The sequence below is a fragment of the Nannobrachium achirus genome (genome assembly GCF_963921795.1).
Source record: "Nannobrachium achirus genome assembly, chromosome: 3".
Classification (NCBI taxonomy): domain Eukaryota; kingdom Metazoa; phylum Chordata; class Actinopteri; order Myctophiformes; family Myctophidae; genus Nannobrachium; species Nannobrachium achirus.
Window position 1 is genome coordinate 31744490 of NC_137812.1, and position 63684 is coordinate 31808173.

Consider the following 63684-nt stretch of genomic DNA (forward strand, 5'->3'; position numbering starts at 1 on the left):
ACGTGGGATTCACTCACAAGTTCCTCCACAAGGAACTTGTGAGTGAATCCCACGTGATCCGTCTGGAGATGCCAGGCTAGTATTTTACATGTGGTTGTTGTTTGATGTCTACTGTACCACTTTTCCAAGGGAGATATTAAAACTCATTCCCTGCCAGATCCCAAGTTTTTGTGTTCCTATGTGCCCGAAAAAAGTGCTTCCGGAATCCGGTCCCATTTGAGGGGCGGACCCATATCTGGTGGAGGCGGGACATAGGTGATTATCCACTTCCTGATACTGTTTCCGTTTGCTTACAGTGTAAATAAAGCTGCGGCTAACTCTGCAACGGAGGCACGCTTTGCAAGCAGATTCTTTTGTTTGGAAGCTGTGAACGGCGTGCACTGCACACACATAGTGCATGATCCGTGCACGATCACGATGGACACGCACGCGGCCACGTTAAAAGGTAAGAAAAGTCCGTCAGTCTGTCTTGATTTTGAGATCTGTCTGAGAATGTGTTCACCTTATAGACTTCAGGCAGGGCTGCACTGGTACAGTGTATGCATGATGTAAACTGATAAAAAACAAACATAAACTATCGTACAGCAGCAGACAAAGACAAGACAATAACTGACACTTGACTGTTACCTTTAACACACACACACATGCACACACACACGCGCACACACTTACAAATAGGCAAGACATGCACACACCCACACACACACACACACACACACACACGCACGCACCAATCCAGTTCACCGTAAAACCGCCCCTTTTAACTGTAACTCAAATAGGCTCTCGTCATCCAATCCTCTGACAACTTAAATCCTACTTTCAGGTCATTTGGACTGGCGGAGGCTATAAAAGTGCTATAGTAGCGCAGTCTGTCTGTCCGTCCCAGCACGGCTGTGGTAACACTGCTAGAGGTTTCCTCCTCGCCATAAGGTAGTCATTAGACCTAAGAGGAAGTTGGCAGTAGAAACAGTGCAAATGGGATATCCTCACTGACTGTTCCTCAACTCAGCTCTAAGGAATAACGACTACAGTTTGATGAATCTGTGCACAATGCATTGTCCATTCTGCATCAGTGCTACAGGGCCTAAGTCATTTCTAAGATGGGGACACTGTGCGTGCGTGCATGTGTGTGTGTGTGTGCGCATGTGTGGCGGGGGGTACTTTAGTTTGATGCACAAATCCAGGTTAATGTTTAGGCAGAAACATTAACAAGCTGCCATCGGTAGTGAAAATAGCTGTTAGAGAAAGAAATTACACTTATATATGAAATATGAGAATCTTCACCTATAATGATATGCGCAAAATAGGTTGAAAGTCGTAAATAATATTTGCCTTTGCGTTCACACCGCATCATTGCATAATTGCGCAAAACCCTACACTGCTTGTATGCATGGGCCAAGTGGTGTAAAGAAAATGGAAGAATGGATGGATGGATGGATAGAGCGGCAGAGATATTTGATATCGTTTTCTGAAAGAACAGAACTGAGCCACATCAGCCGGAGGGCTGCTATGTACACCTCCATCTCTTCAAATTAGGCTGAACTGACGGAGGGATGACGGTGGAGAGAGAGAGAGAGAGGGAGAGAGAGAAAGAGAGAGAGAGAGAGAGAGAGAGAGAGAGAGAGAGAGAGAGAGAGAGAGAGAGAGGAAAGTTCCTGTGGTTCCCAGTGGCTTCAGACCTCTGTAATCAGCATGCCAGGCTCCTGATGTCTAAATCCACAGTCCTCATCCAGACTGTACACACACGCACCCACTTGCGCACGCGCGCACGCACACACACACACACACACACACACACACACACACACACACACACACACACACACACACACACACACACACACACACACACACAGTGCCCTAATGCACAAACATTTATCATCGCCGTCGGGCAGAAACCTTGTACGTCCAAAACCGTTACTTTTCAGGGAATGGAAAACAGAACCTGTGTTCCAGTGGATCCAAGCTAGTTACTATTCAGACACAAGCTCTTGTTAATGATTTCCATTGGTTCAATGTTCATAAAACCCCCAGACACACTTAACCACTTTCACATCATTTTAGAAAATAGTAAAACAAATAATAATTAAAAAAGAAAAATCTAAAAGCTCACAACGCATCATGATGCGACGTGTTGTGAGCTTGTTTTCATTTTTTTTAAGATTTATTTTGGGGCTTTGGGGCCTTAATTGATAGAACAGTAAACCAACAGGAAATGGGGAGGGAGGTGGGGAGTGACACGCAGCAAAGGTTGCTGGGAACAGGATTCGAACCCGCAACATGATGTCAGGCTGGCATTGCAGCCTAGGGTGCCCCGTAGATCAGCTTTTTTTTTTTACATAAAAGAATGAAACATTATGAGTTACGAGGTTTCTGCCTGAAAGCGAAAATATGATCAGAGTTCAGAGACATGAAATACACGTACACTCGCACGCATTCACTCACGCACGCACGCACGCACGCACGCACGCACACACGCACACGCACACGCACACACACACACACACACACACACACACACACACACACACACACACACACACACACACACAGAGTTCCTGACACATGAGCTCTGTGGTGATCTGTGTTCATGTGGAAAGTGGCCACAAAGCAAAGCTCAGAAAACTGCGAGATCACGGAGTGTGAAATGTATTCTGTATTTTGCATGCTATGATATCGGGGCCTAATTGGCCTAACTCATCCATAATACATTAGAATTTGATGGTTATGATTAGTTGATGAGAAGACAATCTTCTCCATTGCATGCATGCTGAAGGATTAGTCCTGTCAATTTCCATTGCATATCCATATTATACAACTGACTGCAAAGGGTTAAACAACCAGATAATGCAATGCTGCCTCTCTCTGCAGTCTCTCCTCACCATATTCTATGAGTTGGATAGGAAGAAAAACTAATAATAATAAAACAAGAAATGACACAGTCCTTGTGGAGCAGTTTCACTGGGAACTGAATAATGTCTTACCATTTTTATTATAGTAAATATAAATGGTATGATTGCGACCATAGGTCGCAGATTAGTATGTAAACAGTCACAGCTTGTCCGTACATCCGTATGTGTGTATCTCTCTGTCACGCCTGACACTGTGGTTCTATGGGTTTGTTGCTCTGACATCATGCTCTGATGTCACTGTGATGTCAGGGGAACCACTCTTAACAGAATGGGTTTGCCTCTCTGACATGTCCCTTTTATGCCCATATATGGAGTTCCCTGATGTCATCAATATTAAGCCGATATAGGACTTCATATGGGAATGAAGTCCCATGATGACCCCTGGTACCCATATATGGAGATCCATGTACTGTATATGGAGATATGCTGTGAGAGCCCAAACATGCTTACTCAGTTATTCGTTATGTGAAAGTCCTACGATGTCTATGACATCTGACATCATACCCTTTTATGCCCATACATGGAGATCCCTGTCTGTAGAACCAGCCACACAGATATGGTCTGTCTTGGCCATCTGTCTTGGCCATATATGGATTCTGTTAGTGTGGTATGTGGCCGATGTGGCCTCCATATATGGGTAACTGATCCGATATACATCACTGGCCAGATGGCCAAGAATTGGCACGCCCTAGGGGTTCGAAACAGACCAACCAACATTTCCACCCTTTGAGTCCCGCCGCAAACAGGAGTAAAAAGAAACCACACTAGTGTGAAGTGAGCTGTGCTATTTATGAGTTCATTTCATTAATGTTCTGCTGCCGTTGACGATCCTCACCGGCATTTAAAGGGTTAAAATTATGGTGCCGTTGACGGTGAGGACTGTCAATCTTACTGTATTTACAGTAAAAGTATAATTACTTAAAGTACGTCACTCCGGTCCCGCCCGCATCGGTAATGTCCGCGATTTGTTTACAACGCACGTTGGGCGTGCACGCTAAGTGAAGCTCCGCCATAGTAAATCCATTGAGAGGCCCATAAAGAGACTTCATTTACTCAAAAAGAGACATTTTGATCCAAAGGGTGGCCTTTTCACAGTAGAAAATACACTCGACAGGGCGCAGCCATGTTTCTTTTCTGGGCCCACACTGTCATGTGACTAGATGACGTAAACGTTGCCGTCAAGTGATAATCCAAAAAAACAAAAAGAACCCCCATCCGGCCGTTCAAAATAATAGCGGCGGTCTACGGAGAAAGCGGCGTGGCACCAAGGCACCAAGCATCCCTTCAAATTAAAAGGCAAAGGCAGTAGAAGTGTTAAGCGTCACACGAAGCTTGGCCAATGTGACCCTGTGCGTACAACAAACTTTGAACACTTTGTGCCAAGATGTAGGCCACGCTTCAGAGTGCGGACAACAAACTTTGAGCAAGATGTAGGCCAGATGTAGGCTAGATGTAGGCCAGACTTCAGAGCCCGGACAAAGCCAGATGTTGGAGCTTAGCTCCCTCCAGGAGCACCACTCAAAGAACAAAACATAAAACAATACAAAGAGAAAATAAATCACACCATTCTCCAACATACAGAACATCATCTTCATAAATTGCGATGCAATACGGTTGCATGCTTTGGATTGCTTCCATGAGGCTACTGTGGATAACAGCGACAATGTTCTATCCTCTCGCTCAGGTGTTCGTTTGATAAGTGTTGGGTGAAATTGCTCATGAATGGACCACTGCTCTTCACAGGAGGCATAAGCAACACATGGCCTGTTTTTATTTCATGCTGGTCCACAGAGAGTTGTGTTAACCCATTCAGAACGGGTACACATGTAGATATGCGAGCTTGTAGATCTGCTATTTTTGAAAAATTGTGAAAATTAGAATTTTGACCCGATTCTATAATTGTCTTTTGAATCCTTCTAAGGTTTTTTTAAAAACCTGTTTCTATGTCAACAATCTGGCCGGCCATTGTCAAAGAAAAGGTCATTTTCACTTCAACTGGAGCTCAGTTAGTCTGTTCTTGAGAGACTACTATGTCAGTGGTTCTCAAACCTTTTCATGCCAAGGACCCCCATCTCAAAATATCTAGTTCCAGGGACCCCCCCAGAACCAAAATGAGTTACAAACGTTCGCTTTGAAAATACATATTCAAAGATTTGCACAAATTTTCACGACGTTTTAAAAAATAGCAGATCTAGTATATCTGCTATTTTTCACTGGTTAAAGCACTCAATAATTCTAGGCCTAACCAGATTCATTGCCTTCATCGTCCTCCTCCTCATCATCAGTGTGACATCGAGTCATCTCTATTCATAGTTGAACCGTGGCACGATGCCTGATGATGTCATACAGTACGTGTGGGGGTCTAGGAGGGCTTGAACCCACGCGCACACAAGCACACATTGTTGAAAACACAGGTCAGCATTCCAAAGCCTGCCAGCTAAGATGAATCAGATAGAAATCTCCACTGCAGGGGCAGATAAATAGGGTCTAATAAAACCTTGAGTCACTGGCTTTGGAAGGAGGGAAAAGATTAGAATAATAGCAGAGGGAAGGTTTATCTGCATGGGGGAAAAGTTAAGTCATTTTCTTCGAGAATAACCTTCTTTGAGCGCCCCTTAGATAGGCAAGGTGAGGCTTTGCACAGGGTGCCTAGATAAGAAGATTGAAAATATATGTATAATATTCAGTCGTTTCAAGTAGGGGTTTCCATGTATTGAACAGGAGGGTTTCTTGCTTGAAACGGTCACACAGTGGAAATTCTGAAGTGTTAGATCCTTACGGGTCCATATGTACTGTACATTATCAGGATTAAATTTATCACTTTGGATTTTACTGTGTAGTTAAGCAAATTCAATAGAAGCCCGCAGATGAATAGCTCAATCTCCTAAGAGAGCTTTATTATCACAGGGAGCAAGTGAAAGAGATGGCAGGCCAAGCCAGTTGTATGACTCAGAGGCAAGGGAATCTAGCTCAGCTGCGACTGAAGAGCCATTGTTGGAGTGAAATAAAGAGCACCATTGACACTCCTCATCTGTTGGTTTTCAATGGGACATGATAGTGTGGTGAGTGGGAGGACAGATGACACTAATGCCTTTATAACATCGGGGTGCATTCACACTGATCAAACCAAACCGACACAAATGAACTAGAACCAGTCTCCCCACAGATCCCTATTTCCCCACAATCAGAGAGAGACAATACCAAAGTGGGGTGATCAATGATAATGCTGCATCCAGGACCCATTTTCATGCTATGTAGTACAGGCGCTGTAAGCTTGATGGCAACAAGATGGCCACACAGGTGCAGAGCCTCGGTGGAGAGCTTTGCAGGGTGGTGTGACAGCACCCTGCAGCACCCTGCTCAACATCGGAAAGACCAAGGAAGGAACTTGTGTGATGGACTACCAGCGGAGCACAACGAGTCCCCCAACTGAACTCCCATTGCCTTCCGAGGGGAGGAGGCGGAGATGGTGGACACCTACAAGTTCCCAGGAGTACACAATTTAACTTTAATAATGGACTGGACTGATGATTCCGAGGCCCTCTAAAGGAAGTGACAATGGGAGGCGTGGGTCCTGCAATGTGTGTAACAACAGCCTGCTCCAGATGTTCCAACAGTCCGTAGTAGCCAATAGCCTCTTCTTTGCTGTGGTTTGGTGGGGAGGTAATATCAACACAAGAGATGCCAAAACACTGAACAAGCTGTTGAGGAAGGCTAGTTGTAGTTGTACAGTAGTTAAACTGGAGAATCTGTAGGTATTTGCCCCTCTCATCCCGTCTAGGATGTGCTAATTCGGATGAGGAGAGAATTCAGCCAGTATTATAGCTACAAAATCTAGCCTGATCACCACTATGTGAGAGAAGGCGGCCGAGGGCCGGCCGCACTTTGGCACTCGCCCTTACTGGAGAATGTTCTGTTCTGTGTTTTGGGATTAGGGACTCCTTGCTTGACTCTAGCACACTTGCACATGGACTGCTGGGATGTACACTACAGAACCGTGACTGATGCTTGTTGAGGATAACCGTTTATATCTTATTCATAGAGCCATAAACCATAATGCTATATCATTCACTGTTGATAGGCTGCACATACATTATCCAGATAGACACTATTGAAGCTCAAAGATGTATCTTAACTCTCACTTACCTGTACTTCATGATTACTGCTGTTGCTGCAACGATTTCCTTCAGTGGCCTGAACCCACTGAAGGAAATCCCTAGTCTAGCACCCACTGTTTTCAAATCACTGCCATCGTGTACGCTTCCATTGTTGACTAAATCCACCAGGCCAAAGCTGCTGGACCATCAGCCAAGGACCCATTTGGCAGCGGTTGTAGATTGTATTTTTTTAAGATGTACATAGGGTTAAAGTGTTTATACTTTTGATGCTATTAACAGACTTTTCTAAGAGTCAAGGGGAAGGGAGTCAAGGACCCCTGAAGGTCCCCGGACCCCACTTTGAGAACGACTGCTACAAGTGTGCAACTGTGCATACACAGACTTGCGCTGTATGATGAACACAGATGAAACACTTCATTCATGCAGTGTCAACGCAGCGATTAGGTTAACAAACAAACTGATCCTACTGTAATGTTTACTTGAGGATTAAAGACATAGCTCAGGGATATATTCTGTCTAAAGAGAGAGGAGAGAAGGACTCAAGTACTACATCATTCAGGCTTCTTGCATACTGTATGCCGAGTCAGTATCAGGGATTCAACGATGAATTGTCATTAAATCCACTGTCAAAGATGTAAAGGGCAACAGCCCTTTACATCAACAGCCCTTTGCAACTGCGTGCCACAAAAGAGCCCATTCAAGCTGAAGACAAGCCTCTTTCAATGCGTAGGGGGGGGAAATGGGAGAGAGAGAGAGAGAGAGAGAGAGAGAGAGAGACAGAGAGAGAGAGAGAGAGAGAGAGAGAGAGAGAGAGAGAGAGAGAGAGACTGTCTTATGCACTCATTCAAGGTCAGATTAGCTGAAACTACAGAACAACATGTAATGAGCATCCGGTTCCAATTAAACTGCTGCCCCGATGATGCTTTGTCTGGGATTTAGGAGACAACTCTTAATCATACTGGAGAATACATGCACGGATGAATATCTAATGCACCCCAAAACAAAGTTAGAAAATAATGTAATAAGAATAATGATGATAACAATAACAAAGTAGAAAGACGCAATTCTGGGACATTGAGTGTGTGCAGCCTTTTTACATTTTCCCATTCAAGTCAATGGGGTTACTTTATAGAGTAACTTTTAGCCAATGAGGAAGGAAGCATAATGGTGACATAAAGTACTTCTTAGGCTGGACTCACACATGCCCTTCTCCCATGAAGCAGCCGTAAAGCAATTTGCTCATTCAAAACCATGTGACTTCCATAGGGCATTGGACGCTGCTTTATCCCCCGACTCCCCCCAGGGCAAGCACAGGTAACATGCTTTTTATATGTGTCCGAGGCCTTAGGGTAACTTTTATCCAATGACGAAGCAGCATGAACTGCTTTTAGCAAATGAGGAAGCTGCATAAAGGTGACGTCACGAGAATGCTGGTTCCTCAATGGCTAAAAGCACGCAACAGAACAGTAGTGTGTTTCCCTCTAGGCAACCACTGCACTAATAATGATAATAAGAAGTGTGTTTGAGATGTGAATGTGGGACATTTTCATTTGCTAGAGTTTTTATGCGAAGTGGGAAAGTAGAGTGACATGCAGGAAATGGTCCAGGCAGCTGTGGAATCGAACCAGAGACTCCATGAACAGGGCATTCTTTGGTATGCACTCTAGCCACTTGTCAACCCACCAGCTGCTAGACTGATTAATATTCAGACTTATCATACCAATTCTACATCATCCAGCAGCAGTGAAACATTTCTACATACATAACGGTTATATCTTGCCACCTTGAGGTCAAAAGATTGAACTTAAAGACTGCTGAAAGATTTGCCAGTGTTAATCTATCATTCGGATAACAGAGGTGCTGCCTGGGTATAGGTTTGCCCTACACGAATGCTCTTTTTCAGCAACACCCTACTTCACACACAGTTACACACATTCCTTCCTGGAAGAAAGAATCCCAGTGGAACCAGAGTCTTATACTGTTGGCCACGGAGTAACTCTACTAGAGCAAGGTGGGATTACGTGCCCTTGCTCAAGGGCACTTCAATGGCAAGTATTGAAGGTGAGTGCTGCTTATTTACTTCCCTGTTCAGGATGGAACCCCCAACCTTCCAGCCACGGAAGGAGCCAAGGACACTCCCGTAACATATATGTTTTTATCCCAAGATTTTGTAACCCATTTTTCACCCAGTTCCAATTGCCTAAGCTGTAAACCTGGGCACTACTCTCCTTCTGCCAACCTGGGGAGAGCCCCTAACTGAGCTCATGCTTCCTTCAATGCATGAGGAGTGAGCAAGCCGCTTCTTATCATCTGACAGGGGTGAGTTTCCCCGGTAGAACTTAGCGTGTGAAGGAACACATTATTCCAACCAGTTCCTCTCCCCTCCATCAGGGAGGCAGTATAGAGACCAGGATTACTGCATGTTTTGTGAGGGCTAGGGGACATGGGGAGAACATCCAAACTCCACACAAAATTAAGGCCCTTTCGCAAACCCCACCTAGGGTATGGGCACTGATGACATGGAGGAGAAATGTCATCATAGAAAGTGACACCGTTTTGTGACTACACAGATAGGCCTAAGATACCCATGCAGTAACCCAACACAGTGAACACACACACAATTTACAAATGTATGGGTACAGATAATTGAAGCATATGCAACACAAAAACATGTGAAAACAGCAATAGGCCTAAAGGCATGTGGTTATGTAAGAATGTTGATGTTCCCTAATGATGCCCTTGTTTGACACACTGTCACACACACACACACACACACACACACACACACACACACACACAGAAGGGCTAGCTGGGGTGGACAGAATGATGTAGTGGACTTTATTGGCTGGGAGAGCCAGGGGGTAAGGGGTTAGGTAGATGCAGACACTCAAGAGTAGACACTTTCTGAAGTTTCAATAAATGCAAAAATAACTAAATACTTCTGGGAAAGGATTCTACAAACATACCTGAATTCGCAGTTTTCTTCATACTCCAGTCGGTTCTATGATGATCCGGTGACCTTGTCTCTTTTTAGGATCCCCCCTCCTGCAGAATGGTTGAATATCTTTGACGGTGGTCTCGGCGGACGTCCTTCCCAGAGAGTGAGTCTAATCTGTTTGGCAACACGGTCCGCCTCAAAGTAATATTTGTCAGTCGATGTTGTGATAAGTAGGCTATTGAAGAGAAGCTCTGCCGTGTGATTACCAGATGCACTCTGAGCTCTGTCCGTGCACTTGGCGGGATACTGAAGTTCTCCAGACCACACAAGCGTGAGTAAGTAGATATGAGCGCACAAGAAGAGGCACGACTGGATGGCCAATCCACGCGCCTTTTACGCACACATCCTAATGGAGACCACGCAGTGCTGTGCATTTAATAGGGCATTCCGTGATGACATCATCATTCATGCCCAGGGCCCCATCTGTGCTTCAGTCATTCCAGTTTACCATGTGGACCGCCGTGTGCGCGCGTGTGTGTGTGTGTGTGTGTGTGTGTGTGTGTGCACGCGCGCGTGCGTGCGCGTGCGTGTGCGTGTGCGTGTGGATAACCTTATTGTATTGCAATTTCTGTGTAGGCTAGTTATTGTTTGTGTGTGCCACGACGATTAGTTTTTTGGCTGACACTTCTGATTACTGACCGGCTGGTCCATGCACAACAAACTGCATGCAAGGAAGGGAGAGAAACACTACACCTGAGTTTAATTTAAACGTTTCTAATTCTGCTGCAATATTCACGTATAGCCTATTCAAAAGGCTATACTGCTCTCTGCTGGTCGTAAATACGTATGGCAATTTCAGACAATAAAGATATGAAAAGGATAAAAGGCCTATAATTTTCCACAATATCATTGTTATCATTTCCACATATTGTAGGTGCATGAATGTGTAATTTGAGTAGAATTGTAGGCCTAATTGAAAATGCTGTAATGCTGAATGATCACATAGCCTATTCATTTTCACATAATGGGTGTTCTCACTGTTCTGTGACCATATTAAAATGATGTGTTCATTCAAAATAAATAAAATGGAACTCACAAATATAAACAATGTAACGCCAAATTTTTCATTATGAAAGTCATTTACTACTTAAAGTTGTACCATGTAACTTTTTTTATAAAACAAATCTTAAAATTGTCCTAACTGTTAAATCGCTAAAGTTTTAGAACACCCACTCCGTTATTTTCAGCTTCTGAAGCCTTCTCTTTATATGTTTTCTATGATCCTGGCCGTGGACCGGATTTCGCGCCATAAAGACGTAATCTGCATCATCTGTATACGTTGTGTATACGTTGCCCAATCACATCGCCGATCATGCACACATGGTACACTACCGGCCAATCACAGCGCATCTTGAAGTGGGGTCGCCATATTTGTAGTCACCCGTGTGTCTCTTTACTCAAAAGGTAATCTCGCCTACCAGGCAGGGTGAAGTAGTCCGTTTCTCCGGAATGCCTGAACGCACAGGAACCAGGGACCCCTCTAAAGATAGCTCTCGGCGTTGTGGAGGCAGACGCGGGGGTGTGAAGGTACGAAAAACGGGCGAAAGACGCGTACGCGACCGCGGTTTGCTATATGGCTACTGACCACTAGTTGAGAATCTTACACAGTATAGCTTTAAAGCGATATTCCACAAATAACTTTTTGTCATTTTATCGTCTACTTTTGTGAACACCCTGGACAGATTTTAACTTGCTTGCTTGATTCAATATTTAGATATTTGATATTAATGTTATACTCCCCATCCAGGGCCCATTCCTATACAAACCCATTGTATCTTCAAACTCCATTTAAACCATGATAGATTCATCAAAAACACCTGTCTTGTTTTCTGGTGACAATCATACTACCCTCCTAATAGTGAGCTGGCCAACCCTTTTCATTTATTTTGGAAAATTGAGAAAATGTAATACAATAAAGAATTATTAAAAATAAATGAAAAAACACGTCCAGTTCATGTAGGCTATTATTGGAGTGTAGTATGAGTCTAAAAAGAATGGAGTTTGAAGTTACAATGGGTTTGTATAGGCATGGGGAGTGTATCATAAAATGAATATTAAATATCTAAATATTGAATCAAGCTAATTAAAAACTGTCCAGGGTGCTCACAAAAGCCTGCAGCTTGTACATTGGCTATTTTTGGTGAAGAGGTTTGGTGTACAGGTAAAAAAAGAAGAGCAGACCACGTATTGAACCAAAGGTCAGGTTTACAAAGTAGGCCTATTGAGGATTTAAGTCATTAAATGTCTGAAAGCACACATTTAACCCAACAAGTAGTAGTCCCTGCTTCACCTCTCTCTCTCAGCTAAGGAGTCCTTGGCTTGAAAAACATAGACCCCTGCCTTAGGTAACAAGTCTGTTAGCCCTCGCAGGCCTGATGTTTCCACAGCCACAGAGATGACTAGACCAGGAACAGTGGGCCCCCTGAGTGGGCCCCTCTACAAATGATGAGATGATGAGATATAGTTTATTAATCCCTGGGGGGAAATTGAGGCGTTACAGCAGCATAGTGTGACAACAAAAACAAATAAACCACTGGACAAGCAGGACACAACAAACACAAATGGACACAATCACAAACAACCATAGCAGTTGGCAGGAAAGAGAGTCTGTATCGCTTCGTATGAATTTTCACATATCTACAAAAACTAGGATTTGACAGCAGCATGATATTGGGCACTCTGAGAATCATTTTGCGTCGACAAATAGGCCTACATTTCTTTTATCAGATTTCTCAATAAAGCCTGGAAAGTAACTTCTGCATCACAAAACTAGTTGCTTGCACTGTGACTGCACCACTGCATGTTACAGTGGCCAGGCCTGCATACACCATTAAGCCTTTAGTTATAGATCAGGGATCTTCAACGAGGGGGTCCTCAGATTTACTACAGGGGGTCCTCAAAAAATCTTTGTTCTACACTTGACCACTTGAACCATATATATATCCCTATTCTTGGCAAAGAGGTTTGGTGCAGAGGTGAAAAAGAGCAGACCAAATATTAAGGTTCAATGTCTAAAAAATACACATTAATCCAGCAACCTACACTGATGATAGTGTTATCAAACTTGTCAAACAAGTCTAAGCTAGAATCTATGATTGTTTTAAATCTGCGACACAATTTTATACAATGCATGGTGGGGGTCCCTGCTTCATCTCTCTCTAAGCTAAGGGGTCCTTGGCCTGAAAAAAACGTTGAAGACCGCTGTTATAGCTGATTACTAGTGAAGATGAACAGACCACAGATGGACAGGGAACAGGGAGAGAGAAATGGGGAGAGACATGCAGTAAAGATTGTCAGGAATGGGACTCGAACCCATGATACACTGTCATGCTATTCTATAGCTTAGGTGCCCAGTGGTCCGGGCCCACCTAGGAGTTTTTATATCCGTATTGTTACAGTCATTATTAGCCAACCTGGCTGATGCTCACCTTTTTAAAACTTGGCCCACCAGAGGGCAGTATATGGACTGGAGTAGTGCAACATGTACTGTAGCCTAGACCAGGGGTCTTCAACGTTTTCAGGCCAAGGACCCCTTAGTTGAGAGAGAGAGATGAAGCAGGGACCCCCACAACCTTTTCAGAGATTCCATCTGGTTTCATTGTTTGACAGCACAATCATTCGTGTATTTTGGATTCATGTCAATTTGTGTTTTCAGATATTCCACCAACTTGAAGTGCATCAATACTTAATAAACTTACTTGACCTCTCACTCAGTGTGCTCTTTTTTCCCCTCTACACCAAACCTCTTTGCCAAAAAAAATGCAGATCTACAAGCTCAGCAATGCCTCGCAGCACGAGGCGTTGTGACCTTGTAGATCTGCTATTTTTGGCAACATTTCTCAGAATATGGACACTAGGGTTCAAGTGGTTAATATAAAAAAATAGAAAAAAGCATTATTATCATCACCATCACATGTATATTATATTTAAGATAAATTACAGTAAAAAGGAATCATTCTATATTATTTTTACATGTTGGACAGTCTCAATGACAACTGTAATATGGTATTTGTAACATTCCAGATCAGGAAAATGTTCTACATCTTCACGTCTGACTTTAGTTTGAGCTGTTTCTTGCTGTATATTTTTACCATCTGAATGTTATGTAAGCAAAGACATTTCCCCACCACAAGAAAAAGGAAGTCAGTCATGGGTTACATTCTTACTTTATTTGTCAACAATTGATCACATTTTTACAGGATAGTTTGAATGAACACAAATATACCTACCTGGTATGCTTTTGTCAACAAGTCAAGGCAAGAAAAAACAATAAAAAAAACAGGTGCTCGCAGCAGGTAATGAGTGTTTACTGTAGTAAAAAAAGAGTAGATGGTGCTCTCGGATCAAACAGGATCAACACATATAAAAAATAGAGGCGATCCGGGCACTCAAAATTATAAAGAGGAACAAGCCTTTGTTTATTTAAAAAGTCAACTGCCGACATGTTTTGAACACACCGGTCTTCATCAGGGCGAGGCAAGGCAAAGTGTATGTGTATATAGCACACATTTTAACAAGGCAATCCATACAACTTTATAGAAAACATTATGACAATCAAAAATACACTTTATAAGGGGTGCCCGCTGGCCTACTGGTCCAGGCACATACCACTTATAGGCATTGCCACATAGGCATGAATGCGCCATCACCAGTTCGATTCCTGATCCGGACGACCTTTGCCACATGTCACTCCCCATGCATCTTTCCCCCATTTCCTGTCAGTCTACTGTCCCATCAATAAAAGCATAAAAGCCCCAAAACAAATCTTTAAAAAAATAATCCACTTTATAAAAAAACATGCACGTTCAGTACTTGCACCCAAAAAGTTAATAATTCCTTTGCACTTTGTTAAAGTCTGATTAATTTTAAACCTTTGCTCAGTGTTGCTATAAAATAGTTACCAAAGCACATTTTCTATTATACTGGCTTTAGTTAGAAGGCATTGTATGTTTAAAAGGATTTTTCACCCCCAAATTATATATATATATTATACATATTTTTCTCCATTACTCACCCCATGGAGACTTTAATTCATGGATATCTTTTAGTTTTTGTCGCATTCCTAAACCAATAATTTGAGGAGACTCTTTGTGTAACCACTGCTGCTCATCAAATTATTGCTCTTAGGAATGAGACAAAATCAAAAAAATATCCATGAATTCAAGTCCATGGGGTGAGTAATCAATAGACGAAAAAAGTTATTTCTTGGGGGAACTATCCCTTTAAGCAATGCTTCTCGATGACCAGTAAGGAAATACGTACAAGTAGGCCTCATAATAGCGTTCATATACTTCTACAAAGACCCTATCTACCCTGTAGAAACCTAATACAGTGCTATTCACAGTAGATAATGACGAATGAAACAAAAATCCCTGCATGAACACATATACTCGTGCACTAGTGCACAGCAACTTATTTGGCACCACAATTGGAAAGTGGAAAAACAGTATCTCCAACAGTTTGTGGGACAACAGTATAAGTCTGTACAAGCAATATTCAGCAGACAAAGGGAGCAGATAACATTAAAACAGACAATTGATCAAAATGAGGGGGGAGTGCATTAACAATGTAACAGATTAAACATGACTAGTTTGTGGTTTACAGTCTGGTAAATCAAAAGATATCTATATTAAAATATATATATATATATATATATATGGACAGACTGTTATTCGTCTCAAGTACTTTGGATTAGCTAGTGTTACATAAGTTTCAGGATGAAATGCATCCGTTAGGCAATTTCACTTCCACATGTCCTATGAACAGTGATGATCAAGTGATGGAAGTGTGGCTTGTGGTGCAAGTAGGGGACTTTCCATCCGTGAGAAATGGAGAACCGAGATTTGATACGGAACAGAATCCCAATTCTGGGAACTTGAGAAGTCAGCTTACCAGGACAATATACGGTATTTAATACTATACAGCAGGGGTCTTCAACAGGGGGTCCGGGACCCCTAGGGGGTCCTCCGAGTTACTATAGGGGGTCCTCCAAATCTTTGTGCGATAGAAACTTTTTTCTCCTTTTTTATATTAACCACGTAAGTGTCCTTATTCTGAGAACTTTAGCCAAAAATAGCAGATCTACAAGCTCACAACGCCTCGCACTGCAAGGCGTTGTGAGCTTGTAGATCGAGCAGACTAAGTACATAGTGAAAGGTCAAGTATTGACAGTTCAAGTGGTTGAATATCTGAAAACACAATTTGACATGAATCCCAAATACACTGATGATTGTGCTGTCAAACAACAAAACTATATGGAATCTCTGAAAAATTGGGGGTCCCTGCTTCATCTTTCTCTCAACTAAGGGGTCCTTGGCCTGAAAACGTTGAAGACCCCTGCTGCAGTACATAGTGCTTACTGAAATATGTATGCATGTCCAGAATCCAATGTGTCCAGAACATGTTAATTTTTAGTATGAATTAAAATTCAAATGAATTCTTCATTCATAGATGTTTTTCAACATCTCTAAACATCTCCCTAGCATATATGCATTACATTATGTTTCCACACTTGCTTCACAACATTGATTATGGCTTGGGGAAATCTCATGGCTTGTTCAGCATCAACTCTAAAATATAAGAATAAACCATTGAGTATAGAAGGTCACAGAGGCATGATCACTTTAGGTACCGTACAGTATATGAATACTCCACTGGCTGCTATGCTGGCACCACAATTACCTGTATGCATAAATGTACCTGCTGATCTCAAGCAAAGGAAAATGTACATAGTGAATTACTAAGGCCCCTTTTCCACCCAAATAATTTTGGTTCTAGAACCAGTGCAGTTCAAGATTCTTATGAATAATACATGCTCCGGGGCGCAGGGTGGGAGTCCACCTTGACAGTTCATTTGTTATTCAACTGAGATAACAAACTGATTTCAGTAAAGGTGAGTAAGTGTTCTTCTTGCATGCATACAAAACGCGTACTGACATACTGTAGGCATTACACTTGAAATCCTTCTTCCTCCCAACCACTTCATGTCTTCAGGTGGTTTTCTCACCTAAGAGAAAGATATATTATGTATTACACCCAGTGGTCATCAATATGTCCGTACAAGGACAGACGTTTCCGTAGCAAAGACTTGTCCTTGTCAAATGTTAGATTTAGTTTTTTTACATAACATTATAATGTTCTTATTTTGACCCAATTTCTCCAGATTTCCAGGTTTACTTATACCGGTATGTGTGACACTGGTATACTATGACACTATGGCACATGAGTCCACTGGTACAAACTTTTTAGACTTTTCAAGGACCCCCATAATTCTGAGAGTGTACCAATGGAACCAAATGGTCCATTTGGTTCCAAAGGTACCGAAGGTCCTTTGACCACTGTACTATACAGTATATTAGGATGTATTAGACTTTAGACTATAAATGTAACAAAACTGTCCACCACAAGCCAGCATGGTGATGACCCCCGACTACACATTACACAACGTGCGTTTCAGTAATAAAGATAGACTTGATTATAAAGCTGTCAAATGATGGTGACCATAGGAACACAACAAAACACGAGAAGCTTACCTGCTTCTGCATTCGTGTCATCTCGGCTGTCTGTCAGTGTCAGCTCTTCACCTTGGTCAACTGGTGTATGGTCATCTGTAACAAATCAATGTTTGGTACGTATTACTGTGAGGTCAATTTTATTAGAACTTGAGTTGTCACCAATTTGCAGTGAGATCTATAGTTACAAAAACAACAGTGAAGATGTGTACTTTCCCCTTATATTTGAAACCATGACCCTGCACCAGGGCCGTATTAATGTCAAACTCTAGGCACAAAAACAAAAAATCACACCCGTGTGAACTGAGCGGTGGTTTACCCCCCCCCCTTCCCCCCTGTGTGTGTGTGTGTGTGTGTGCGCGCGTGTGTGTGTGTGTGCCTGGTCTGGCCTGGCCTGAACAACAGCGCCCCTCCCTTAACATGTGTGGTCATAAAAGGTACTGCAGGCCTGCAGGCTACATACAGACACACACACACACACGCACACACACACGGCCACGTATAGGAGACGGTGTAACCACCGCTCAAAAAAACAAAAACAGTGCCTAACGTGCCTGTGCAGAAAAACGGCCCTGCCCTGCACAGAAAGATAAAGATGCAAGTAAGATGATCAAAATGTTCTATGCCTAGATTTCGGAATTCAGTGGCTAATTTCCGTGTGATAAGGTTGGTCATTGTTCCTGTAACTGTAGGTTCAGGTTCTCTTATCAGTTAGCCAATCCCTGTTGCAATCATCACACTATAAATACACCTGCGAGCTGTAAGTGACGCCTGCGATCGCTGGTACAGACTCAGCGAACACAGCCTTGCAACAGAGAAGTCCCCACTCCCAAGGGAAGACAGACCCCACTGCACACAAAATGTGGTAGAAACAGAGCTACACTTTCTAACCACCTACCCACTATAGACATCAGAGACACATACTTCCCACAGATTACACACACCCAAAGTGAGTTTGAAAACATGACCAAGACAAAAGACTTACTGGGAGAACTACAACAATGTGCAAACACAGCAGCAAGATTTGTGAACTGTTTTGATAAAAGAAGGCTAGAGATTGGAACACAACCACACGTCACTAAGGACTACAAACCATTGATTGACATCTAGACCTACTGCACATACAGTATGAAACAGAGCTGCTAACACATTATAAATCGGAGGCTTTTTTTTTGGTATACTATTTAAATCATATGGTATGGGTAATAATAATAATAATAATAATACCCTGTAGGAGACGGTGAGATGGAGGCAGATGATTTGCTGTGGCAACCCCTGGAGGGAACAGTCGAAATGAAAATAAGTATATGAATGAATAACACTGAAGTTCTGTAAAAGGCAAGTTGAATTCAAAGACAAACTCATGAGGGGTATTGCTGCAGACTGTCTTCTGGCCTCTGATAGGGGAGGAAAAAGATCTGATACACTGTATACAATGCTATGGTGCTGACATACCTTAAAGTGTGCTTATTCCACCAATATACTGAGGAACTTAAGCCTAGAAAGCTCTTGTCACTTCCCGATACTGGGCCTGTCATGTATTCAACAGATAGTTGTCTCTCTTTGAATTGCTATATGAAAAGTGCATGGACAGTACAGTACAGTATCAGGCTTCAAGATCCTAGGTGTGCCCATTCCTTTGGGTGACATGTAATGTATGTACATTTCTCTGACCTAGATGACACACTGGATAAAATATAGATTATCACCCCTGCGTTTGTCTTTGCTCGAGACCATCAATTTGAAGGTCCTTGGCACACATCTTTTTGAGAAGTACTGATTTAGAAGGCATTTGTAGAATCGGCCTCAGGTCTTAATAGGTTAAGAAAGATACACATTGCATCACTTGAATACACTTCAATAACCAGACAAAGATGTGTTTGTGTACTTACCATTGCGGGTACCAGTATGTCTTTTATACTGTCTTTTAAACAGCAAGGCCATCAGGAGTCCTACAATCAATGAGCCAATGACCAGAACAGGAGCAACTATTCTGGAAACATCACCATCCTTTGCTGAAACTGAACCTATAAAATGTGATAATAGCTGTTACATGGTTTTTAACATTTATCATTGTGCCAAAATTCTTTCTGATCTTGACTCATCAAGAGTCTGAGGACAAAACAACATTGATATGAAAATCATACAAAGTGTTCAAGAACAAAAACATATTGCCAAAAATTATCACCTGGTAATGTACAGGTAGTTTTTTGTTTTGTTTTTCTATCTAAGAAATAAACTGGCAAACTGGCAGTCACAGCTATTTCAGTTAAATTATCTTCAACTGAAACTTTGTCTCCAAAACAAAGGAATATACTGTTATCAGCTGTCCTGGGATACTGTAACTGTAACTGTGTAGCAATGGTTCCCAAACTTTACAGGTTGAGATTAGACGTTTGCCCGGTAGGCCTACTAGTGAATTAGTTTAATTATTTAAAAAAAGTATTTTTAAATATATATATTTTGAAATGTAGGAAAAGAAAATGGGTTCTTTACTCGAGTTGTGACCCATAAAAATGTGTCCGTGACCCACAAATAGGTTCCGACCAACAGTTTGGGAAACAGCGGTATAAAGATATTCGAAAAACATACCGGTACCGGTACTTGTTTGTGTGAAGGGAAGATCAAATGGCATCTCCCCATCCTTGCCTCCAGTAGCGTTGTACACTGAACATATGTAGTGGTTGAATACAGAGTTCTTCAACAGAGACAGTTCACTGATGAGGATAAAGCGCCCATCGTCCATCTCTTTGGCCTCCAGGTGAGAGCTGCCGGTCCACTCTTTTTTCTCCTGATCGAACCAGCGAATTTTACCCTCTGGGTAACCACCCGTAGAGTTGCAAACAAGGGTCACATCTGTATTGTAAGGAATATCCTTCTCTGGGATGGAGCTTACAGTTGGTACACTGTATTTGGCTGCAATTAGAAAGACATGGGGATGTTAAACGATAAGAAAACCAGGTTGTGTCATTGGAGTAAACATGGTCATAAAACATAACAGCGTAGTTGGACCTTAATCCAATAACAGTTGTTAAAGGAGAATTCTGTTACAAATCGCTGTCATACCTTTTTTATGTTATTTTGTCTCCAGAAAAGTGGTCCAGGTGTAATATTTTCAAAAAACGCGATATTTTCCATTTTGGCCTGGGGTTTATGTAAATCCGCTTATTCTATCACTCCTAAATCCATGTATTCTGTACTTATCTGCTGTTTATAAACACACTGTTGAGATGTGCAAGATGCATCTGTTACTCCAGGGTTACGTCGTTGAGATTCTGCCGTAAAACGATTCAGTCACGTTCTAAATCTCATCTCGCGAGACTTACGAATCCTTTTCCAATAGGAATCCTATTCCAATAGGATCGCGATATGAGATTTAGAACGTGACTGAAACATTTTACCGCAGAAACTCATAACCCTGGAGTACAATGTTGTGTATGTAATGAAGTGGAGATATTAGCCAAAAAGAATTGATTGAGAAGCGATGGAATTAGCGGATTTGCATCCCGTTTTGAGTTGTGGTTGGGTCAACAATATTGCGTTTAAAAACAAACAACACCTTGAAGACAAAATAACATTAAAGAAAGTAAGAAAAACGATTTAGAACGTAATTCTCCATTTACTGTATTCATAGTGCTGCACTTGGTTCAAAGTCTGAGTATTCAGGCCCAAATATAAATTATAACTTATTATGAGATTGTCAGGCAGAGTTAAATGAAGGAGAAACCATCTGTACTGTAGGTGCGTTTCCCATAAAGCCTTTTAATGCGCATAAAGGCATTTGCACGTAAATCCTTTTATGGAAACACTTCAAAATTCGAAATAAACTTTCATTATTCGCAAAAAAAAAAGATGCGCTTGGAGGAGGTGGATTTTGAGGCTTTATCGAAAAAACGTAATGCACATTAGTGAATGGAAACACTAAAGTGAATTATGTTTTGAATTAAAATGCTTTGAACTCGCCATTATTATTCTCCGTTCCTAGACGGCGTCACGTGCACAGAACGACCGAGAAGAGCAGACCTCCAAGCTCACATCGCATCCGCAACGAGCTGTGATGAGTATCGTGCTCAATGCTGTTGCGGGGTTGTGGAGTGAGGCGTCTTCTCTTCTTCTCTCTTTCTCTCTCTCTCTTATCTTATTATGAAAAAATCTATAGGCTGAAGAGCCCTGGGTTAGAGACAGTGCATGTTCGATAATGTGTCTCACTTGACTGGAAAAATAGCACCTGTCCGACTGCTTATTTCATGAACTATCTTCCAAGAATCGCATTTTATCAGTGAATGGAAACAGGCTTCGAAAAAAGCTTTATGGAAATGCAACTAGTGTGATTAGTTTCATAGTGAAACAGAAAGTTTACACTGCTGGCCACAGCAGGCAAATCCTGTAAGAAAGGCAAGTGTGGCTGTCCATTGTGTCCAACCAGGAAATGTGTGCTGATCCCCAGACTATTCTTTATAGAGGAGTACAGCTGCAATTTATTTAGGCATGTAACAAACAGAGATGAGAAATTCACCGTTTGTCAGCCTTCTGATTGGTTCCTGACAGGGGCGCTGGAACTCCCAAATCCCAAGGGGAGCTGAGCTTGGAGGAGTTCATGCGTGCGGCCTTTGGCCGCACGCCGAAAATTCAAGTTTTTTATCCGGTTTTGGGTTCTTTTTATTACGGTTTCGGTGCTTATTCCACGCACAACGGTGTAACAAGGAGCTGTATAGTTACTAGTTATTTTAGCACACAGTGCAACACACAGCACGCACACACACGTCAATATGTCACTTACCTGTGACACTGAGGCTGATTTCTTTTTTGTCTGAACCACTGTCTGTCATCACATAGCATTCATACTCTCCGCCGTCATCAAACTGAGTGTTGCTGACAGTCAGGGACACATCCCTGGTGTTCCCATTCAAGTTTTTCACAAGAAAACGAAATCGTGGTTCATTTTTGAGTTTAGATTCGCTGAAAGAAACTAATGGTGTTTTATTTCCCTTTTTCTTCCAGGTGACCACTGTGATCATTGCATCGGCTGTACCTTCTGTAAGCTTGATGTCACATTTAAGGATAGTATCCTCGCCATATTGACCGTGGTTTTCAGATTTACAGTCTAGATTTACAAAGTCTGAGGAATGAGAAAGAAAAAAAAGAAAGGAAAAGGTAAGTTAAGTAACAGCAGCATGTCAAAAAGAAAACAGTGGTGTAAAGTAACTAAGTACATTTATTTAAGTACACGTTTTAGGTATTTGTACTATACTTGAATATTTTCGATTTCCAATACTTTTACTTCTACTCTGCTATATCTTGGATCCAAATATTGCACTTTTACTCCACTACAATCATTTGAAAACTTTAGTTACAAGTTACTTTTCAGATTTCTTTTTTTTTTTAGATATTTTTGAGGGCTTTTTCTGTCTTTATTGATAGATTTATAGTAGGATGACAGGAAACAGGGAGAGAGATGGGGGGGTGACACGCAGGAAAGGTCGTCAGGATCGGGACTTGAAGCTGCGACGCTGCAAGGCTGGTCTGGATTACCAGCCTATAGGTGCCTGGACCACTACACTCTGGCCCAGGCCATTTTCAGATATGAATTATAATATTATAAAACATTATACATTACATAAACCACTTTAGCCCTATTTTATACCTAGGCTATTTGAAAATAGCCGTTCTACAAGCTCACAACGCGCCACGATGTGACACGTTGTGACACGTTGAGAGCTTGTGGATCTGCTATTTTCAAACATTTCATACTTTTACTTTTGGTACTTTAAGTACATTTTGATACCAATACTTTCATACTTTTACCAAAGTACATTTTGAATTCTGGACATTTTAGTAGTTTTTCCACCGCTGCAAAAAAACATTAAAGGACAACTTTTTTTTTAACAACAAGGGTTCATATTTTAGATTGTAATTAGAGAAAAGAAAAGATGAGTGTTAAAATGTTTCCATTTACTGCTTTCTATTGTTTTAGCGATGTTTGTATTTTGACAGCAATGTCTTTGTTACTATTTACTGTACACCGGCCCCCATAAGTCACATCTGCCCATGAAAGATTGCGGTGCATCTTGGGAATGGGCTTATTGAGTCTAAAAATACATATTTAGTCACTTGCAAGCATACCCCAACCTGGGGGCATGCATGCAAATCAAAATCGTTAAAATCTCTAAAACGATAGAAAGAAGTAAATGAAAACATTTTAACACTCATCTTTTCTTTTCTCTAATGACTATCTAAAATATGAACCCTTGTTGTAAAAAAAACAAAGTTGTCCTTTAAATGCCAGATCTGAATTTTGGAGGTCAGGGCAATTATTACTGGGATAATTACCTGCACCTGCACTCATATGGATGATGATGGCCAGAAACAGCATGCATGTTCCAACAGAGGCCATGATCTGTGATGTAGGCCTAGTGAAAGAAAAAATAATTAAAAGAAAGTTAATGTGTGCAGAGGAGGCGTTGTTTCCTTTATCCATGATTGATGTCTGCTATATTTGACAAGTAGAAGTAGCCTACCGGTATATAGGCACTTTGTAACATGTCTATTTTCCTATTGTCTGACTGCACTGTCTGGCAATGTTATGTCCTTTGTACAAGGTGTGTGTGTGTGTGTGTGTGTGTGTGTGTGTGTGTGTGTGTGTGTGTGTGTGTGTGTGTGCGCGCGCGCGCACACACGCGCACACGCGACACTTGTGTGCATGTGGTGATAGTAGCCTACAATATATTCAATGAACACAGCATATGAATATAGGCCTATATAATTAAAATTGGTATACAGTAGCCTATAATGCTTATTATGGAGTCTGCCAGTTGGCCTGGAGATGCTGCATAGCCTAACCTTTGCATGTGCTAACAGTCTGGAGGCAGATTCATGTTGATTTAAATAACATAGAAATATTTAGAACACAACTCAACTTCCCTGGACAAAACACATTTTGGCATAATCTGGGATGTTTTGAAGGCAAACAGGCTGTCATGCATGGTGTTAAGGGCTAAAGCCCCAGTTATAGTTAGATAGCTGCAACACGCATAGTCTCAAATGGGGGTATGTGTACCCCTAGGGGTACGCAGAGGTACTGCAGGGGGTACATATTCATAGTTAAAGAATTAAAAAACATTGAATTAGAAGGGGGGAAAACATTTAGTGTTACGTTTAATGATGATACATGGAGAAATTGGATGTGAGCCTGATAGTTGCTACCCCAAATTAGGCTACATAGTAGGCCTACCTATGGCACCTAGCTGGTACATATAGTTATTGACATGAAAACTGGTTTTCATGTCAATAACCGGAAAACACTTTCACTCCATTTCTTATTCGTGATTTTACATTCTTGAAATGGGGGGGGGGGGGGGGGGGGGGGGCTACCAATAAGCCTACTTAGAAAACAAATCATGAAAATCTTTGCTCTTTTTGGGGATTTTTTTTAAACAATAATAATTAAAAACAAGATGTAGGAAACCCATAGAAATGTGCCCGCGATCCACAAATGGGTCCCGACCCAGTGATTGGGAACCAGTGATCTATAGCCTGATTTGACGCCCTCGGCCCACATAATAATCTCTCAGGACTCAGGAGGACCATTTGGTGTCCACTAATTCCTCCTACAGTGAATTAATATTGTGTGTTTTAAGTTTTTGAGCGGTGGCCTCTCGCCGCTCCTGTGTTTGGCTTTCACAATCTGTGGCTGGCCGTACGTGTCCGTAGCCTGCCATACCTCTCCTGACCACACACACAGACCACACACACACACACACACAAGTTAAAGGAGGGGCACTGTTGAGCAGGACACACACACACGCACACACACACACACACACACACACACACACACACACACACACACACACACACACACACACACACACACACACACACCACAGCATACCTCAGTATGACACAGCAAGGGGTCAATCGGTCAGGGGTCATTGAGGTCAACACAAGCCCAGAGGAGACGCACACGCACACACACGCACACGCGCACACACACACACACACACACACACACACACACACACACACACACACACGTCCCCCCCCCCCACTAGCCCTTTAGAGAGTTGGATTCGATCATTTTAAGGTATTTGTAGACCTACTTGAGTATTTCCAATAGTTTTACTTCTACTACATACCTCAACCCTTGCATGTAGGGGAGAGCCGCCTCAATTGTAACGCTATCATAATTGTAACAAGCACATTATCTCCTGATTGGTAAATGTCATCATGACGTCATCGCATCAGTTTGTGACCATGGCCGTAATGAACGTCTCCAGGAAGTAAGAACTATTTGTATCCAGCCTAGACCGAGTTATTGCAGAAAAACTGGTATTTCTCAAAATGCGTACACATTTTCACCTTGAGTATCTTTGGTCTGCAAATCTTTTCTTTAATGTTGCGGAGATAAAATCTAGATGGCTGTCTGCATGTATCTGTTCTTCATTAGTTTACATCGTTTTAACTTGCTATCAGTGTTGCCAGACGTACGATAATTATCGTATTTGTACGATAATTTGACCCTCTGTACGATCAATAATTCCAAAAATGCCCAAATGTACGATAATTTCGGCATATCATCAAAAAGAGCGTGAATTCACTATTTTCCCTGGCTGCTGATCTGGGATCTGGTTTGGCTTCTCAAAATAAGCCAGGAAATCAGTCAATCTGACCCTAGATCTGTACTTGGAGGCATTAAAAACACTGGTTGCATCTTTCCAGACCAGTTTCAGGCTTTTATTTGTGTAAGCTCCAAGAAGTTGCCTGCCTCCACACAGCAAATCTGATGCGTTTTTGTCACGCAGGAGTCTAAAACGAGGTCGTTTCTTACACTAATGACGCATTTTTTGGTGAAATTACGTTTTTACGCGAGTGATTTCTCTTTTTTGGCCGTGTACGATAGTTTCATGTCAAATACGATAATTCTGAGCCTCCGGTACGATAATTCAACATTTCCCATCTGGTAACACTGCTTGCTATGCATGTTAGTTCTGTTCTGTAGGCAACGTCAAAGCAGGGGTGCCAAAACGGTTCAATTGTAACACAATTTAACATGATAATATCATATTGAAATATTTGACATATTGGCCAATATTGTGTTCAGTCAGCTGACATTCAATTACAGTGTATTTTAAGTCAGATTAGGGATGTATAACATGTTGCATTAATCAAACTTGCTATTTATTTAGGTAATCAATGTATTTTCCCATGGAATTCACTCAAACACTTAAACTGGTACATCTTGTAATATTTAATATTTTCCTAAAGTATGATATAGTATCTTATCACACCCTTGGTATGAAAACAATGTAAAAGAGTTGCTTGAATGAAATATAATTGATTTAAACAAAAAAATATTTGTTTATTAAGGTTCTTTAGCTGTGTTACATTTGTAAATCATGCTGTTACAATTAATCCTGTGTGGGCTTCAAATGTAACATCGGAACAGCGTCCACTCTCGGTTTAATAACTCATGACCTGTTTTATCAAATGAAAAACTTGAAGTAGTTTATGATAGCAGACATGTGTAAGTCCTTTGCCTGAAAATATTACATATGTAGGTGAAAGAATCTCTGAGTAAAATATTGAAATGTGAAAAACGTTACAATCGTGCAGGCTCTCCCCTACCTTAAAGGGGGCGTGACACAGCCAAAACAGCTAATTATGGCTATCAAATTAGCCAATTTTTTTAATGATGTCATGTACCCCCATGTTAAATGACCCAATCAAATTAATTTATTGTAGTTACTGTACTGAAAGTAGTACTTTCTGTACAGTAACCGAAATAAATTAATTTGATTGGGCTAATATGGGGGGAGGGGCGGAGTCGATTATCCATATCATTATCTTTTGAAACTGCCCCAAAAAAAGCTGTCCGAGGTGTCTTTCCGACTTTCTAAACCAACTTTAAAACTATCAGTTCTAGGGGTAAAAATGATATAGCATTCGCTATAAAATCAATGGTTAGACCGATAAAAAAGTACATGTCTTCTTCAAAAAAGGTGTCAAAAAAGGTGTACGAGGGTCAACACGCTTCTCCCCGTCTATGCGACGGTTTTGTCGGCCATACCCTGCTGTCTCTTGCCCTAACCTGACTGGAGCACCCGGGACACCGGAGCAACCGTAGAACGAGGGAACAGCGATCTCCTCCTCCTCCTCCTCCTCCGCAGAGGAGGTCCGCGGCTCATACACTCTGTGCGTGTGTAGCCTGTGTGTGTGTGTGCTTTCGCGCGCGTGTGTGTGTGTGTACACACACACAATAGCTCTCGCAAATAGCCGTGCGGTGCAGCGCTAGCCACGCTACACGCTAACAACAAGGTTGTGCGCGGCACCGCACAACGGACGAAGTATACATTGCGCGGGACCGCACGACGGACGAAGTATACATTCACTACTAACTGATACGGCCCCGCCTCCTTTTCAGACTGTTTGAAGAAACACCACGTGACCTACATACAGTAGGTCACGTGGTGTCGCCACTCCTTTAAGGTAGGCTTCCACCGCTCAGTTCACACAGGTGTGATTTTTAACTTTTAACCAAGACCAGTTTCGTCCATTCCGTCATTGTTGCTTACCTTACAACGCTCTGCAGACCAGAGCTTTTGATTCATTTCATTGATAGTAGCCTACTTTATAAGTAGTTCGCATTATCGCTTATAGGAAAAGGTAGCCTACTGTTTCATATAGTCTAGTTCACTGGTAGGCCTACAAGCTATATTCGGCTTATTTACACACAGGACGGAACCCAAGTCATTATAGCGCGTCTATTTTACGCTTTCACTTTTAACTTTCACTTCCAACCTTATTTGATCAAAACTGAACGGGGAGCTGAACATAATATGATAAATAATTGCAACACCGAAGTGACGAAGTCGAATTAGATTTGTAGGCTATAGGTTAGCCAACTGAACAATTAATCATTCATTGGAAGTCACTGCACATGCATCGAGTGAACTAAACCCGTGCATGTTAACGCGCGAGCCATAACGCAAAATTTCAAAAAACGATTTTTAATTTGTAATAGATTCATTGTTTATAATTGACAAAACAGGTCGTCTACTGCAGGAGGCTGGCACTGCCAGCCTGGCAGGCAGCGCTGTTCTAGCCCCATAGTGTGAGGTTCCAAACGGGGCTATTGTTCCAGAACTAGTGCTAAAAGAAGCAATAATCATGTCATCATGAATCGTGACTTACATAAAGCCAAGATCCGTGAACTTGTCTGTCTTCTCCTCTTGGTCTTCAATGAGAGTGGGTGCTCTGCCGCTCTGTTGTCTTTACATGGTAACTTCGACAGTTAAGATAACGACTGCAGCTGAATACTTTCGGTTTCATTTTGACTATAAAATAGTCCCAGGCGGCCAGACCAGCTGCCTTGTTGTGTGAGGTCTTTGGCGAGTTTAAGTTTTGCTTGGCGTGGACTTGCGCTTACGCACCCGCGCGTGTTTGCGCGCGCGCACGAAGTCATCAACACAAATACTTTGCTGCCAAGCAAAGGTCACGCCAGGACGCCCAACAAACTCTATAATCTGGAGGTGAGAGGTTAGTGCCTGAGTGCATGCACACAATAGAGATGGAAGGAGAGAATTAAAGGGATGGAGAATGAACCGATGATGAGGTGATGAGATAGAGGTTGTGTGTGTGTGTGTGTGTGTGTGTGTGTGTGTGTGTGTGTGTGAGTGAGTGAGTGACAATGAGTAAACAGTGGGCTTAGTGGTAAGTGGTTTGCCCTGGGGCACAAAAGGTGACCTCCAAAAGTGGTATTTGGCACATTTTGGCATGCGACACAACAAAAATGGGGGTAGGGCTGGGTGTACCGTAGAATGAGTCATGGACGGGTTATTATGATTCACACCACAGCTCCAGGCAAACCACGCCCACGGAAGCTTTTGATTGGCTGAATCGGAGCGAGGGAACGCTTCTTTTGCACCATGCAGAGATCACGGGTGGGAGGACCACCTAACCTAACCTTAACCCTAACCCTAACCTCAGTAAAACTATGCCTAAACCTGACCCTAACCTCAGTAAAACTATGCTTAAACCTAACCCTAACCTCAGTAAAACTATGCATAAACCTAACCCTAACCTTAACCTCAGTAAAACTATGCCTAAACCTAACCTAACCCTACCTGCCGACGCTGGTGAAACGAAACGATCTACTGAGCATGCTGAATAACAATGACAGGGATCTTAAGGAGCTTGCCAGATCTTGCATGTTCCTTTATCTAAGGGAGACGAAAGGTCCCGTGAGCCAGAAAGCACCAGATCCTAAGGTTCAAAAGGAAACCCAGTGGGAAACTGGACACTTGCTCCCGCCTCCCGGGCTTTGGAGTTTCATCGGACTGGCCGGACTTGAACGTTCTCCAAACCGGAGTGTCCCTGGAGTGGGTCCAGTCTGACTCTGAAGTGGCGTTTCCATAAAGCCACTTTTTGTGCATTAACAGCTTAGTTGCAAAATGTTTTTATGGAAACACTTCAAAATGCGAATAAACTTTCATTATCCGCAAAAAAGATTATCCGCTTGGAGGAGGAGGATTTTGAGGCTTAATCGAATAAACTAAATGCGCAAAAGTGAATGGAAACGGGTCAGACAATACATTCGAATAAAGTATGACGTTCTAGGTCCATTTCCCCTGCCACTTTGTCCATGGTAGCGTTAGCCCACAAAACAAACCTGTTGTTTGTTACACACGGAGTGACACGGACCATGTGTAAATTCCTCCCGTTTTCACCTCAAGCCATCGGTGACGAGCGAACCCTTCCTCATCCCACGGTGTTGCGTGCCTGAAGTGCCCAATCTACAAGCTCACAGGCACAGCAGCTCGCATCCACGTCTCCGCGCCGCGTTGTGAGCTTGCAGATCGGCCACCTGACCTTCCAGAGGACGCTGAAACTTCCATTGTGCAGCGACGTGACTGCGGTTTTCCCGGTGAATCGGTAGCTTTATGTATTGAGAGGAACTCTTGCCAATTTCGTAAGAGACTCGTCGCCAATTGTAATATATTTAAAAGTTATTTGGGGCCATGATGATGACGACTGATAATCCCTTCTTCCCACTACTAGACAGCGACCGAGTGACAGCAGTCAGACGTGCAGACGGTGCAGTGCTCAGGTTCGGTCTGAAAAAAATCAGCCCGATCAACTTGCGACGCCGCTAATTCGAATGACACCCGCAAATGGAAACATGCTAAATTCGCTTTGTCTTAATGCGTATTTATGATAATTCGCTTCCCTAATTCGATTAAGTTTATGGAAACGCCACTTGAGACTGTCAGGGTATATCTGAGGTCATAATAACTGACCCCCCTCACCCCTGTTAGAGCAGAGCTACAGTGGCATACAGTGGACAAGCTCACCTGTTGCCATCTGCAGCCAGGTGCTACTAGGCGGACCCTGCTGGATCTGTTTCAACATCAGCAACAACGAATCCTCTGATGGCAGAAGATTGGCCTGGTGTGAGGATTTGAATGTGGAAATAAGTGATGAAGATTGGGAGAGAGTTTGCTATAAAGCTCAAACGACCAATACCAGATACAAGGTACTACAGAACAAATGGCTCATGTGAACGTACTGTATAGAGGGTATGCGCATGCATAAAGTGAATGGCAAATCGAGTGGCAAAGTGAGTTTAATGTAATGCAATCAGATAGGACTTTTCTATGTGGATGTATGGGCTGTCAAGGCCAGAAAGTATTTTGTTTTGCTACTCAGCAGGCGTTCCCGCAAAACTTCTGGTATGATGATGATGTCACGCGCATACCCTCTATATTAGGCTACTTCCTTCCCTACTTAGTCTGTGAGCCAGGACCCCGAATTTGGGGTCATCGGTACCATATGGGGGTAATAATTGTGGGCTCGCCTGAAAGGCGAGAACATGTTATCTTCATTATAGAGGGTATGCGCGTGACATCATCAGCGTACCAGGAAGTTATGCAGGAACGCCTATTGAGTGGCAAAAAACTACTTTTTGGCCTTGAAAGCCTTAGACATCCAAAAAGTTAAGTCCTATCTGATTGCTTAAACAATGTTAAACAACGTTAATCTCACTTTGCCACTCACTTTGCCACTCGATTTGCCACTCGATTTTCCATTCACTTTATGCATGTGCATACCCTCTATTTATAGAGTTCTGCTGCGTGAGTTCCGTCGCAGACAGTACAAAGGCAGGGCCCTTAGCCAATGAGGCGCAATTGAGGTGTGGAATATCTGGGAGTGGTGTTAGCTGGAGTATTGGTTGAGCTTAACATGACAGTTAGCACGCTGTAGAATATTAGCCTTGCTGCAGCTATACCATCATCCACCCATGTTAAAACAAGGAGGGACTGATAGATACTGCAGTTAGTTAGCTAGATGCATTAGTATCTAGGCTGGTTATACAGGCTAGTAGAATATATAAACGCATGAGAACGGGCCAGAGACAGCTTCCTAGCCCAGGCGAGATTCTTGCCTTCTCGCGAGACATCCGGGCCGGCTGGGCTCCTATGCTTGGAGGAAGTGAGTCTCCACTGCTCCGTTCTCTATGGATTACTGCTGCTGATGCGCTAACAGTGAGCCTGTGCCTCTACATGGAACCGTAAATTGACGATTCATTAGAAAAAATAACTTAGGAGCGGCCGAAATAAGCGCTTTTGGGAGATGACGAAGAGCCCGTTTTAGCTGTGGGGAGAAGTCGGCAGTTCTCAGAACAGGGGCAGCAATGAGGGAAATCCACCAAACCAGGTGGTTTGATTAAAAAAAAGTACAGGGGGGTCATGTTTTGGTCTGAACGCCTCCTTTAATTTGTCATTTCAGAGGCATTAAAAAGTCCTTAAATAAATTGCCACTTTGGCAATGTGCATATACCCTCTATACACTTGAACTTTATGTTGGTTTGTTTACTGTTCAGTGAGAAAACAATGTTGCACATTAAGTTAATAATCTGGGGACCCCCCAAAATAATTTGGGGACCTCCCTGGGGGTCTCAACCCACAGGTTGAGAACCACTGCATTAAACAGCAGGACATAGCCGGCAAAAATGTCCAGAGCACGGGAGGAGAAAGTTAGACCCTGGATACTAATCTGACGGCTTGTCTGTAGAGGACTTTTAGCTTTAGATATGCCATGAATTTGCGGAATCTTTAAAATGTTTACACCTGCTACCGCTATTATTTTTGTTATCAGAATTCACATTTTCTGTGACGTAGATTCAGAATATAATGATATGCACGCTCAACTCCACCCCAACCCCCCACAACAAAGGATAACCACGCTTACATTTTTTATGTATTTTCATATCTGAATTCTGATTAAACAAATGAAGAGGCGGGGCGTCCTGACCATTTCAGTTCAGTAATTATAATGAATTAATTTGATTGATGATGTAACATTGGGAATAGGCTCAAAGTTACATCATCAATCATATTAGCTAATCAGATGATTGTCTCCACCAGCCAAAGGCAGGGGGAGAGTATGTTTTCGCCCCTGTCCGTCCGTGCGTCTGTGCGTCCGTCCGTCCGTCCGTCCGTCCTCCGAGTTTGTGTACAGCTAATCTCCGGCGCCGTTGGCCCGGTCGCTGCCAAAATGAGCACACACACTCCCTGGATGCCAATTCAGAACCTCTGCCCCACATTTTTCAAATGGCCCTGTTCTAGCGCCACCATGAGGCTGATGTTTACAAAACACATTTCTGTACACTACTCCTACAGATTTTGTCAAAAAAATCACGCAAATCAGTAGACAGTGTCTCTATAGTCATGTGATCGACATGGATCTGTCTGATTGTCCATATTCCATCCTGATTGGCTGATATTGGCTTTCAAAGTTTGTAAGATTGGTCCACTTTGGACAAAATGCCTCAAATCACAAATGCAATTAACATGAAATTGCGCACACACGTTCCCACTAGGCCGAGGAAGAAATGCCACTTCAAATTTTTGAAATCAGCCTCATGGTGGCGCTATAAAAGGCCGATTCGTGGTTTTACCTATAGTGTGTGCCAGCGCCTCATTGTAGTCCTTAGCGGCCATTTCTTGGGTTAAAACACAGGTGTTTCAATTGTTTGATTGCATAGAACTAATGCTATAGTCTAATCAGAACACCTGTGTAAGGCTGTGTTTACCCAAGAAATGGCCGCTCTTAGAACTACATTTGGCACACCCTATAACTACACCGATCAGTTTCAAACTTTGTAAGCGCACTCCCTGGATGCCAATTCAGAACCTCTGCCCCACATTTTTCACATGGACATGTTCTAGCGCCACCAATTTGTGCAAAACTACCTTTTGGCCAGTACTCCTACAGACTTTGTCCAAAAATCACGCAAATCGGTAGACAGTATCTCTACAGTCATGTGATCGACATGGATCTGTCTAATTGTCCATATTCCATCCTGATTGGCCTGAGACTGGCTTTCAAAGTTTGTAAGATTGGTCCGTTTTGGACAAAATGCCTCAAATCACAAACGCAGAGTGTAATTAACATGAAATCGCGCACACACGTTCCCACTAGGCCAAGGAAGAAATGCCACTTTGAAATCAGTGGTGGCACTATAGCTATTCATGGTTTTACCTATAACTCCACCAATCAGTTTCAAACTTTGTAAGCGCACTCCCTATAGGCCAAGGAAAAACCCTTTCCTTGTATTTTTTTGGATATTACTCCTTCAGATTTTACCCAAAATTAACACAAATCAGTACACAGTATCTCTACAGTCATATGATCAAGACGGATCTGTCCCGTATTAAATATTCAATCCTGATTGGCTAAGATTGGCCTCCAAACTTTGCAGGATTGATCTGTTTCGAACAAAATGCCTCGAATCAAACACAGCGTGCAATTGTGATGAAATTGTGCACGCACAATCGCAAAAGGCCAAGGAAGAAATTACACTACAAAATGTTCAAATCAGCCTCATAGCGGCGCCATAAAAGTTTAAGATTGGTGAAGAACACATGCCACCCTTTTTACATTGGCCTATTATAGCACCACCAGGACTTGTGGCTGGTGGAGAACTGTGCTCGGAAGAGCACTTCTTCTAGTTTACAATTTTTTTGGATGACATACGGACTTTAATGGGCTTGCAGAGCAGCAGCAGTCCATCTGGAGAAACCATCGTCAAATAAAAGGGAACGGCCATTGTTTACTGATTATATTGTTTTTTTTCTAGATAAGATATTAATTTGCATTTTGTTATATTGCTGTTGATGTACTGACATATTATCTTGTTTATTATTGTGATGTTTTTATCTGCTTTGGATTAAAAGCGTCTGCTAAATGCCTAAACTGTAAACTGTTCCTTTTCACTGATGTATCAGAGTCTGTTATTAAAAGACATTAGGAGAAACACGTGTTTCGGCACGTCTGCCTTCCTTCCTCAGCTTTCAAACTCACACACACACACACACACACACACACACACACACACACACACACACACACACACACACACACACACACACACACACACACACACACACACACATAAACCAGTAAGACTCCCTAATCGGGAGATAAGCGACCGTTGGTCGCTTATCTCCATAAATAGAGCAAAAATGTGTTTTTCCAAAATCTTCCTGATCCATGTTGTTGACATGAGTGTAGACATACTGTGTAGTGATTTTCGTGATTTTAGGGCAAAATCTGAATCGGCCTCATGGTGGCGCTAGAGGGCCATGTGAGAAATGAGGGGTGGGGTCTCCTCGCCGCCAAGGCGGACGAATAGGTACCGGCCCCGGCTCTCCCGGTCGCTCCTAGCCCGAGTTACGGCATTTTATGTGAGCTGCAGTGGCAGGGGGTCCTCCACTGGGGGCGCCACCACTTTTGCATCCGTTCTGGAGCACCAGGAGTGGGTGGTCCCCGGGAATGCCCCGTGAGCAGCCCCGTTGGGGTGGTCATTTGGTCATTTTTGCACATTTGGTAATTTTTTACACCTGGGGGTCCCCCAGGGACCTGGGGGTCCCCGAAACTCCGGGGGTCCTTGGAGGTTGTAGTTTGGCAGGCAAGGAGTGTGTGTGCAAAATCTGGCATGGATCGGGGCAACGGTTGCAGAGATATGAGCAGGGCAAAAGTGTGACGTGTGACGTGTGACAGAGGGAGTGACGGAGGGACAGCCGGTGGAGGTTTGGATAGTGTGCAAGTAACTGCGACCTACGGTCGCAACAAACAAACAAGCTTTGGTATGTGGGTCCTGACCCCTGACCCCTGACCACCTTGTCAGTAATTGTCACATACCCCGATGGGCCTTGAGTTACAAAAAGAGACCTGTATGAACACATTTTAACTAGCCTGCAGGGCTAGTGAGATGCTAGGCGTTTGGTCATCAGGCAAAGGCTCTAAGCCTCTCTCTTACGTGTACGGTATCTATTCCTCGGTTACATGTCAGCACTCTAACATATTGCCACTCCGACCACCTAAACCTAACCTTAACCCTAACCCTAACCTCAGTAAAACTAACGCTGGTGAATGCTAACCTGGTAAAATGCTAACCTGCCGACGCTGGTGGATGCCAACCTGGTGAAATGCTAACCTGTCAACGCTGGTGAATGCTCACCTGGTGTGTCAAAGAGAACATCTTTAACTCAAATCTTTGCTTCTGGGGGTCCCCGGAACGCATTATTTTGAGATGGGGGTCCGCGGCCAAATACATAGCATTTTGAGGGGTCCTTGACATGACAAAGTTTGAGAACTGATATAGGCTGATTCTAAAAAAATGTCTTCTAAACAGTTTTCCTAACAGTTTTCTGAAAAACATTTGCTGCAGTGGTTCTCAAACTTTGTCATGTCAAGGACCCCCAAAATGATATGTATTTGGCCGCGGACCCCTATCTCAAAATATTTTTCCAGGGACCCCTAGAAGCAAAGATTTGAGTTAAAAATCACACTCGTGTGAACTGAGCGGTGGTGTGTGTGTGTGTGTGTGTGTGTGTGTGTGTGTGTGTGTGTGTGTGTGTGTGTGTGTGTGTGTGTGTGTGTGTGTGCAACAGCGCCCCTCCCTTAACATGTGTGGTCAGAAAAGGTTACTGCAGGCTACAGACAGACAGACAGACACGGAGACAGACAGACAGACAGACTCACACACACGGCCACGTATAGGAGCGTTGTGACCACCGCTCAAAAAAGATTCACTCTGAATTTGGGTCTTGCATCATGCTATTGCTAGATGCAGAACCAGCCTAACCCTCACCTCCCCCGTCCTCCAGCCTGACTGGGAAACCCAATCAGGGTAACTCAGGGTCTCAAGCACGAAAAAAACCCAGACTCATCCACTAGCCTTAAGAAGAATATTAACTGTGAGAGATATTAGCAAAACAAATCATGCATGCAGCATCCGATCGCCGTGAAAGGCCGAAGAAGACATGGCACCCTTTTCACATTGCCCAATTATAACGCCACCACAGGCCACAATAACATACCTGACCTGGTGGAGACCTGTGCTCGGAAGAGCACTGCTTCTAGTTACATTATTGGTTGCTACAGGCTCTCTAACCATGCAGCTATGCCGCCCCCAGTAACCCTACCATAGAGTTTACAGTGGCTGACAGTATGATAACAATCTTGGCATACTGGTGTCAGTATGTAGGCTAGTGTATGTAGGTCAAGTGTAGCAATTGAGTTTCCACGCCAACAGGGGGCTATCAGCAGCCCTAACGTATTGGGGGAGTCAAATCTGAAGTTGGAGCTCTGTCCCCTGGATAATCCAAAAGGTGTCATATAGTATGACTGTAGTTACATTGTACATTATAATTAGGAGGTTTAGGACAGGGGTGGGCAGAATACTTTAACAGGGGGCATACTGACTTTGATAAAGTGAGTGAAGGGTCCACACATTGGACTATTGTTATCATAAAACTGCATGAATTTGGTAGACACAACAGACTACTTTACGATAGGGTCAACAATGTTGTACTGTATTACTCACATTATCAAACACATTGCATTATGTTATAAATATGGACTCAAGGCAGACTGTTTTTATGTCACATTATAAACATTTAACATTTGAATAGGCCTACATATGGATGGAATATGGAATGCAAGTATGTACTGTAATGGTACAATAATGGTACTAATAATTAATTGGAATTGACTTCAATGAATTCCCCTCAAAACCATTAACAAAATGCTGCCTTTTAAAATGTGAATTTTTGGGGGGAGATTTTGTTTTTCTTTGAGGACTTTGATGGCAGGTCTGACACACAGGGGTGATAGTGCATGCACATATCCACTCTAGCCCAGGTGCTGGACAAACGGCAATACATGAGAAGAATAGAGTCCGCAACACTGGTGAATACTCAGCTCTGTTTTATTGCTTCAATGGTCAGACACGCACGCACGCACGCACGCGCGCGCGCACACACACACACACACACACACACACACACACACACACACACACACACACACACACACACACACACACTGAACACAACACTGTAGTCTCTGGAGATCATCAGGGGGCCACACATCAGTCCGACACCTCATTAGTCTAACTATGTGGCTATGCATGCGGTTAGGGTTAGGGTTAGAGATAGGGTTAGTAATGGGGAGAGCTGGACGAGCGCAAGTTTGCGCAACTTGCTCTTCAATAGAAATTGCAATAGTGTTGTTTGTAGGCTATTTATTTACCCCGAATTCAATTTAGTGAATTCATCAATTACAATATTATTTCACACATTATAAATAAACCTACAACGATATTTTTGTCAGTTCAAAGTCTACGTAATATATGTTTCTGTTTGTCTATAATTATTGCGATATAAGAGATGGCTCTGGTTTGCACTACTTGCAGAACTTCGTAAAAAGGCCTTCCCCCGCTCTTCCCCCTCAAGGAACCACAATCTGATAGATGCAGGGGTCATCATAACTTGCTGCCTCAGGATGTGAACTGAGTAGGCCTAATCCAATCAGCTTTTGATTGTCTCAAAACCCAGTGCCTCCCTGCTTATACCTTGGAGGTCCTGTCTGGTTTGATAACCATGTTTTAATTTAGACTGTCCTGCATTCAATAGATTTCTTCAGAGATCAATTATTGAATGTTGGTCTAAAACATTATCAAACCAGACAGGTAAGCTCAGGGTATTTGGAACTTCCAAAACCAAATTCAGAAATACTTAAAGAGCTGTTATTTATAGAGCCATCCAACAATGGAACTCATTATCTGTCAATATGAAACAAATCAAAAGTAAGTACTTATTCAAAAGAACTATTAAACAAATATTAATGACAGAGACCACACACTTTGAATAATCAATATGTTTTTGTACATTTTCTTATATTGGTATTTTAATGTATTTTAGATTCAGACTGACGAGTGTCAGTTGTTGTTTGTATGAATACTAGAAAGTCGCGCCGCTATGCGGCGCTCCTATCTAGCCCCCCTCGCCTCGTTGTTAACGCAAAAAGCTCTGTGAATGAGACATCTAGACAGGCGAGGAGCAGCCTGACAAACACACACAATATTTTTATTCTTTGAAATAAATATTGTATTAGACTCTGAATTGAGTAAAAGTAAATTATGATTTAAACTAATTGTTATTAATTAATTGGATCAAGACTATCATAGATATTTGATACATTTTTACTTTTATATCTATAAATGTCAAAATCAATAAAATCTAAATGATGGGGCGCAAAGTGTTGCTGTTGAGTGGCGAACATTACTTTACATTGATCATTGTGAAGAAGGCTGGACTGGAGAAGGCTACATTTACTTTATAAGTTGAATTGCGGAATTTTGCTTTAACAGAGTATTTCTACATTGTATTAGATACTTTTACTTAAGTAAAACATTTGAGTACTTTTTACACCACACACGCACTTATTTTTTTTCTTCGATTCAGACACATTAGGGTAGACCTATTTCTGTCTTTCATTATTTTCAAGAGAGAAAAATGATGCTTTTTATTGCTGACTTTCCCTTTTTGATGCCTTGAATTATTACGCTCATGCGTAAGGGGCGTTGTTGTATAGACTGATTGTCTTGATTGAAGAATTTTAGCACTTTGCAATAGAAAAAAAACTATAGAAGACGCCTGACAGAGACCACACACTTTGAATAATCAATATGTTTTTGTACATTTTCTTATATTGGTATTTTAATGTATTTTAGATTCAGACTGACGAGTGTCAGTTGTTGTTTGTAATATTGTATGTTTATGTTGTGATGTTTTATGTGGACCCCAGGAAGACTAGCAACCGTGGCAGCGGAAGCTAATGGGGATCCCAATAAAGAATGAAGAATAAAGAATAAAGGTGTCTCTGTTCTTTCACACTCAGTGTTTTCATTCAAAGGTTTAAAAAACCTAGATGTGTGTGCGCGTGTGCATGTGCGTGTGTTCAAGTTCAAGTCAGTTTATTGTCTGTTTACACAGAAATGTGTTGTAATGTGCAACAAGTGCCAGCCTACTAGAAACAACTAAAACTAAATACACCACAATAAAAACACATACACATAGCCTACAGACTACAACAAGACCAGCAATAAAACAAGTCCACCCCGGAAATTGTCCCTATATCTACCCCCTGCTTGTTTAGGAGGGTGATGGCATGGGGCACAAAAGATGAGAAGTCCAGGAAAAGGGCTCTGGCAAAAGTATTGGGGTCATCCAGACGTTTTAGGATCAGATGGGAGAGTGTTGCTACCGCATCCTCTGTACTCCGCTCTTTCCTGTACGCAAACGTGTGTGTGTGTGCGTGTGTGTGTGTGTGTGTGTGTGTGTGTGTGTGTGTGTGTGTGTGTGTGTGTGTGTGTGTAGTGTGTGTGTGTGTGTGTGTGTTAGGAAGGGAGATAAGAGCATTCCTTCTGTTAAAGTAGTGATTCTAACATGAAAAACAAGGGTGTTTGGCAGCACACAGAGGGAAAGCTCCAGCCCACCACCTCAGAGAATATGTGGTTCCCAAACCTTTTAGCTTGAGACCCAAAAGAGAGATTAGACGTTTTCCACCACAGACACATTATTTTGTCTGTGTACGGACATGTCGATGACCCCAGATTAACCAGGATTATCTGGATCAGTTGGTCTCTACTCTCTATAGTGACATTTAGGGTCCTACTTGAGGATGCATTACAGAAGGACTGCACTGCACCGGCTTTGTAGCCCTTATCTGTCTGTATTATGATGTTTTTTAGTTGTTCATTATTATAGCACTTTATTTTAAATTGTATTGTTTTCTTTTGTAATATGTTGTAATCATGTTGTATTCAGGGCATCCCGGAAAAAGAGAGCTTGCTCTCAATGGCCTTCCCTGAATAAATAAAGGTAAATAAATACAAATAAACATGGAAATGTTATAACAGGAACTGAAGTTGCCCACCTTGGATTCTCCTTGAACATTTTAAATCTATTTTATAAACATGGGAGGAGGTTTGCACATTTTATTTAATGATTTTCTTCTTGTCTCTGTACTGAATGTCGTGCCTATAGTGCGATCTTGTTGTTGCTGTCTGACCATTCCCTTGAGAATGCAACATCAAGTTTCAACAGGTTACCATAATGGTAAAATATTTTGGGGATAGGCCTACATCTAATGCTTGTTGACCTACATTTCTCATAATGCGGAAGCAATCCATTTCCATCTGGTAGAGTAATTGCTTTGAGTGCTCAGGCACCAGTGGTCTGTGGGTGGTGCCAATGTATTCATATAAACAATGTGTTATAGAATACTTTCCAAGATTTTAGATACTAGTTCTGTACCCGGGGGTGTGCACAGTAGACTATATGAGGGATTGAATGTAGGAGTCTCAGAAGTAATGTTGGGGAAGCCCTGCCAGACCGGCGCCAATGATGTCCAGTTGTGCAATACCCGTAGTATCTGTCTGTCTGTCTGTCTGTCTGTCTGTCTGTCTGTCTGTCTGTCTGTCTGTCTGTCTGTCTCTCTCTCTTGTATGCCCAATGTATGGTGTTCCGTGTCCAGGCGAGTGATGTCAGTTGGGCATTGTTTCTGCATGTGGTTGTTACCGTTAGATCTTCTTCTTCTCTCATGTGTCATTGTCCAACCCAGTCCCCAGGGCAAAACGTTTTATAAGAACGATGTTGCAGTTTTGCCCAGGAGACTGGGTTGCATTGTCCTTGTTTGGCCCATACTTATCCAGAGACTCCCAACCTTGCCAGCTTTGTTGTTAATAACAGGCCACAAGTGGCATGCCTGGAAACAGACCATGGCTCATAAAACGGTAAAGGAAATACAGTCAGTAACTGACTGCAAAACTTTGAGCTTGCAAACTTGCTCTGAACCACTAGCTTTATTATCAGATGTGTAACTCGATAGGTGGGTTCGTTTTCTTGTTTTATCTTTCTAATTAGATATTCCATATACCTCAATATAATAGTTTATTTTACTGAGTAATAAATAAATAAACGTACCCGTATGCATTTCCAATTGGATCTCAAAGGAACTTTTTCTTATCAACTTTAACTGTTGGCTAAACTGTACATTTTGCTTAACGGTTGAAGCATAGGCACTGCACACACTTTTAAGCTGTACGCTGTTAGGGCTGCTAGTCCCAGTTGTCCTACGCCCAGTTGTCCTACGTCCCAGTTGTCCTACTGTGTCCCAGTTGTCCTACTGTAGCCTGGCTGCATGGGCTAGACCGCGAACAGACTGTAAAGCAAGCGATCTTCATCCCATTCATGCGTTTATCGTGCGCTTGCCCAGGCCGATAACTATAACGATTGCATTCACCACGGCTTCGTAACTCGCGCGGCGGGCACTCGCGCCTGCGGCGCTCGGGCGCGAAGAGCAGGACCAAGGTCCGCTGGCCTTCGCGCCGCTTGCAATGTCGTGGACAATAATTACAGTCGGACGTTGGACGCGTACACACATTTCGCCCAATTTCAAACTGCCAGGCTACAGTAGGACAGTAGGACAACTGGGACGCAGTAGGACAACTGGGACGTAGGACAACTGGGCGTAGGACAACTGGGATTTTCCCCGCTGTTACACTGTGTTGAACCAGTGAGACTCCCTAATCGGGAGATAAGAAACCGTCAGGTCGGCAACCTCATGGTGGCGCTAGAAGAGGGGCTTGTGAGAAATCAGGGGCGGAGGTTGTGGTTTGCCAGCCAAGGAGTGTGTGAGTGTGTGCAAAGTTTGACATGGATAGTGTGACGGACAGACTGGCAGCCGGTGGAGCTTTTCATAGTAACTTGTGACCTGACGGCCGCAATTATAGCCTATATTGTGTGTCGTGCAATGCAGTGGATCTCAAACTTTTACATTTTAAGGTCTCCCCTTAACTCTGACAGTGTACAAATGGAACCAAATGGACCCTAACAAGTCCATTTGGTTCCATTCACTGTCGGAGTTACAGACTTGTATGGGTCAATTAAAGCCCGTATCAGAGTCTACGGTGGAGACCTATCCACCGCAAATTTGAGGTGGAAAGCTTTCCACCTCAAGTCAGAAAATAAGTGCAGGCCATCATAGTCACGGCCCACGGTGAAGTCCTTTACCCCGTCTAGACCGGTTCAGGTCGACCATTCAGTGAACGGGGTGTAGAGCCTGTCTGTCTGATAGTAAAAACAGAGAGATGTGTTGGGACTCACGGTGGAAAGCTCTCCACCGTGAGGAATGATGTAACGTTGTAGTTTCATGACTCAAAAAGACTCGAAAAGACTACACCGCGGTGTAAAGCCTTCCACCGCGGACCCGACTATGATACGGGCTTTAGACCCCCATAAAGGAACCCACAAAGTCCCTGGAATCCACTTTGAGAACCACTGGTGTAACACATTTCACAGGTTCTGGATTTGTTACAAGGAAGGAAGCTGTTTTGAAAATGTGTGCAAATCTTTGAATATATGTATTTTTTAAGCGAACATTTCTAACAAAAATTTTGCTTCTGGGGGGGTCCCTGGAACTAAATATTTTGAGATGGGGGTCCGTGGCCAAATACATATCATTTGGGGGTCCTTGACATGAAAAGGTTTGAGCACCACTGACATAGAAACATATTTTTTTTCAAAAACCTTAGAAGGATTTGAAATATTCAAAGACTTGCACACATTTTCAAGATTTTTCAAAAACAGCAGATCTACAAGCTCGCAGCGTGGCACTCGGTGCTGCGCTGTGAGCTTGTATATCTGCTATTTTTCAATAGTTAAAGCACAAAATAATGCGTAATAATGCGTTCCCAGTCTAAATGGGTTAAACCTCCTCCCCCTATGTGAAGAACATTCATGGGGGGCCCGCAGTGAATCCTTGTACCCAGGGCCCAGAATTTGGCGTGACACCCCTGTTCATCTGACAGTATCAATTTGATCCAATCAGGATAGAGAACTCAGACAGAATACAGATTATCATTATTTTATGCTTTAACTATTGAAAAATAGCAGATATACAAGCTCACAGCGCGAGCTTGTAAATCGTGAAAATTTGAATTTTGACCCGATTCTATAAGTGTCTTTTGAATCCTTCTAAGATTTTTTGAAAAACCTATGTTTCTATGTGAGCAATCTGGCTCGCCATTGTCAAAGAAAAGGTCCTTTTCACCTAAATGGAGCTCAGTTTAGTCTGTTCTTGAGAGACTACTATGTCAGTGGTTCTCAAACCTTTTCATGTGAAGGTCCCCCAAAATGATATATATTTGGCCACAGACCCTCATCTCAAAATATTTAGTTCCAGGGACCCCCCAGAGGCAACATTTTAGTTACAAACGTTTGCTTTAAAAATACATATATTCAAAGATTTGCACAGTTTTCATGACTTTTCAAAAATAGCAGATCTACAAGCTCGCAGCGCGGCACTCGGTGCCGCGCTGTGAGCTTGTATTTCTGCTATTTTTCACTGGTTAAAGCATTCAATAATTCTAGGCCTGAATGGGTTAAACAAGTGAAATAGGAAGTGATGACACAAAGAAATGAGCAGACACAATTGGAACTGCACAGATGATAAATGGGTAGGACTCTCCTGATTGGCTGAAATGTCTATATTTGTCTAAAATTATGAATTCCCTCATATTACGGTCTCAACCAAGTTAATAGGTTATTCCTCTCAAAACTACAGATAATTTGACATATACTGTAGCTACCAATTAGCCGTATTTGAAACTTAAAATGTTTTTATCCAGCAAACCACAAAAAAACGAAATAGTTTACCCACATAATTATTGGGTGATTACTATACACTATCTAATTCAACATCAAAATAGCACACTGCCAGTCTCTGGCTGAACAGAAACTACAGAATGGCATCACTATTACACAACACAACGCAACACAACACAACACAACACAACACATCATAAAACGGTAGCAGGGACAGGACAGGCCCAGACTGGCAAAAGGCACAGAGAAAACACACAGGCGCCTGTTCCTCTTATTATAACTCTATGGCCTGCTCCATAAGCCATGATGGAAAGCTTCCTGTATCTTCAAGCCGAGATCTCTGCCAAATCAAGCCAATATCTCTGTCAACACATGATGACGTACATCCGTGGCCACATTATTGTGTGAAGATAATCTTCAATGTTTTATGTCCAGTGGTGGAAAAATTACTCACTTATTTTACTTAAGTAAAAGTATCAATACTGAAATGTAAAAATACCCTGTTAGGGTGCCCTCACCCCAAAATACCTAGAGTGGAATCCGCCAAATGCATTTCAATGAGAATGAGCGTTTTTTTGCCAGTAGAGGCCGATTTCTGCAAAAAACACTCCATTCTCATTGAAAGGCATTGGCGGATTCCACTCTAGGTATTTTGGTGTGTGGGCTGGGCACCCTAAAAAGTAAAGGTCTAGAATTCAAAATGTACTTGAGTAAAAGAGCAAAAGTATTAGTATCAAAATGTACTTAAAGTACCAAAAGTAGAAAGTACTCAATATGCAGAATGAGTTTTCAAATGTATACAAATCTTTTCAAAATAGCAGGCCTCACAATGCGTCACGCATTGTGAGCTTGCTATTTTCAAATGGCCGAAATGTATATATGGTTGAATGGTTAATGTATGTTTTGTAATAATAATCAAAATCTTCAAAGTAATTAGTAACTAATGTTTTCAAATAAATGCAGTGGAGTAGCCTTAAGAGTACAATATTTGGATCCGAGATGTAGTGGAGTAAAGGTAAAAGTGGTACTTAAGCAAATGTACTTAGTTACTTTACACCACTGTTTATGTTTACTCTTTAGACAGCAAGCCTCTTTCAGTTGATATGGGAGGCTGAGTGGAAAGGTATTCTGCATGATGTAACAGCCCGCCGGATTGGTATTGAACGATAGTGATGAGACAGTTGAGTTCCAAACAGATGCTGCTTTCTATCAACTGTGCTACTAAAAGTGCTTGGTGCTACCAGGTGCTTCCCCACAATAAAGCAGCATCTGTTTGGAACTCAACTGTCTCATCTCTATCGTTCAATACCAATCCGGGGGGCTGTTACACATGATAAGAGGTGAAGATGGTCATCTGAATGTTACGTTACATTTCCCCAAGCAACCAAAGCAAGAAAAAGGAAGTTCATTCTTATTCAAATCTTTATTTTAAATGTAAACAAAATGAGAAAATAGTGTACAGCATGGTTTCATTGAATATAATATACTGTACAGTAGAAAAGTAAATAAAATAGATTGCTTTTGTTAAAAATTATTATTAAGTACAACATCAATAAGAAAAAAGAAGCACATTCTAAAAGGACAATAACATACACTTGAACACTGCCCTCGCCAAAAGGTTAATCATTTATTTTTACACCACAAGCCAGATTGACCATAAACCTTTGCTCAGTGTTGATATCAAATCTTTACCAAAACACAATCTATCACCCTGGCTCAGTTTTGAAGGCATTGGATGTTGTTTACAGTAGGTAATCTCCATGACCATAAGGAAGTAAGTATTTTATACAGTGTTTCAATAAAGACATAACTAAACCTGATACAAACGGCGAGATTACATGGGGCGAGTGAGGAGAATGTTCTTATATGGTCTAGTATTGCACATAAGCTTAAAGATATGATTCAAGAGGTCGGTGCATAGTGGTTCTGACCTGGCACAGGTACGCACTATAATTGCACTGTTGGTCCGGGGAATGAGGGGTGGGTGGGTTTATGTTTGTTTGTTTTTTCCTTTATGTATTATTTTGTTTTTGAGTTTTTTTATGTATGTATTTATGTTGTTGTATTTTGTTGCATTTCCATTTTTATTGTTGATACATGTGATTCTGGATTTCATGAAAAATGTAAAATAAAAAAGATTTGATAACAAAAAAAAAACTAAACCTGATACAATGCTATTCACAGTAAAGAAGAATGAAGACAAAATTACTTCAGATTCATATTTTTAGGATCTCTAAAGGGGAACACATACCGGACGCAGATGGCTGCGCAGCATCGCAGTATTATCATGCGTGAAATGCCGTGTGGTAACACCAACTGGATGCGGCGCACTGCATTTTCACCGCGCTGCAACGCCTATAATAGAACAGCGGCATATCGGATCGGCGGGCGAGGCGGCAGACCCACGCCTGCGCGGATCTGACCCCTCCAGTGTGGGTTACGTAATTGAAAATAATGGGGGCGTATGTTTTGACACGCCGCGTCCGTGCCACCTCCGCGTCCGTGCCACCTCCGCGTCCGGTGTGTGTTACCCTTTTTGGAGTTCTGGTTGCTATGTACAGTATATAAAAATATAATCTTTTTGTAATTTTTCAGAAAACTTTTCAGAAGATGTTTTTAGAATCATCCTCAGTCCTAAATGGGTTAATATACATAATGTATTTTTGTACATTTCTCTTTAGGGTCTCGAGCCGAAGGTTCAGAAACGCTTACATTAAGATTTAGACCACTCAGGGATTGCAAGTGATTTCTCTGGTAAATCAAAGTAGTGTTTTGGTTATATACACGTTGATTAGCGGAGTGTGAGAAACAAACTCTGACCACATTGATCAACAATGAAGTGTTCATTTGTTGGCGCTGCCGATAGAGGAATCATCACTTCTTCCCCCAGAGCGATAATTTCTTCACTATGTTCACTTTTCTTACCTATGAGAAAGATGTATCATATAAAATTATATAGAATTGAAAACAAATCTGTAAAATGATTGTCACCATAGGAACAACAGCATAAGAAAACATCAGAAGCTCACCTCCTCAGGGTCCCTCTGCCTCTGCACCCTCACCATCTTGCAGGTTTGCCTTTTCCTCATCTTGGTCATTTGGTGTATGGTTGGCGCCACCTGTAACAAATCAATGTTTGGTAAATATTACTTAGGTGGTCAATTGTGTTTTTGAAAATGCGTACTTTCCCTTTATATTTGAAACCATCGTGCTGCACAGAAAGATAAAGGTGTTACTTGAACCTGTGTTTTGTAAACTTTCTGAGTAATGCTATCCGGGGTGGGCGGCTGCACAACAGAAAAGTGTTCACAACATATAATTTAAATGGTAGGCCTAAGACGGAATTAATTTCCCGCCGGATTGCATGACTCGCGTCATGCAATTTCCCAGAATTGCATCTTTCTAGTTGTTCTTGTAACTGTATGGCAACTCATTTACTCATAGCCATGGGAACTGTGTCACTCATGAGTATATTGATAAATATGCTTGGCCTGTCCTGACAAGCTGAAGAAAGGGAAAGAGGAGCACTCATCAACATATTGTTCAAAACTCTTTAAGTCTCGGCCGGATGCACGGTTCAAGCAACAATGAGCCTTTAGAAAAAAGCACTCAGTTAGAAGAAACGCTTATAGGGTTTCCATTCACGCCCGAGGAAGGCGCCTTATGGGCCGAAATGTTGCTTGTTGATGTGCTGCTGGGGGAAAACCCTATATCAAAGAGTGCTGTCCTGACAGGAACCTGCTCGGCTGCATTGACTAGCTCCCTGCTCCCAGCTAAATCCTAAGAGTTCATATAAGGGTTGTTATCCCATAATTACTCTTATGGACTTGTGAGTTAAACAAACACTGAGGATTTTACTCCTCAGCTGTACTTCTTTACTGCACATGATCACCAGTGTGATAGCCTATATTTTACATAGCATGTGAACGTGTTACTCAATACTGTATGGTCACAGTATACGGTACAACAAATGTGACAGTCTTATGCAAAGGTTAAAATGACATTTAAACAGCATATTATTTAGACAGATGCCGTGTTAATTTGTTGACCTGGCATCCTATAGTTTGTATAGTTCCTTTTTTTGTATTATACTGTTTAGACCGATGCCAGTTTGGTGTATCTGTGATCCTAGATAACTAAGGCACTTGAATAAACTGTCTCTAGTCTTGTAATATACGTGAGGAATATCTTCATACGTCTTTACACAGACCTTTATGAATATTAGACATAAAACAGGGTCACATAACTGTGCACTGAAATAATACTAGTTTAGGAGCCAAAGTCCGTTCAGGCCTGTATGGTTAGACTGGAGGCTAAAACATTCTCTAATGGCTGTCCAGCAGAACCACCTGGAGATCTTATCTATTGACATTTCCCAGAGATCTGACCTGACGTGCATACCCACAATTATTCTCTTGAGGGTTTATTCATTCCTAGGAATAACCTTATTTTCTAATAGATATGAATAACATTGGTAATAACTTGTGTCAAAACCAGGCCTTAAAATGTCATTCCCACTGGGCACGATACAGATAACTGGCGTTATCACCATATGTTGGCGTTCACATCAATTATGTCGGCGTATAGTTGTGGCGTGGACGCTACCATTCACTTGGGTTGAGAATAATTTTTAAAACGATATCTTTATCTTTATCATTATTGAGCCCGGTGGGAATGACGCTTAATAGATTCCTAGGCTATAACCCTGTTATTTCTTAAAAGGTGACTTTAAACAATGGTTGATCCAATCAGCTCAGATGGAGCCTCAGGACTGGGGGGCTGTACTAAGACACATATTCTCAGAGACCAATAGGAGAAGACACTATACCTTTGAGGTGACACACCCCCTATAGGAGCATGCTGGGATGTTCTTTGTACTTTGTATAAAATGCCATTTACTGGAAGATGTGTGCACAGTAGGGGTACACTACACGTACCCCCATTTGAGAAACACTGCACTACATGTCTTGTAAATCACTCTGGCTCGTTGTGAGCTTGTAGATCTGCCATTTTCACTACTTCTTAAACATTTGTTTTTTATGGAATTTCTCTATGGATTTTTCTTTTAATCATTCATGAAATTACTTATTTTTTTATCATGTAAACTTTTGCTTTCTTGGTATTTTTTCTTTCTTTAAAAATAAATAAATAATTAAAAACAACATTTAGGAAACCAAACAGGTAGGGACCCATAAAAATGTGTCCATGACCCACACTTGGGTCCTGCAGTGTTTGGGAACCTGTGTTTTAGACTTGTCTTCAGGCCTCTGATATGAAAAGATATATAAGTGACACTGTATACACAATGTTCTGATGCCGCTGACAGACATTAAAGTGTTATGGTTATGTCACTTCCCGTTACTAGTCTATTCAACAGCTAAATACCGTGTGCCACTTTTAGGTCTCTACTTGAATTTACTTCCCTTTCTTCTGTTCAAAATGACTGCATGCAAAGTGCATGCACCACAGTAGTTCAACTGGTTTGCCAGGTATAACTTGATAGTAGTATAAGGTTTCAATCTTTTTATCTAATTTAAGCCCATAATTTTGCCTCTGCCATTATAGAAAACAGAGGCATGCTGCATATACCCTGCCACAGGTGTGCCCATTCGCTTAAATGTAGTATTTTATGTATTTCCGTAAGATAGTTTTTTTGAAAGGATACATGATATCACATCACACGTCAATAACCAGACAGAGAGGTGTTTGTGTGCTTACCATTAGAACACCTTCTCCTCAGCAGCAATAGTACCAGGAGTCCAACGATCAATGAGCCGATGACCACAACAGGAGCAACTATATTGACTGCAGGAACCTTTTCCTTTGTCTCGATCACATCCTCTTGCTGTTCCACAGCGCCTGAAAATGTTATAAGAGCTGTTTTAGGTTTTTAACAAAAGTTATTGTTCCAAAACCTTTTTCCAATTTTGACTCGTAAACACTTTGAGCAGAAATTATATATATATATTTTTTTTTAGAACAGTGGTTCTCAGCCTGCGGGTCGGGGCCCCCAGAGGGGTCTCCACATGTTTTTTTTTTTTGGGGGGGGGGCAGTCAATTGACAATTTAAGGACTTTTAATACCTAATACAGAGAAACATTTAATTAAAAAAATACCATTACTGTATAATCAACAAACTATTCTATAAAATAACTCTCGGCTGTGAGACAACTTCTGACAAGCTGTCGTCATTGTATTCTCCGTTCTGGTCCTTTTAAATACAGCTGTGTATTCAATACGAAAACGAGGATATCCACCCTGGGAGTGTGGGACCCGCTTTCAAAAAAGATGCGGACTGGGTCATACGGTACATACGCGTCTCTGTGTGTCAATATCGCCGTTTCAATAGTTTAGGTTAGCGGGGTCGTACTCGTGTAAAAGCCCCCTTAGACATTCACCTAAGGTTCTTTGGCAAACTGACATGTGTTGGATGGAAATTAATAGAGGTAAGGCAGAATATTTAATCTATCAATATACCATGTCCTATGATATACTGTACTAATGCACAAAGATAGTGTCAAGCTATCAAACCCAGAAAAAAAAGAAAAGTAAAACATACCAAGTTTGGAGGGGGGAAGCTCAAAAGTAGTCTCTCCTTCTTTTGGTGTACTATATTTGGCTGCAAAGAGAAAGGCATTAAGACATTAAGACAACAGTGAAAATGTATAACCATGTGTATAAAAGCAAAATGGCCACAGTGTGAATATGGTCAATATAGAAGGCTCTCACCTGTGACACTGAGGCTGATTTTTTTTTTGTCTGAACCCTGGTCTGTCATCACATAGCATTCATACTCTCCGCTGTCATTAATCTGGGTCTTGCTGACAATCAGGGACACATCTCTGGTGCTCTCATTCAGGTTTTGCATAGAAAAATGAAAACGTGTTTTTTCTGTGAGCTGAGGGTTTTTCTGTAGTTGGAAAGCAACTAATGGTTTTTCATTTCCTGTTTTCTTCCAAGTGACCACTGTGATCTTTGCATCTTTTGCTTCATTTGAAGGGTTGATGTCACATTTAAGGATAGAATCCTTGCCAATTTCACCATGGTTTTCAGATGTGCACTTTAACTCTACAAAGGCTTTAGACTGAGCTATAAAAAAAGAAAAAGACAAAAATGATGGTTAAGTAACAACAACATGTCAAACAGTAAAATGTCAGATTGGAATTCTGGAGGTCAGGACCATTCTTAAAGCAATAGTTACCTGCACTGACAGATATGATGGTCAGAAGCAGCACACATGTTCCAACCACCGAGACCATGATCTGTAGTGAAAGAAAAAATATTGTTTATGTGGGGGTTATCCGTGATCGTCAATAACATGACCATGTACATGGTAAAATCATTAGTGCTTAACTCTGAGAAGGGGGGGGGGGTTAAACTGAATAGTAAAAAAAGAACTAAATACAAACTAAAGTGATCAATGCAAAACTAAAACTAAATAGTAAAATTTGTTTTGGGTGAAAATAGAGTAACAGAGTAAAATGTTTAAGTGGTGAGATTGAGATAACTTAAAGAAGCGGTGCCATAGTTTTGTACTTTTTCTGGTTTTCATGTGTCTATGAGGTTGACAGTACTTCACTAGACCCCCTGGTGTGGTTGTCATGAGCAATTGTGTATTCCCTTTGTATTTGGGGTTTCTTCCTGGAGGCTGACACCTTGTGGGTCAAAAGTGCCGATCCAAAAACACAGATAGAGTGACATCATATAATGATCCCCTCCCCTTTTACCATTCACCCAACACTCTGGGTGTGGCTAACTTCAGCTAGGTCATCCACCATGACAACCAGGCATACTTAATGAACTGGTGGGTGTGGCCACATAAAAACCTATTTTTAACTCTTTCTGTAAACTTTTTTGGAAAAAATAGTATAATCATAATACATGATAATCATGTTTTAGAGGGGGAAAGATCATGGCACCTCATCTTTAAGAAAGGATTTCTGCATAGAAACAGTAATCTAGGATCATAGGTTGTTGGTTTACCTATGACAGAGGTTTTCAATCTTTTTTATGCAGCCCTGCACCCCTGAATTACACTTATATTTTTAGAATCTTATATTTATTACGCTATGTAAATAGGCACATCTTACCACCTGAGATTCGGTATGTCACAGAGAAATATCCGTTTCCATCAGAACTGACTGAAAATAACTTTATACTTGACGTTTAACCACTTAAACCCCAGCATCCCTATTCTGGGGGAAAGGTAGATCTTTTTTTTTTGTTTATTTATTTTATTTTTTTTGACATACAAAACAACATATACAATACAATAAAAGACTACAATCAAAGTTCAGACAAACAAATAACTCATCAAGTAGAGTGCAAATCAGGTCTGTTTTACTAAGCATAGAGGCTCTAAGTGGTTCCAAATATTATCAAAGTATTCTGAGGCACCCCTGGACTGGCATAACGGCACCCACTTTGGGAAACCCTGACCTATGATCCTAGTTACTGCTTCTATGCATTTGAAGTACTAGAAGCTGGCGACCTGGCCAACTCGGAACAATGTAAATAGGGAATGAATGCCCCGCCCTTTAATGCAAACCCCATTATACCTGTTTTCATAGGACCCGTTTTGACCATCTGTCTGCCTGTGTCCATTTATGCCCATATATGGAGATATCTGTATCTGTCTGTCTGTCGGCGTCCATTTTATGTCCATATATGGAGATCACTGCAGTTATAGTTCTGGGTCCATTTTATGCTCATATATGCCCATATATGGAGATATCTGTCTATCTGCGTCCATTTTATGCCCATATATGGAGATCTCTGTATCTGTCTGTCTGTGTCCCTTTTATGCCCGTATATGGAGATCTTTGTGATTCTGCGTCCATTGTATGCCCATATATGCCATATATGGAGATATCTGTTTATCTGCGTCCATTTTATGCCCATATATGAGATCTCTGTTGCTTTTTCAAACAGATGGTCAAAACGGGTCCTATGACAACAGGTATAATGGGGTTTGCATTAAAGGGGGAACCGGCACTGTGTCTGCAACACAGTCGGAGGCACAGACAGATACAGAGATCTCCATAATGGGAATAAAGGGACACAGACAAACTTAATGCAAACCCCATTATACCTGTTGTCATAGGACCCGTTTTGACCATCTGTTTGCCTGTGTCCATTTATGCCCATATATGGAGATATCTGTATCTGTCTGTCTGCGTCCACTTTATGCCCATATATGGAGATCTTTGACCATCTGTTTGCCTGTGTCCATTTATGCCCATATATGGAGATATCTGTATCTGTCTGTCTGCATCCATTTTATGCCCATATATGGAGATCTATGCAGTCACAGTGCCAGTTCCGGAAAATCCTGATGTCAGACATCAGAATCCGAACCTTTCGTGCTGGTTCCAGAAAAACGTGTATCGGGTCGGGTCGAGGCCGAGCACTGCACTACCTGCTGCGGTGGGGAACGCGCGTGCCGATTTTGAAATAGGGAATGAATGCCCCACCCTTTAATGCAAACCCCATGAATGCCCCACCCTTTAATGCAAACCCCAATATACCTGTTGTCATAGGACCCGTTTTGACCATCTGTTTGTCTTTGTCCACTTATGCCCATATATAAAGATCTCTGCACACACAGTACCGGTTGCGGAAAACTCTGATGTCAGACATCAGCTCCGCATACGGGCATTCATTTTATTCCCATATATGGAGAACGCGCGTGCCGGTGGGACGAACGGTTCTCGAGATACGCGGATTACATACATACATACACACTCACAGAGATTTTTTGTTGACTCATGTACGTACGTGATGTCAGAGCCTTTTATGAAGTGATGTCACAATGAGTCAGCGCTTGCGCCGATTTCCTCCGGAACAGCCTGATGTCAACAATCAGCCCGCATAAGGAGATTCCGAACGTTTCGCGCCGGTTCGGGAAAACCGCGCGTCGGGTCGGGTCGAGGCCCGGCACTGCACTCCGTGCCGCGGCGGGGAACGCGCGTGCCGAATCTGAAGCCGGTGGGACGAACGGTTCTCGAGATACGCGGATTACAGACACGCAGAGACTTCTCGCATTTATAGATAGATTACCTTGTGTTTACCTTGATTACTGTAAAATGCCTAAATTGTAAATGGTACTATGTACATCCATACTCCCTCACGTATATGAACACACACAGAGCTAACAAACCATTCAACTTTAATTGTGTCAGAGGTCAAAGTATGTTTCTTTCATTTCTATAGAAATCCTAATGCCATGCCATACTATGCAGCCGGTTCAGCATGTTCCTTATCACTTTTATTTTCACACTTGGTCACTGACGCATTATTACACTGTGATGCAACTCCCTGCGGACTGCCTTGCACATTTTTGGGAAAGTGAAAGAGAAATACTATCCTAAAACAAATAGTTTCTTGGCAACATTCATGTCTTTTGTCTGGCAACATGGAAAAGTCCCTGATGTGCATGTGTCCGTATAGGCGACCCACACCCAGTCTTTGGGAACCAGTGGTATCGAAATGTATTACCTGACTGGAAAAAGGGGTAGATGGTTGTGCTACTGTATTTGCACTTCTAACAAGGATAAAATAGTCAAAGAAACTACAAAGATAGCCTTCATTATAATGAAGACTTTATAAGTGACCAATTCTGATTTCATTAGAATACGCATAAAACCAACCAAGAGTCCAGGTTGTGTATGGAGACATACAGACCAACCAAAGATGTTATGGCTCTTCTTTGAGTAGGCCTAAATAGATGAATATAGGATATGAAAAAAGGAATACCAGAGATTAAGCCTGCTGTTGTTTTAACCAGAACCAGAAGGTTGCGTGACTATCATTGCAATGTGGCTAGTCATCGTCAAGAAAAGGGACCACCGCCCACTTGTCCCTTTTCTGTAACTAGCTACTACTCTGTCTCGAGAGAATGCTATAATTGTAACACGTCTCCCACAGCAATTAAAAGCGAGAGTCGAGACACGAACTCAGGCAGCAGCCAGCTCTGTGTCTACAAACTAAAGTGATCAATGCAAAACTAAAACTAAATTGTAAAAAGGAGGAATTCCCTTTATCACAAACAACTACCACCAATAAAGAGGGCAATAAACGAAGAAACCGGACAACTTCCTTAATCCTTTCTGCCAAATAAAAACTACTTGGATGAGAAAGTCGAGGAAAACATCCACAAACCACGAGACCTATGGAAGCTATTTAAAACCCAACTAGTCTGCGGCGCCAAACTCAGATCCATAACCAGCAACATATCCATCCAACCTCCCATCACCCTCCTCACTGACAGTCTTGATGTAGCCAAAAATGTTAACATCTACTTCACCTCCATGGCCAAAAATCTGGTCAAAAAACTGCCCGCTCCATCTGGGCTGTTTGGTGTTAAGCACATCTTGAAATTCTACAGGAACCTTGGGGTATGCAAAGACAACTTCAAAATTGCCATGGTGACAACTGATGAAGTGTTTATAAAACTGCGCACCCTACCTCAATACAAAGCCGCTGGCCATGACAAAATCTCCCCTAAATTTCTCATAGACTCAGCCGCCTCCATTGCCCCAATCATTACCCACATAATTAATCTACCGTATGTATCAAGCAGGGTTACGTCCCCCAGGACTTCAAATTAGCCAAAGTAACCCCCCTGCACAAAAAAGGCAGTAAACTTGACCCTGGCAACTACCGGCCAATTTCAATCCTTAGTTCCATCTCTAAGGTAATGGAAAGAATTGTCTATGAACAGGTGGCTAAATATCTTGAAGGGAGAAAACTGATCTACGAGTTCCAATCTGGCTTCAGAGAGTCCCATTCCACAGATACATGCCTCATCTATTTGAACGATTACATCAAACGTGCAATTCACAATGGCAAATATTGTGGCATTAGACGTTTGCCCGGGACCCAAACTAGTGAAAACAGCCGATCTACAAGCTCACATCGCGGCGACGTGTTGTGAGCTTGTAGATCGGCTATTTTCAACGCTCCTTAAAGGAGTAGTTCACCCCCAAAAATAAATGACTTTTCTTATTGATTAGGCTACTCACGCCATGGAGACTTGAGTTCAATAATTATTTTAGTTTTTTGTTGCATTCCGAAGACAATAATGCTTATACGGAATCAATGTGGGTAAATTTACAATAATACATTTTTTGTCTTAGGAATGCGACTAATACAAAAAAATATTATTAAACTCAAGTCTCCAGGGCATGAGTAATCGTTATAAAAAAGTCATTTTCGGGGTGAACTACTCCTTCAAACATTTGTTTTCTAATTTATAGAATTTCTTATATTTTTCCTTCAGGCCTATTAATAAAATTACGTTTAATTACTTATATTATTCATGGCAATATAGCTTTTTGGGGAATGTTATTTGAAAAGTTTTTGAAATAATAATGATGAAAAACAATGAGGGGGGTGGTGGGGGGGACACATCAAAATGTGCTGCGACCCACACATGTCTTTGGGAACCAGTGGCATCGATATGTAAATTACCTGACTGGAAAAAGGGAGAGATGGTTGTGCTAATGTATTTGCACTTCTAACAAGGATAAAATAGTCAAAGAAACGACAAAGATAGCCTTCATTATAATGAAGACTTTGGTTCTTTGGTTTCCGTAAAAAATATATAATTTTTTGATAAGGGTAATAATAATAATAACTAGAAGCAGTGCTCTTCCGAGCACAGGTCTCCACCAGGACGCACTACTGTATAATAGGCCAATGTAAAAAGGGTGGCATATGTTCTTCACCTTAGATCTTTCATGGCAATCGAACGCTGCATGCATGATTTCAAGCATTGTGTTCCAAAAATGTGTTTTGCTAAAGTCTACCTGCTGGTGGCGCTATAACAGGACAATGTTAAAAAGGTAGCATTTGTTCCTTGACTTAGTGGGAATATGTGTGGCAAATGTCACGGTAATCGCAAGCTGCGTTGATGATTTGAGGCATTTTGTTCAAAAACGGAGCAATCCTGCAAACTTTGGAAGCTAATATTAGCCAATCAGGATGGAATGTGAAATATCAGACGGATCGGACTTGATCACATGACTATAGAGATACTGTGTACCGATTTGCATGATTTTTGGATAAAATCTCAAGGAGTAATATCCAAAAATGTGTTTTACATAAGTCGGCCCAAAGGTGGCGCTATAAAAGGCTGATGTGAAAAATGCAGGGCAAAGGTTTATCCTTAGCCTCTAGGGAGTGTGCTTACAAAGTTTGAAACTGATCGGTGGAGTTATAGGTAAAACCACAAATCGGGCTGTTATAGCGCCACCATGAGGCTGATTAAAAAAGAATTAAGTGGCATTTCTTCCTCGGCCTAGTGGGAACGTGTGTGCGCGATTTCATGATAATTGCACTTTGCGTTTGTGATTTGAGGCATTTTGTTCAAAACGGCTCAATCCCACAAATTTTGGAAGCCAATCTTAGCCAATCAGGATGGAATATGCAAAATCGGACAGATCCGTGTCGATCACATGACTGTCGAGATACTGCCTACCGATTTGTAGGATTTTTGGACAAAATCTGTAAGAGTAGTGCACAGAAATGTGTTTAGCAAACATCGGCCACTAGTTGGCGCTAGAAAAGGCCCATTTGAAAAATTTAGGGCAGAGGTTCTAGATTGGCATCCAGGGAATGTGTGTGCTCACTTTGGCAGCGACCGGGCCAACGGCGACTGAGATTTGGCGCTCACAAACTGCGAGGACGGACGCACGCACGCACGGACGGACGGACGCACGGACGGACGGACGGAGGGGAAAACATACTCTCCCTCAGCCTTCGGCTGGTGGAGACAATAATAATAATAATAATTGTTATAAGTGAACAATTCTGATTTCATTAGAATACACATACAACCAACCAGTCCAGGTTGTGGAGACATACAGACCACCAAAGACGTTATGGCTCTTCTTTGAGTAGGCCTAAATAGATGAATATGATATGAAAAAAATCACACCCGTGTGAACTGAGCGGTGGTCGTGGAGGCTGTGCAACAGCACTACTGGGTGGGTGCAGCGGGGTTAGTGTGCTTTACAATGCTGTAGTTTCTTCACACACTCTAATTTATTTGACCCTAAAACATTCAGTTTGTTAATAATAATAATAATACTTGACAACACATGCTGACCCACCCTTCTCCCCTGTGTGTGTGTGTGTGTGTGTGTGTGTGTGTGTGTGTGTGTGTGTGTGTGTGTGTGTGTGTGTGTGTGTGTGTGTGAGAACAACAGCGCCCCTCCCTTAACATGTGTGGTCAGAAAAGGTACTGCAGGCTTGAGGCTACATACACGGACGGACGGACGCATACACACGGCCACGTATAGGAGACGGTGTGACCACCGCTCAAAAAGGTTACCAGAGATAAACCAGCTGTTGTTTTAACCACCAGAACCTTTCGCAAGCCAAGACAGACTGTTGCGTGACTTGCGTATCTTGTAAAACGACTCCCACACACAACAATTTAAAGCGAGAGTGAGACACGAGCTCAGGCAGCAGCCAGCTCTGTGTCTACATGAACTTTCACTTCTTTCTTGTTTGACAATCAATCCTTGGGGTTCCCTTCCCACATTTTGTCCTGATCAGGATTCCCCTGATCAGAACAAAATGGGGGAACTGAATCAATCAGATAATGATTCAATAATCAAAACGTCACCATAGGCCTACTCATACTTTTCATAACAATTGCACTGCACATTGTTAGTTTAGTAGGTAAATATTAACTAAAACATAATATGACTGTGAACACGAAGACAGGTAGGCCTACAGGCCAGCCTACAACCCTAGCCTAGTTAACCACCAAAATGTTTTTCCCCCTATTGATTATGCCTACCCATGAGAGACTTTAATTCATGGATATTTTGTTGTAGGCTATTTGTTGCATTCCTAAGACAAAAATGTGATTATAGTAAATTTACCCACATTGATTCCCTATCCGAAATCAATGAGGTATAGACCTACATTTATTGAAATTATTATTATTGTCTTAGGAATGCGTCAATGCGATAAATACAAAAAAGATCCATGTATCTATTGGGTGAGTAATCGGGTATAGAAAAAAAGAAGTCATTTCGGGGGTGAACTACTCCTTTAAAGCTTAAATCATTATTTGTAGAATTCATTCTGGCTTGGGAGATATTATGTCCACTGCCTGCAGCTGCAACTGACCCCACAGCATATCATATGACGCGTCGCGCGCGTTCAGGGAGTAAAGTCAAGTCTATATGGTTAAGTTCATATTTATTATTTATAGATTGTTCTGTATTGCCTAAACGTGTGTATAGCCTATTGGGCTGCTACTAAACAAACATGACCAAATATAACTTATTGCCATACATTTAGCCTACAAATAAAAACAAATAGGACCACTATCCCAACCGACCGCTCAATAAACGTATAGATATAGATATAGATATAGATTACCTTTATCCTTTAATTGCAAATAAGTGAACTTCAAGAGGAAACAATAAAGCAGGCTAGAAGCGTCCAGAGGGTCGATCTTTGTCTTCACTTCACACGGTCGGTCTTCAGGCTGTCTGCTCTGCATGTGTCTGACTGTGCTGCATGTGATTGTGCGTGGCCAAATGTGCTGCTGGCTGCTGCATGGAAATACTTTCACTTTCACTTTTAGCCTGGACTTTCCCATAGGCTATAAAACGACATTATACATTCTCGGGGTTGATAAAGGGGGTTTCGTCATAAGGGTTTAGCAAATATTCTCCCAAAAGCTAAGATTTTAATGAATAAAAAAAACACACACACACACACACACACACACACACACACACACACACACACACACACACACACACACACACACACACACACATATATATATATATATATATATATACCAGTAAGACTCCCTAATCGGGAGATAAGCGACCGTTGGTCGCTTATCTCCACAAATAGGCCAAAAGTTTGTTTTACCAATTATCAAGACATACGGGCAGTTGACAGTTTGCCATGGTTACTCATTGAAGTTGAATCTCCATATATGGAGATAACCTACGCATCACACTAAGTCTGACCTCACCAGCCCATATTTGGGTATGAGCAACTTATGTCTCCATATATGGAGATATGATGACATCACACAGTCCTCAGCGATGATGTGGCGTGATGTCATACAATACACAAACGAGCCCTACAGTATAAAGGGGCAATTCTTGCCAGGAAAGAAGCATTTCTTCGACTCAGACCTTATCGCCAGGGTTGGCTTATAGCAGCTGTCGGTAGGACCATATATGGATTCTGTTAGTGTGGATCTCCTAACAGGGCATCATCTGGGATACAATCCCTTTTATGCCCATATATGGAGATCCCTAACAGAATCCCTTTCATGCCCATATATGGAGATCCCTAACAGAATCCCTTTTATGCCCATATATGGAGATCCCTAACAGCATCCCTTTTATGCCCATATATGGAGATCACTAACAGCTAACAGAATCCCTTTTATGCCCATATATGGAGATCCCTAACAGAATCCCTTTTATGCCCATATATGGAGATCCCTAACAGAATCCCTTTTATGCCCATATATGGAGATCCCTAACAGAATCCCGTTTATGCCCATATATGGAGATCCCTAACAGAATCCCTTTTATGCCCATATATGGAGATCCCTAACAGAATCCCTTGTATGCCCATATATGGAGATCCCTAACAGAATCCCTTTTATGCCCATATATTATGGAGAAATCCCTGCTCTGAGTATCTGACATCAGTGTGATGTCACCTGTTTATGCCCATATATGGAGATCCCTGCTCTGCGTATCTGGTTGCTATGGTAAACAGTTGGTTGCTAGGGTAAAAAAACATGGTTGCTATGGTAAACAGTTGGTTGCTAGGGTAAACAGTTGGTTGCTAGGGTAAAACCATGGTTGCTAAGGTGGTTGCTAACGTACACTAACAGACCAGCAACAACAGACTGTTGCCACAGCAACGTACACAAAGGTTTGTGTACACATGTGGTGTGATGTCATACTGATGCGGAGATATGAGCAGGGCAAAGGTGTGACGTGTGACGTGTGACCGACGGACGGACGGACGGACGGACGGACGGACGGCCGGTGGAGGTTTTCATAGTAAACTGCTCCCTGACGGTCGCAATAATATATATATATATATATATATATATATATATATATTTAATAATAAGTAATTTAATAAAAATAAAATAAATGTCTTAGAAATTCCTCGAGCTGTGTTGCGAGTTTGATTGATTGATTGAAGACTTTATTAGAAGTTTGCATAGGAAAAGGTACAGTTTCATGACGGTATACAGTTCACTGGTACAAGGTCTACTAAAAGGAGATCCTAGAAAAGACTAATCTTATTTCCATAGGAAACCATGCATTGAGCTTGTAGATCTGCTGTTTTCACTAGTTTTGGTCCCACCAGGCAAATGTCTATCTCTCTTTTGGGTCTTGACCATAAAAGGTCTAAATCAGGGGTGCCCACACTTTTTTGACTTGAGAGCTACTATTAAAATGCCCAGCTCAACATGATCTATCCACCCATTTTTAGGGCCTGAGGGGGCTTTGGAATAGCGGCACTGGCATTACATATAAGATAACACACACTTAAATAGTAGGGAAAAATAGGGATATAGTGATTCTGTATGGAAGTGGTAGGTTTCCATGTTCTTTGTAATGCCTCTGACTCTTGAAAACAAAGCATTGCATAGGGAGGTTTGCCTATACATTAGAAGCCATGAAGGGAGCTGACAGGCCCTTCTTGATGTCAATCAATCAAGTCACCTTAATTCAAGTGACCGATATCAAAAAGAGGGGTTTCGTGATTATTGTTTAAACATTTTTTTTTAAATATTTAAATATATTTTTAGAGCCATGTCATGTGGTCTATACCTGCACAGCCTTTGTGATACTGGTAGATCACGATCTACCTTTTGGTCACCCCTGGTCTAAATAATCTTAAGGTCTTGAACTGAAACGATTGGGAACCACTGTTCTTCTGGAGGCCCCCTGGATGGCTCCCCCTTCTGCCTGATTTAAAACCCATCAGATAACTCACTTGCTGGCCATATTTCTTTAATCAAGAGTTGTTTTGGATTTTCAAATCAAACACAACAAACTTTGTTTCTTTTTTGTCTGTTATTTTTATTTGCTTTTAATTGTTTAATTTATTTGTGAGTTTCTTAATCGTTTTCTTGTACCCTATTTATCGTTAAAATAGTATAATATAATAATAATATAATATAATATAAAATAATTCATAGTTCACAGTACTTTTTAATGTGCTAATGATCTAGTGGATTGGATGAGATCAGATAGACTGAACATCTGGCCGAGTAAAATGCAGATGTGTCATTAAATTAGTCATTGGAATGCCGCTTCTCTCTCCCAGCACGCAGCAGCTGTGTCTCTCTCCCCTTCTCTCTCCCCGGCCCTCTCTGTCCAGAAAACGACCACAAAACTGATGAAAAGTGAATGAGTCATCACTTTTCATCGGTTTTGTGGGCGTTTTCTGGGGCCAAGGAATGTTTTTTGTGCAAAACAAATGCTTGCAATGGATTCAGCATCATGACAAACCCCTAGTTAGACCCCTCACATCCTATTTAAAGCAGATTTTTTTTCTGGGTATTTTCCTCCTGTATAGAAAGTCGATGGGAGCCCAACTTATGTTCCACCACTTCACTATGTTCCACCACTTGGATTTCTTAGGACTTTTGATATGTTATTACTAACATATTTATGAAACAAAAAAAGTTGAAAGAGTTTGTGTTGCAATTTGTTCAAGGTTGGCCCATTTGTTTTCTTAGATTGCCTGTACTATTTCACTGTATCTGTACTTTTGGGCTGATGGGTTCCCAGATTGCTGTGACTATGTCTTTGTGTAAGGCTGAGAGTGCTCTTGGCCCAAGCATTTCATTGTATCTGTACTTGTACTTTTGGGCTGATGGGTTCCCAGATTGCTGTGACTATGTCTTTGTGTAAGGCTGAGAGTGCTCTTGGCACAAGCATTTCACTGTATCTGTACTTGTACTTTTGGGCTTGGGAGTGACGGGGAGTGACATGCGGCAAAGGTCTTCTGGATCGGGAATCAAACCGGCAACGCCGCCAGGTGGTGGCAATGCCTAAGTGATATGCGCCTGAACCAGTAGGCCAGCGGGCGCCCCTGTATCTGTAC

At 41.9% G+C, this 63684-nt stretch overlaps 2 protein-coding genes across 3 annotated transcripts; both read right to left on the reverse strand.

Annotated features, from left to right (window-relative positions):
- Positions 1-16154: 16154 nt before the first annotated feature.
- LOC308281319 (butyrophilin-like protein 2) lies at positions 16155-28859 on the reverse strand. Its single transcript, XM_080721470.1, has 8 exons — positions 28730-28859; positions 23870-23949; positions 22320-22658; positions 20132-20455; positions 19432-19566; positions 18767-18814; positions 17561-17635; positions 16155-17034 (listed from the first exon to the last, which is right to left on the reverse strand). Coding segments are annotated over exons 1-8 (1020 nt in total). The 5' UTR covers positions 28732-28859; the 3' UTR covers positions 16155-17017.
- A 17110-nt stretch (positions 28860-45969) lies between these two features.
- On the reverse strand, positions 45970-60085 carry LOC308281621 (uncharacterized protein). Of its 2 annotated transcripts, XR_013961848.1 has the most exons (8): positions 59953-60085; positions 51755-51815; positions 51283-51642; positions 51113-51172; positions 50272-50412; positions 47583-47672; positions 46717-47478; positions 45970-46369 (listed from the first exon to the last, which is right to left on the reverse strand). XR_013961848.1 is itself a non-coding variant. In XM_080721851.1 (7 exons), exons 2-6 carry the CDS (start codon positions 51810-51812, stop codon positions 47587-47589), a joined length of 705 nt encoding a protein of 234 aa, XP_080577977.1. In that variant the 5' UTR covers positions 51813-51815; positions 59953-60085; the 3' UTR covers positions 45970-47478; positions 47583-47586. The 2 variants fall into 2 exon arrangements, 1 of the variants encoding a protein (XP_080577977.1); XM_080721851.1 differs by having other exon boundaries at positions 45970-47478.
- Between the last annotated feature and the right edge of the window lie 3599 nt (positions 60086-63684).

Bases quoted from the DNA above. Each gene is read 5' to 3' on its own strand.
- LOC308281319 (XM_080721470.1), bottom strand. The intron at 20,456-22,319 runs GTAAGTGACATA...TTCTAATTGCAG, and splicing joins AATCAGCCTCAGTGTCACAG to CCAAATACAGTGTACCAACT. The intron at 18,815-19,431 runs GTAAGTACACAA...TGTTCCCTCCAG, and splicing joins ACATACTGGTACCCGCAATG to GGGTTGCCACAGCAAATCAT.
- LOC308281621 (XM_080721851.1), bottom strand. From the start codon at position 51,812: ATGGTCTCGGTGGTTGGAACATGTGTGCTGCTTCTGACCATCATATCT. The intron at 51,173-51,282 runs GTGAGAGCCTTC...TTCTCTTTGCAG, and splicing joins AATCAGCCTCAGTGTCACAG to CCAAATATAGTACACCAAAA. The intron at 50,413-51,112 runs GTATGTTTTACT...TAACATTTTCAG, and splicing joins GCTTCCCCCCTCCAAACTTG to GCGCTGTGGAACAGCAAGAG.